Below are 72089 nucleotides of genomic sequence, written 5' to 3' on the forward strand. Positions count from 1 at the left end.
GTAAATTCCTGCAACTTTTGTTCCTCCACAAAATTCCTTATGCTTTCTTTGAAGTACTGGGTAGGCGATCGTGCATCTACATCAACGTGACTGAATGCCATTCTGGATTTCCAGATGCTATGAAGAGCCATAAGCATTATCATGTCGAATGGGGTACCGTCGTCACTTTGTATTGGCAAATAGCGGATCCCATGTGCATCAAGGGGAAAATCTTGTTTTGATTGTGCGCTGGAGCACATCCCAAAGAAAGACAGCATCCCAACAGTCCAGGAATACATGCTCAATTATCTCCTCCTTTCTGCATATTATTCAATGCGTGCCCCAAGGAACATAAAACCCCTTTTCAGCCATCCATGATTTGACAGTCAGCGTACCGGTGTGCAATTTAAATAAGAAATTCTTAACACCTGGCGGTATAAGCATCGCCTTGACGCGCTTTAGTACAGTGTGCCCATGGCCTACATTGTAAGGGGACCGATATAAAGGCACTGGTAGAAACACATCACATAGGTCCTTGTACAGTTTAACTCAGGGCCATGACGGTGCGTGAAGCTGCGTTGCAAAAAGACCCTATACAGGCTGCATGTCGGGAAGGAACCACATTAACATATGTAATGTAGTGTAGTAGAAGAGCAAAGTAACAACCAGGCGTCACACCAACGCAAATTCTGTAACCGGGCGTCACACAATGCAAATTGCGCAACGAGTGGGTTGTTGAGTGCTTCCAACCCATTACAAAGGCATCTGCGATAATTCTTCATCATCATCAGCCACAGCATCAACAAAGTACACATGATATGCCTTACAGGTGTTTAGCGAGTACTACGGTTCTCCGCAGAATGACGAAAAATTGCATAGTGTGTGCTTCCCTACTTCACATAAAATTACGATTTATAGCGTAGTGGGTTCCTCCCAAGTGCACTTCTATTGGTTGCCAAGGAAGCCCATCAGGCTCCCATGATCCATTTCCTCAGGCTCTCAATAAAGTCAATTCCTTCTCTCTCTCGCTCGCCCTTTCTCCGGTTAACGTATGTTATAAAGCGTGTTGGGACAGTTAAACAACGACCGGGCGTCACACAATATGAATTACGTAACTAGTGGGTCGTTTAAAGCTTCCAACCCATTACAAAGGGCTCAGCCATAATTCTTCATCGTCATCAACCACCGCAATAACAAAGGGCACATAATGTCTCACATATGGTACCTCGCTTCTCCGCGGAATAACAAATAATGTCGTGGTGGGTGCTTCCCAACTTCCCAAAAATTATGATTTGTGGCATAGTGGGTATGTTGCTAATGTACTAGTATTGGTAGCCATAAGAGAGTTTATAACGGGCTCTAGAAATGCCGCTCTTCCAGCTTTCGCCGTGACTGTGCTGCGCTTTCCGCGCAGGCCTCGCGTTTTTTTTACTTCTAGGCACGTAGGCACATACATATGAGTGAGTACATAATCCCACTTTGACGTTACGTGGCTGAGGTTGTTGGCTTAGTTAATAGAGCCGAGTAATGTGACTTCGCTTGTTGGCCTAGGGATGCACTGGGCCTAGTTCCAGCAGAATGAAATGTTCTTGGCAGAAAACTCCCAGGGGATATGCAAGTTTGTAACAAGAACTACACTTACCGTATTTACACGATTGTAAGTCAACTCGAATGTAGGTCCACCCCCCTAAAATCGCGCCTCAAGAGAAAAAATAAAAGTGCGAGAGCATTTCATTAAGGAAATTTATTTTCGATGTCGCTGAAAAAAAACAATCCCGAATTCCGGTGTGCAAAGCTGGCTTCACAGCTTTGCTTCGAAGCTATGCAGAAAAGCTAGCTTTGCGGCAATACGCGCGGATTTTTAGAAAGTGAGAAAGTCGACCTTACAATCACAACTAGTTTCGATTGCAAGTCGACCCCCCAACTTTGGACTTCAAATTTTGATAAAATGGGTCGACCTACAATCCTGTCAATACGGTACCTTGTCTGAGACCGTCTTTAATTTTTATGCAATACACACATGATAACAGACCACCAACTGATCCGATTGGCCGCAGTAATCATGGCCGACTGCTCCATAATTGGTGTTACAAAGAGTAAGAGTTGGAATGAAAGCCAGAATAAACCGTTACAGTAAAGGGCCTGTGATTTAACAGCGTCCATGTGTAGCAGATAACCCAAACTTCCGTAGTCAAAGGAGCAACGTCCCACCTTGTGCAGGACCTACCAAATGTCAAGCCAAAAGCAGAGTGGTATAGCATGCGACGTGTAAAATAATCATGTTCCACCCTGCTCAATGCGGCATGCAGTGTTGGCCTGAAGCAACGAAATCGATAACGCATACACGGAAAACCTAGAACGGAAATTATAATACGGAAATTATCGAAGTAACGCCTAACAGGTACTAATTGTATCGTGTTTGGTTAAGTAGAACTAGCGGATGTACACGTGGGATGCAGTGTCATTGTGTATGGATGTACGTGTTTGATATAGTACGAGTATGTGCAGTGCCATCACAGCGCACCCTCTGTGGCGCTGTGTTATCTGGCCCTTCTCCTCTTTCCTGTATGGAATGCAAGAAAGGCAGCGCTGAATAAACTGTTGCGTTCTTCGTTGCATTGAAATCAGCTTGTACATGTGTCCCGCACCGCCCCTGCACGAAACACTGTCGGTTTCATTAACTGCGGCTAAGGTGTGTATAATAGCAAATTGGACTGTTTATCGATCAAATAATGCACCGAAAGAAGCGTAGTGCAAAACGTGGCCAGTAGTCTTGCAAAACCTAAAGGAACGATATTTAGCCAAACAAAGTTGGTACTAATAGGGCTTCTTTCCACCAGGGTGCGATGCAATCATATACCCATTGTTTCATATTCTGACCGGTCACCGTCATTCAGCACGTTAGGCTTAGTAAAGTTACTGTTCAACACAACTCACCAGCACCAGTTACAAAAAGCAGCATGTAGAAACCAGAACTAATAAGAGGAGCTCTAGTCTAATCATATTGCGGGTGTGACACAGATAAATGGTTGTGCAATCTTCAAATTGGCATGAGCACAAGCGATTACTCAAATGTGCAGTGACACACATAAATGGTGGACCAACTTGACCTTTGAGATCAGATTCAATGAATGTTCCTCATGCTGGCGACTGTCAACACTTGAACGTTGATTTTCATTCTGAGCATTGGCTAGCACAATAAGGTACAGTACTAATGAATCGGAAAGCTACATCGTTTCTTGCCCACACTGTAAACGAAAGTGTGGGCATTATTAGCCCTAAATTTTTGCATTTGAATCTGCGAATACTCTACATTCTTTATTCATGCTTTCCAGAGGTCATTCAACTTCCCCGCTGTGAAAAGACCAGTGGCAAAACAGCGACACCGGTGAGTGTCGCAGGTGTCGCGACAGCCAGTAAGTGACATACTGGGTTGCAAGTGCCTCTTAAAGGTGACTTGAGTCGGTTCCACCTCCAGGGTGGGGTGGGACCTGTTGACAGCTTTATAAAGTAATGTGTCCACTCTATCGTTCTGTTGCCAATGCTTACTAAACCTAATACGAAGACTATTCTGCACTAAGCAATTCCCTCCATTGCGAGTCGTAGGTCTTTTCAAATCGAATCTGCTTAGCCACATTGACAGTAAAGATGATAGTGCATGCAGATTTTTTTTATTTTAATAGTTAAATCCCGACTGCACTGGCAACATGAATGCTTTCTTGGTGTTTTTAACTCTGCCTTGGTTGCCCTTGCGGCACCGAGGAGCAATGTTGCCATGATAAAGTACTGGAAAATCGAGTTTTAGGAATCTTGCAGAGATCCCTGGGCAGATGAGGCATTCCTACAATAGTCTAGTAGCAGCACTTACTGTGCAAGGAGTCTAGCTACGCCAAAGAAACTGCAAAAACAAGACTATAGTGGTGAGTCTTGCCTCGCAATTCCTGCACCATAGAGCTACATGAAACTTCTAGTCAAATTGTTTGTCAATAAAGAAAAAAAATCACACCATCTCCTGCTAAAGGGGACCTGAGGCGATGCGAAGCAGCGCTTCGGCATGTAGAGCCCGCGTTTCAGAGGGGGAGTGGAGAGGGGAGGGAGGCAAAGGGGAGAGAAGTGGAGAACGGGAGGGGAGAGAGGTAAATGGGAGAGTGGAAGTGGAGATGAGACGGGGAGGGGAGAGGAAATGGGAAGTGGAGAGGGAGAGGTGTGTGAAAGGGCTTGCGCATGCGCAGTAATGGTGGTCACGCAACACACACACCACCACCACCGGATTGAACTCCGCTATAAGATGCTTCACATCTAAAAAAATTAAGGCAGCTTTGCACAAGTGGCGCCAAGCCTGAAGGAAGTGCAGGGCTGAGCGGCCTTCTTTGTTTCTGTTTATTTTTCTCTCTTCTATTTCTCCATGTCCTTTTTCTCTCTATTTCTTTCGTGCTCTCTCCATATATATATTTTTCTTCCTTTGCTCCTTCTGCCTTTGTTTCTTTTCCTTCCCTTTCTTTCTGTCTCTCTATTTCTCGCTTCCTCTTTCTGTCTATATTTTCACTCTCTTTATTTCGTTCTCTGTTTTTTGTCGTTCTTTCTCATCCTGTATTTCTTCCTTTTCTCTTTCTCAATCTTTCTATGCTATGCTTTCCTCCCTCACCTACTCCTTTCTCTCCTCCTCACCCGCACTTCTCTTCCCCACCCCCTTGCGATGCTATACTATACAACACTACGCTATGCTAGTGTGCCTGGATAGCCGAGTGGTTACGATGTTCTCTTTTCGATCGTAGATACTCGGGTTCAAATCCCACCTCGCCAAGAATTTCTCTCTCTGTACTCATTCTCTCACTTATCATAGATATTGCAGCTCATGTTAGACAAATCGGTGCACGTGTTCTGGGAGCGAAGCAGATGAGGATGAAGAGAGCGCGTGCCGGTTCGTGATGATGTTCATGTCTGTTTACCCGTCACGGACCAATGCTCGGCTTAAACAGCTCCGCTGTTAAGACTCTATTACAATGCCAAGATACTACAGACTCAGTGTAGTAGTAGTAGTAGTAAACTTTTACTGCATGAAGGGGATTCAAGGGTCTGTGGGTGTGGTCCTCAGTCAGGGGCTCCACTGGCCTTCCCGCTGCTCGCTAGGCTTAATCGAGGAGGACCAGTTGGCTATCCCTTTCCGTGATAGCAAGCCAGGTACCCCCATTGCCCGTCTCTCGGTATTTTCTCGAATTTCGGAAAATCGTTAGCTAGGGGGGGAGCACGAATTTCATTCACGCGTAATGTGGGCAAGAGCGGGCTCTTCTCCTGGCTATGGTCAGATGTCCACGTTGTGTTGGGCTTGTCTGGTGGTGCATGCGTGCAAATATTTCTGCTTGCGTTTGTTTTTAGTTGGCACCAATTGTGAGCCAGCGTTCTCTCGTAAGGTCTAAGCGTGGTTATCCTATTAGCAAAACCCTTATGTGTCTCATCAGATGCTGGCCTTGAAAAAACACAGCATGTGGTACAAAAGCTCACAAGTCTTTAAATCACATAATAAATAATTGTACTGCGCAATATCAATGCATGTTAAGGAACACCAGATGGTCAAAGTTTCCAGAGCCCTCGGCCACTACAGCGTGCCTCTAACATATTGTCACGGGTATGGAAAGGTGACTCAGGCACGGGCGCTGAAATGACACCTAGTGGAGGAAGACGACAACGTTGTTGTGAGTTTGAGTCAGAGGCTGCCCTGTTGTCCTACGATCCTGTCCACTCTGTGCAGCATTAACTCGATCAGTATTAACTGAATAAATCATCCCCGTAACATCTTTTTGGTGAATGTCACGGGTATGCAAAGGTGACTATATTGTGGTTTTGAGACGTATAACACTGGATGTTATTACACAGTGAAAATTGATGTTCGAGCCAGAATCGAAACCCAGATATTCTGCATGGCAGTCGACTGTTCCACCACAGAGCGACGCCACCACTTGAAACTGCTTTGGAAAAAGACCCTATACAATTGTCAGGTCAGGCAAGGAGTCATGCTGGCTGATGCAATATTGCATGGCAGAAGCACAGGATCGCACCATGTGAATTGCTTAAACAAAGTATAAATGAAATACAAACATGGTCAATAATTGTTTTCCCTCAAAATGGCCCCGGTGAATGAGCAGTTAGGTCTAGCTTTTAATGCAACCCTAACAAGCACTTTCTTCGCAAGGACGCTCAGTTCTAGAGATAACAGTTTTTTACACTGCAAATTCATCTGAGAGCTGCACCGCTGTTGTGTATTCACCAGTGAATAAGGTCGGCAACCATGAGCGGCCGTGGCGCCACCCTTGGGTTGCGTGCAGCTGGTAGGAGTTCTCGATCGGGTTGCGTGCAGCTGGTAGGACTTCTCGACTGGAACTTTTGGAAGCTGGAGCTCCGCTGAGCTGGTGCAGTCCCTCCAGTGTTATGCCTAGCGGTCGGAACCAGTCTCTCCCCAGGATGCTGACTCGCGACCCTTTCGTGACGAGCAGGGGTAGTTTGCCCTCTCTACTGTTGTACTTTACAGGAACTTCCACTTCGCCCACGACACAAACAGGCTGCTGTGTGTACGTCCGCACTCCCTTGGAACTTGGTCGGAGCGCCTTCTTCGAGATTCCCAGCTTGCTCAATGTCCTCAAGTTGACAATAGAACAAACGGATCCAGAGTCCACTTCCATCGACACCTGGTGTCCGTTCACAATGACGTTAGCCATAAACGCTGGCAATCCACTAGCAATGTGGTAAAGTCCGTACACTCCTGAGTGACCCAAGTTGCCTGGGCGCTTATTGCCACTCTTTGCCTTGCTTCTTGCCTCTTCCTTTTGACGGCAGGCACGAACAATGTGACCTTTCCGCTTGCAGAAATGACACACTGCAGAGCGAAAACCACAGCTCGTAGCGTCGTGGTCACCGCTGCAGCGCGAACACCGCCCGGTTCTTGATTCCTTGGAACGCTCTTGTTTACCGCCCGGCTTGTCCGCCTTTGGTGCTTGACCCATCCGATGTAACTCGGACGCTGCCGGCAACGCTCCCCTGATGGTTTCCGTTTGCCTCGTCGCATACTCGGCAGCGACGGCCTTTTCGTACGCCTTCTTGAAATCCAACGCAGTCTCAGCCAGGAGACGCCGTTGCAGCCCTTCGTCACGAACGCCGCAGACTAGACGATCGCGGAGCATGTCCTCCAGGGTGACACCGAACTCGCAGTGCTCGGAGAGTCGGCGCAAGTCCGCAACAAAATCCGCGATACTTTCACCCGGCTGCTGACAGCGTTTGTGAAACGTAAAACGCTGTACAATCACCGAAGGCGTTGGCGTGAAGTGGTGCGTGAGCTTGGAAACAATGTCCACAAACGGCGTCTCAGCCGGCGTCGCCAGTCGTCTCCCCATCAACAGTTCAGCGGGACTACATTCCATAAGGGGGAAGGGATGTTGTGTATTCACCAGTGAATAAGGTCGGCAACCATGAGTGGCCGTGGCGCCGCCCTTGGGTTGCGTGCAGCTGGTAGGACTTCTCGACTGGAACTTTTGGAAGCTGGAGCTCCGCTGAGCTGGTGCAGTCCCTCCAGTGTTATGCCTAGCGGTCGGAACCAGTCTCTCCCCAGGATGCTGACTCCCGACCCTTTCGTGACGAGCAGGGGTAGTTTGCCCTCTCTACTGTTGTACTTTACAGGAACTTCCACTTCGCCCACGACACAAACAGGCTGCTGTGTGTACGTCCGCACTCAGGATGTGCAGTGTTTTCTCGGCTGGACTTGGATCAAGCTTATCAGCAACTCTGTGTCGATGAGGACACCGCCATGCTGCAGACCGTGACAACGCACAAGGGCCTGTTCAAGGTGACGCGATTGCAGTTTGGTGTGGCAGTCGCCGTAGCCATCTTTCAACGTTATATGGAAGGACTGTTGAACGGACTGGAAGGGGTTCAGTGCTTTCTGGATGACATCCTAATTGGCGGAAGAACAGTTGCTGAGCATGACGAATGGCTGCGCAAAGTGCTGCAGCGTATCCAAGACGACGGGCTTAGCCTGAACGCCGAGAAGTGTGCATTCAGGGACAAGGAAGTGACGTACCTGGGGTACCGTGTCAACAAGGACGGAGTAAGTCCTTTGCGTGAAAAAGTGGAAGCCATCAAGCAAGCTCCGGAACCGAAGAACAAGAAGGAGCTGCAGTCGTTCTTGGGAGCCTTAAATTTTTATGGCCGTTTCTTGAAAGGAGCGTCACATGTGTTGGAACCACTTCACCGCCTCCTGGACAAGGACAAGGCATGGAGTTGGACCGAGACGGAAGCGAAGGCATACCAAGATGCCAAGAGCCTGCTGGAATCATCAGCCGTCTTAGCACACTATGATGTGACACGTCCCATAAGGCTGGCCTGCGATGCGTCTCCGTGCGGGCTGGGTGCGGTACTGAGCCAAGTGGGTGAAGATGGTGTGGAAAGACCAGTGGCCTTCGCCTCGAGAAGTCCTACCAGCTGCACGCAACCCAAGGACGGCGCCACGGCCGCTCATGGTTGCCGACCTTATTCACTGGTGAATACACAACAACCGCTATCTTCTGAAAGTCTTGCATCAAGTGAGTGCATTCCAATCAGTCCCTACTCAACAGGTCTCCGATGTTAACAAGGCAAACCAAGCATGCAACACCCTATTTGTGAATGTCTAAGAGAACATTGCTATCGCTGTAAAAATAAAAAAATTGACAACACTCATAATATAGGGATACAACATTCTCAAAATCCAACATCTTTCAGTATTATCAAAAGCATGATCTGTTGGACACAATCGACAACAGCATGAACATTTAAGACACCATCTGGAAACAACAGCATCAGCACATGCAGCATGGAGACTGCCTTATTTTCACACGTATAACCGACGTTATGCCCAGGTTGTGCTATCACCACTCCACAAAGAAACGATATAGTGAGTGCACAATCTATGCTGTGATAATATGGCTAATTGCAATTGGGAGGAAGCAAAATTAAGAAAAAATATATTTTCGGTGTTTGGCCATCACGAGTTTACCAAGTGCAGAAGCACAATGAATTGACACACAGTGTGCTGCTGTGAAGCCAAAAAGCAAGGCGTCATTCTCACATAGCCTGCGTTTCCAGTTTGCGTCTTAACTTCTTGGAATTTTCGCAGAAAGCAGTGGAAAAGAAAATATGGTGTGTATACATGTATGCTATGTGCTGAATTAAAGCTGTATAAAATAATTTGAAAGACCTGACAGTGATACAACTGATATGCTGTAGCTTTCGCGTTCACAAATCACAAGAATATAAACGAAGGTGTGAACGCAGCAAAAAGATTATGCAAGGCAGACTGCATTCGAATGGCTGCATGGCGGAATGATGTGAAGTAACCTCGAAATACCTGAAAACAAATACAAAAAAAGAGAGAAAGGGGAGGCTAGGTCACTCAAAGCAAAGTGAGCCCCAGGCAGCATACATTTGTGTGCACAATGCACGTGTGATACACAAGTTCCTTTCTGATGGTTAGTCATTACGCTGCCAGTATGAGTGAAGCAGACTGGTACAAAGCGACATCTGTCGACATGTTCACTCGGCAGTCAGCCGGAGTGCGCACTAGTTGGCACAAGTGCAGTGCGATAAAAACATACACGAATGCTCCCAATGTAAAAACTGGCAGCCCACAAAGCCCTATACTTTGAGTATCCCCTGAAGTCGGCCACTCTCGTGGGGACAATGCAATGACCAAGCAAGCCGCCACACGACCTGCCACGTCCGCGGTGCGACCATCCCACATCTTGCTAGTGCAAGCACCCCACTAAATCTTGAAAACAGTAAGAATGAAAGCAGTTTCTGCTTTTTCTTAAAGAAACATCAAATGCAAGTCTGTAACACATCCAGTTACAGTAGCAGATTGTAAGAGTTCTGTACCACAGCTGATGAGAAAATTTCACGAGAAGACATCATGTTTCCCAAAGATGGCAGGCTTAAAAAAGGGGGGGAGGGGGGAATGTAAATTTACACGGAGCACGAAGTGAGTGTGGGTGAAGAGGTAGTGTAACTGGGCCTTCCTGCATGGCCTTTCAACTAGGGGTGTGCGAATATTCGAAGTTTCGAATATTTTTCGAATAGTGTTTGCTATTCGATTCGATTCGCACTGAAATTTTACTATTCGAACTATTCGAACTTCCCAAAATCAAATGCAGTCAACGTCCGATTGAAAGTGACCCCTTCAGATTTTCAATATACTTCACCTCATTACACTCTCGTATTGCGGCAAAGCTGCCTTTCACGCTCCGTTACAGTCGAACTTAGCCAAGACACAGTCAACGTCCAATTAGACGTGGTCCCTAGATTTTCAATATGCTTCACCTCATCACACCCCCGTATTGCGGCAAAGCCGCCTTTTCAGCTCCGTTACGGTCGAACTTGGGCAAGAGACAGTCAACGTCTGATTGGAAGTGGTCCCTAGATTTTCAATGTGCTTCACCTCCTCACACCCCCGTATTGCGGCAAAGCTGCCTTTCAAGGTCCGTTATGGTCGAACTTAAGAGACAGTCAACGTTCGTTTGGAAGTGGTCCCTAAATTTTCAATATGCTTCACCTCATCACACCCCCGTATTGCGGCAAAGCTGCCTTTCAAGCTCTGCTGCGGTCGCAAATGTATTAACACTAGAAAACGCTGGTTCCAATATGGAGATGAAAGATGTGGCAGAGTTGGGGGCTCATTTAATGCTGTTTTGGACCTGAAATTTGGGCAGGAAGTCCGAAAAATCGGACGCCGAAGCTTTTTAGCATCGAAAATTTCAGATGTTCTTATATATCAACGTCTACGAGGCAGATTTGGAACTCCGGACTTGAAGGGAGCACACCCTTGTCCACCACATCAGTTGGCCTTCCACAGCAGTTGAAAGAGGAGGAGAGGCTGAGGAAATGGCATCACTGCCTATCACGTGTAAAGTGTTGTCGGCAGCACTTTGGTTGCACCAAATCATGTACATAAATACAATTCGGCCTCTACATTGCCTCACTCTTGATAAGAAAGACAACTATGAAATATTACCCCACCAGCGCTTCATCAACCTAGCGAAAAGAAACACTTTCATGTTGCTATCTCACAAGAACATACTTAGGGATTCTCTGCAACTTTTTCTGTAATTTCACTTCGAATTATTCGAAAATTTTTTGAGAAATATTCGAAAATTATTCGAAATTATTCGATTCGATTCGCACTCAATCTTTATTATTCGAATTCGCTTCGCACCCAAAATTTTGCTATTCGCACAGCTCTACTTTCAACAGATCTAGACCAATATTTAAGTTTTTCATTTTTTTTATCAAAAATTGTTTGGAATGTGTACCAGTAAAAAAACGAGATATAAAACATCATCAGACGATGGTTTTGCATGTGTGCAACAGTGGTGCTCATCTTGACATGTTTACGTAAATTTCTCACAAAGTTCATGCTCTAGAAAACAGCTATGCTTCAAAGATTTCATGATATAGTGTGACAACTTGCGCTAACATATGTCTGTACTGGTTCTTCAAGGTATGTACACCCGTCAGCAAAAGTTTACGGGACGCGAAATTTTCGAAACAGCTATATTTTCGATTTATTTGGGAACAATCAAATCTTAATAAATACTCCAGACTGTAGTTCGTATTGTAACTGATACAGTCACCGGCTCAAGTAGAGGCGTTGCGCAATAACAGACCAGAAATTCGCATTTGTAGTGGGGCCAGCGTCCCATAAACTTTTGCTGATGGGTGTACATCAGGCAGAGCGAAAATTTGTGATTTCACGGGTTTACCTTAATGAACCCTTGGCGGAATTGCTGCAACAATTTGGGGGAAAAAGAAACACAAATACTGCCGTGACCTTTGTCATCATAAATCCACCATGTGCCTAACAAACCACCACAAACATGATATGGCTAACTCATGGTGCACAGGTGCCAACAAGAAAATCCATACTGCACAAAAGCTGTGAGCCGTGGTTCTCTGATAGCAGAGTGACAGCTTCAGCAAAGGCAACAGCATCGCAGAACGAAAAGGTATCAACAGTGACCTCTTTGAGACGTGATTGTAGGCGGTGTGATGGCACAAAGACACTGCAGTTAAAGTGGCAGTGCCCTGCCGGAGATGAGTCTCTGTTACGGTCTGTACCAAGCAGCAGAAATTCAATGCTGCACAGCGTTCACCACACATAGTCCAGGAAAGCTCAGTTTGATGAGGAAATGAAGTGGTCTTGTGGGAGAAATTAAGGCAAACATAAAACAATACGCGTGTAGAGTGTACGCAGTTCCAGATAATCACAAAGAAGGCGAAAATATCAATAACGCATGCTAAACACAATAGCACCATACCTGGGCCCAAATATGCTGAACTGAAATGTACGACTCTGAGGGAACTGAAGTTAATGCGCATAGTAAAAAATTCCGAATAATTAATTTCGTTGATGACGATCACGAGCAATGTTGTCCGAGTATGCAGCACGAAATGTTGGGATGTGTTCCTATATTACAGTGAGGTGGTGCGTCCTAATAAAGCACGCAAAACAAGGAGGCACGTACATGTTTCACAATGATGTGGAGTTCAGACACAAGACATGGCAATGCTATCCGCCAGGTGCAGTGGCACTGCCATAGGAGCAGTGGCACTACTACCGCTTTGCGTGCCTGGCTAAATTACTTGAGCTTGCTCCGAAATGCCTCAATACCAAGGGAAGGTCGTTCATATACAACGCATACAACAATGTAGCAGATGCCCAATGTCAACATGCACTTTGTTATTTTGTCAGAAAAGTGGTCAAATACTAGCTTTATCTATTGAGATAACCACTCACCTCAGTAAGTCGCTAGGGTTCGATTCACCCATGTTAGTAGCTTTCGTGCAGACAGCATGTTTGACTGCGAGCTGACCACAGTCACCTCAGTGACACCCTGCTGCCCGGTGGCATAGGTGAACTCTATTGTAGAGTTCCAGTAGTCCACTGCTTCTGGAAAACAGAAGTTCAGCAAGCAGCAACATAAGCCAGCTGGTAGAAAATGCAGCACAGGTGGAGATATTTTTTTTTCTAATGAAAGATATTTCAGTAAAGGTAATCAAATGCAGTATGTTTTATTATTCCACCTTTTACAACTCTGCGGCTAGTTCCACCAGAATTACGTACTTCAGAACGTCACTTGCCCATTCTCATGAGGTAGTAACACAACAAAAACATTCACATAGTTAATATTTAGAGGAACTAAGGGGCACGCTAGGACTGCTAAGCAGTCAAATTTTGAAGGTGCAATTGTTCCGTCAGTCCTCAGACGTTTTTCGTCATATTAAGGCAATCTTTCTTTTTTTTTTTCATAGGGTATTTATTACCTATAAGGTACTTAATTCCTGGGAGTGTTAGCGCCACCCGTAGCCCACTTGCCACTTCGGCCACCGGTGGCCTTGGCTAACACTCCCAAGTATTAAGCAGACAAATACCCTACAAAAAAAAAAGTGGACAGGGGAGCCGCCACCGTTGTAGCTGAAATGGTAAAGCATATCGGGCGCATAATTTGAAGGTTGTGGATATGAATCCCACCAACGGAAAGGGGGATTTTTCGTCCACTTTACTTTCTTTCATTTTAAGTGAGATTAATTACAATGCAGCTAAGAAACCACAAATAATGCCCCCTACGGTTGCCTTGGCTTAATTCTCTCTCGGTTTCATTAGATGAGTATAATACAGAAAAACAAGCCCCTTGGACAATTCCCCTACTTTCTCTCCTAAATCCATTAGACATTTATAGCATGCTATGGCTCTCTTGTGAACATTTGTGGTTTTCTGCAACTTACGTAGCAAAGATAATTTACAGCTATTGGCTGGTTTTGTGATCACGACATCGTTGTAATGGCATTGCCGATTTTGTATTAGAGGGGCCCTAGACACTTTTCTGAGTTATAATGGAAAAGCCTCATTATTAGCGCATAACGCTTCACGAATCACATGCCGCAAACACTTCTATAATCCGTCAAGCACGAGCAGAGTTACAGAGATTTGTCGCATGCTTCAAGTGCTTTGTCTCTGCTGTTAGGAATGAGGTTGCGTGGCCCATCACTACCGCCACCGTTATGGTCCGATGTCGTCCCTCAGGCTCGCTGCTGCGAATACGCGTCGTTGTATCCCACCTCTTGAACCGCTGTTGGGACTCGGGTTGCGTGGCCGGTGCGAACACGGGTGTGCATCATGCTCGAAGTAGTCAGTAAGGACAAGGTGAAGAAGGGAATATTTTATGTACAGACTATTTACATGTTTTCGCTCTCAGTCAACACGACTGCCACCCCGACCACGTCGGCTGGTTCGACTCGGTTCGACTCCCTAACCACGGACCGGCACGGCCTTAAATCGTGTAGCCGTCCATTGTCTTGTTGACCCTCCGCTGGTTGCAGACATTGGCTCCTCTCCATGTTCTCCGAACGGGGATGCGCGCGTATGAGCAGCACATAGACGTTGGCCCCTCTCCATGTTCTCCGAACGGGGATGCGCGGGTATGAGCAGCACATAGACGTTGGCCCCTCTCCATGTTCTCCGAACGGGTATGCGCTGCTAAGAACAGCACGCAGGTATTCACTCGCCTCCATGTTCTCCGAACTGGGACACGCTGCTATGCGCAGCACGCAGGTGTTGACTCCCCTCCATGTTTGTCTCTGCCATCCCTCACGGGGCCGGCTGGGCGAAGACTCCGTTTTCCAGCATCCTTCTTTATTGGAAAGTAGACGACATTGTGGCATTTGTGCTGAGGCACAACAGCACCCCCGCCGCCAAACAATGCATCTCGAGGACGAGCTGCTCCACGTAGCTCGGCTGAACTGATGCGGCCGGACACCAGGCTCATCCATGGGTCTCGAGGCGAAGCTCCAAGGAACACTGCTCTCGTTCGTGGCATTCCACACGAACACGCAGCTCAGACGGTCTCGGGGTTCCTGTAGATAAGCCGAACTTGACAGAGCAACCATTGTCAAACTACACCTAACGCTGCAAGTGCCATCCGCACCCCCTCGAATGGCCAGACGTGAATGAAACAAATCCTACTGACAACTAACGTTCCCGCTTTCAATAAAACGAGGAGAAGTGCGTATCTCATGGCGACGAGTTCAACAACAGACCTCAATTTCAGGTGTTGTTATAGAAACAACTTCGAGGTAATACCAGAATTGTAATTGTACTATAGCTGCTTAGGCATGGAAGATAAACCACCAAGGAAGCCAACGAAAGCTCAAAGGCTTCGCTAAATCCCCCTAAACGCTCTGGGCGTAAGCGTAACGCAATAAGAACACGACATGGTTCTACTAACTATGAACTGAAATTGAAAATAAAGCTTACACCGTTCATATAAAACAATGTTGAACTACCTTTCGCCCTAAATGCTCATGCTAACTAGTACAAAAACAAAACTCAACCTACAGGTAGCTCAGTTGACACAGTTTTCAATTACAACGCTAGAAGATTACCCTCCAAAATATAGACACTACATAGATCAAAGCTTCTGCCTCTGCAGTAAACACAAATAAGTAAAATTTGGTTACGCTGCACAAACACCACTCTTTCACAATTAGCGGTCGTACAAATCTTTACTCACGGCTAACGTGTATTATTTTACGCCGTCAGCTCACTCCCATGCGGGTTATACTGCTTGCGCATGTTATTCTCAATATTGCGCCACTAAAGCTAGACATGTTCCTGTGAGCACTCTGTCACGCTGCACCCACATCAGGAAATGAATTCGCAAATGACATCCGTAATTGCACGTACTAGTGCCACTGCGAGCTTCTACTCCGCGGATGTACGACTAACCTAGCTCTACTCTTGCGGTCACAATTCTTACAAACAACCGAGCGACTCTCGCGATAACCTTTCCCTCCTATACAGAACGCACGCGAAAAGAACAACAAACATAAGTAATTTTTGCGTGGCTCTGCCAAAACTCGCACAAAGTCTAGACTTGTTTATCCTTCCCGCAAGCTCCCAGCTTAACGCCTAAGCTTCTGCTAAACAACACGTTGGTCACCCTGACTTATTAGGGAGCTCCCGAACGGCGCACGCTAAGTCCTGCGTTGGCCTTTCGTGCAACTGCGCAGGTGTCACACGCCAACCGCTTGCGGGCTCCCGCTAAGTGACGGAAACAGCGGGCCTCAAGCGCCAACGCTAACTCAGCGCACGCCACTCGAAAACTGCCCAATGTTTCCTTGCGTCCACGCATGACACGCAACGGAAACGCCACAAGCTCTTTTCATAGTCAGCTGTCGTAACACTATTCAAGGCGCTCATCTCTTAAAGCCTTCGACTCGCTCTGATGCGAGTCACTAACCTTCAGATAGCTAACTGCACAACGCATATCGGCTAACAAACAAAACCACAGAGCGCTTAAAGAAAACAAAGTTGAATAACAGTTAACTAAGCCCTCAACACTCGCGGAAATAACAAGGAATACTAATTACTAGCTAAAATCAATAGTCAAAATTCCTTCCAACAAATCCGGAGTCGATATTCCATGAAAAGCCAACAGCTGTCCTCAACAACTTTTCAGGCGCACTCGCGGTGGTCGCGCCTAGAAGGCTTTTCTCGACAAGTGGGCTGTACGACACGCCAGAAAGTTAATCACCCCCTCGTCGATCCCCACTACGTTCCTTGAAGCGGACTTGCCTTTGTCGCCTCCTGCTACTTCGCGAAAATCACCGACCACGCGGTTTCGCACCTGAACGAACGTTCCGCGAAAGAAACAACAGGGAGTTCCTTTGCCCGCTGACCCTTCTCGCGAACCATGCGCTTCTCTCCTCCCTTTCTCTCGGCGGTTCGGACGCATGCTGTAGAAACCTGTCAATAATGACAATCGCGCCTCTCTCGCAATTTCGCGCCGACGTCCGAACTTCTTCCTCAAACGCGTCGCGACCTTTGCCGCATTTCTGTCTTGCGGACGTTTTCTTCTTTTTGCACGTCTCTTGGTGCATACTTTTGAGCCTTTATCGCGATTCCTGTGTGCGTGACATCTCGCTACGCTCCTGCCTCTACTTGGCAGTGAAAAAGATGAGAGCAGACGGATACCTCGGCGTCTGAATCTCATTGACATTCGTTTCCTCGCGATGCGCTTAGCGCCCAATCTAGATCCCCGCGGGACTCTCAACTTGGGACTTGTGCTAGCACGCCTTTTTGGGATTTCAGGCCAAGCCTTCAACTTGGCGTCTCGAGAGATGCGGTCGTCAAGTGTTGCTGGTGCTTTAGCAGGCTTACCGCTACTGGTCTCTTTTACGTTCCCCTTTCGTTTTCGCCGGCGCCTTTTTCTCACTGAACAGCACGGAATGCTGGCAGCTTCAACGCACGCACTCGCAAGTACGCTACCTTGGATATTCACCGCCAAAACCTCAGGCAGCTCAACTAGCCTATCCTCGGTGTCGTCGCTACGTGTCTGTACTTCTGACATAGCGACAGTCCCGACACTCTCTAAGTCAGACAGCTCACCTCGAGATGTCTCTCTAATTTCGGGCGATCTATCACTATCGTGGATAGCCCCTTTTCTCAGCCCTTCGAAGGCGACCTCTGCGTCCTGCGCTTCGCGACGTACCTCTACCTCTTGGTCTCCACGGCGCGCCTCGTCTTGCGCTTTCCGACGCGCTTCGTCCTCACGCGCCTCAGCGTCTTGCGCTATGCGAAGTGCCTCTTCCGCGTTCGCCCTTCGAAGCGCCTCAGTCTTTCCCTCTCTCTGATGCGCCTCCTCCTCTAGCGCCTTGTGATGCGCCTCGTCGTCCTCAAGCGCCTCACGACGGGCCTCAGCCTCCAGTGCCCCGCGACACTTCTCGACCTCTGGGTCTATGCAGCGCGCCTCGCCCTCTTGCGCCTCGAAGCGGCTCGCAACACTAGGCGCTTCATCCCTCGTACTCACATGTACGGAACTTTGTGGAGTCAAAGCTCCAAACGGCTGAACTGAGCTACTCTCGCGGTCATCGTCAGTTATGGCCTGTGACTGAACGACAGCCGCGATGCTAGTCAGCTTGCTCTGAAGAGTCTCTTCCTTTACTCGGGCTTTATCACTACCCTGCAGAGACCCCTCTCTTTGGCCTTTGAATTCGGCCGGACCTACATTACCACAGTGGCTGAAGAACGTATCCCTAACCTCAGTTACTTCCTGCAGGCCGTCTGACACTAAAGCTAAAACTGAGTCTTTCCCACGTCCGAGGCACTCTGCGTACCTGTTGGCCATCTTTCCTCTTCCCCCATGCGTGCCCTCCTCCGATGCCCTAGCTTTGTGCGTATGACTCAAACGCTGTCGGAATGCTTTTGCTGATAAGCGACATTTGCGCAACAGCGCCTCTTTGACCTTGTCATACGATACAGCGTCCTTCCTACTGAGTCTAGCTATTACATCGGCGGCCTCGTCCGGAAGAAGAGTTAGCAACTCTTGCGGCCAACTTTCGAGGAAGAATCCTGCCTTCTCACACGTTCGCTCAAAATTAACAACAGTGCGATGTCCTCGCCAATTTTGAACGGCTGTAACAGGTCTTCCATCTTTACCGCCTCCCTCACTATGGGAACCTGTCTTGCGGCGGATATACGAAGTTCCAGCTCCCTTACGTTCAACTCATGTTCCTGCTCGGCAGCTTTTTCTTTATCCCTTTCCTCCTTTCTAGCTCGAATCTCCTCATGAGCTTCCTCGGCCTCCTCGACAGTCACCTTCTCTGCCTCCATAATCGGGAGGATCTGTCGTTTCCGCTTGGCCGAGCCAACCGAAATGCCCAACTCCTTGCAAATTTCAAGGAGGTCCTGCACACTGAACTTGTCAATACTGACACTGCACTTCGCCTCGTTTACCCTCTACTGAAACTAAGCGGTCAAACCACCCAATTCATGGCTGACCAAACAAAGTTACAAGTCTACAACAAAAGTCAAAACCTGCTAACAAAGACTTGGGCTAGCTAGGTATGGCAATAAGAGGAGTAAACTTCAGGCAGTCACCACACCAGGGTAGCTGACGCTGGCCGATCCCACCGTGCTGCCATCCACTGTTAGGAATGAGGTTGCGTGGCCCATCGCTACCGCCACCGTTATGGTCCGATGTCGTCCCTCAGGCTCGCCGCTGGGAATACGCGTCGTTGTATCCCACCTCTGGAACCGCTGTTAGGACTCGGGTTGCGTGGCCGGTGCGAACACGGGTGTGCATCATGCTTGGAGTAGTCAGTAAGGACAAGGTGAAGAGGGGAATATTTTATGTACAGACTATTTACATGTTTTCGTTCTCAGTCAACATGACTGCCAGCCCGACCACGTCGGCTGGTTCGACTCGGTTCGACTCCCTAACCACGGACAGGCACGGCCTTAAATCGTGTAGCCGTCTATTGTCTTGTTGACCCTCCGCCGGTTGCAGACATTGGCTCCTCTCCCTGTTCTCCGAACGGGGATGCGTGGGTATGAGCAGCACGTACACGTTGGCTCCTCTCCATGTTCTCCGAACTGGGATGCGCTGCTAAGAACAGCACTCAGGTGTTGACTCCCCTCCAGGTTCTCCGAACTGGGACGCGCTGGTGTGCGCAGCACGCAGGTGTTGCCTCCCCTCCATGTTTGTCTCTGCCATCCCCCACGGGGCCGGCTGGGCGAAGACTCCATTTTCCAGTATCCTTCTTTATTGGAAAGTCGACGACATTGTGGCCTTTGTGCTGAGGCACAACACTGCTTTCGTGTCAGCAAGCGCGCTGAAAGCTACGCAGGGAGGGGGATGACAAGGGTGTAAGAAGATGGGTTCCTTCGTCAGTGCGCGTCACGACCTCGAGCACTTTTTTTCTTGTTTTTCTTCGAATGCGCGGCTTACTTTCAGTGCGATCGCGGGCACGTGGCGGAATCTCGTGGCGGCCACGGTGACTACACAGCCCTCGACTCTCGAACCAGAAAACCGCCGCGGACGTGGGTATATGGCGCAGAAGTTTGGTTATATGACATCATTTGTAGAGAGAAGAGGGAGCAATTTCTAGCTGACTGAGAATTATTTGTGAATTCTAGGCCGCATACCGTGCTATAATGTTTAACTTCCAGGTTATCGGGAGCCTCTACCATAGTTTCCTACAATACCTACTAGAGGGAACTCTGGCGCTAGTGTCTATGGGAGCTGCAACGCATGACGCTGCAGCCAACATGGGAATCATGGGTAGTACACAAATTTAACTTCGTTCTTTCGGCTCCGTTTGGCTGCACGTCGCCTGCATCCGCTTTGTCGCAAAACAAAGTTCAGCAAAAGTCTGCAGTTCCGCATCACCATTTTAACTTTTTTAGGCTCAGCAAATCAAATCTGGTCACAAAGTTCAGAACAGTCTATTCTTTTGTCCGAAACGAACGCCAAAACACAGCAATAAACAAAGCCACAAGTACGTTTGAAGCCGCAAGCACGAAGACAAGGCAAATTTGGGTACTACCCGTCATTCCAAAGGTAGCTGAACGATCGCAGCGCCAGAATCCCCTCTAGTTAATTTTAGGAAACTATATGGCCTCTACTACCGATCGGCGGCGTTTTCTGACCATGCTCTAAAAGTGTTGAAGGGCCCCTTTAAGGCGAAAATTATCAGTGAACTATCTCCACCAACAGTGGTCTTCCTAATGCCTAAGCAAGCCCACCTTTCCCTTCATGAACTGTGAGAATTAACTGATGCGCCACCCAGCATGATGTGGACGGTTTCACCTGCTGGCAATTTTGAAGCAATGAAATTACTTTCATATAACGTAACATTAAGACCAGATTATTTGCAAGTTTTCTTTTCTTCCCTTTAGCTGAGCTCGGCCACAATATGGCAAGTTCTCGACATGGTGAGACTTCCAACTGCGCCACCAAATTAAACATTCCGGTACAAAAAGGGATTAAGTATACTTTTCAGCATATTAAGCATGTAGCAAACTTTGCATGCAAAAAAATTGGCCGCGTATCTGCGTGCTTCGCTGCAAATGTCGTGTAAAGACGATAGAAGAGGCGCTGTGTGAGATATGGACGCCATCTGGCAATATGTCGGGAAACATGAGTGCTGTGTTGCGTGCTGGTAGTCCCGGCGCAGCAGCAGGCGAAGACCGGCGGTGACCAACGCGACCGGCGGGGACGCCAGCCAGCCCGAAAACGCGGTTTGGCGCGAAGCGCTGAAGCAGAGAAACGTCCGCACTCAACGAGTACTCTCCACACACTCTTTTATTTACACGTCGCCTGGGTAAAACAGGAACGCCAGAGCGGCGCCCACAACAGGCAGCCTGAAGGCCGCCCACAACGCTGCTTTTTCATTTTTTAAATATTTTTTTTTCACCTTCTTGGCCTTCTCAAAACTAAAGTTTTTCAACACCAACCCATGGCATTCGTACAGTGCAATACAGAACCGAAACCGAAACACAACAATGAGCTCGTGCGAAGGGCACGGAGGAAGGCAAATTTCAGCGCAGTCGCATTTTCAGCTTTGTTGAAACAGCGCTCACTAGACGACGACGAAGTAAAAGAAGGCACAGGACAGGCGCTTACTTCGTCGTCGTCTAGTGAGCGCTGTTTCAACAAAGATGAACGCATACCAACTCGCTCAAGCTTCCATTCTTATGCATTTTCAGCGCAGCTTAAGAAACTAGGGTCCTTAAAATTACGTATGTATGCATTTTCTATTAAAGGAACACGCCACCTAATACTTACCTAGTGATGTTGCACCTCAGATATGCATGATATTTACTTTTTGATCGACAACGTTCACAAGTATGAACAGCCGTACCAGTTCAAGACGGCTGGCCCTTGTACAAGTGGTTCAACTTTGGCCGAGTGGCTGAATCGAGGGACGTGCCGACAAACAGAAAGACAGACAGAAAGACAGACCAAAATTTCTGCGTTTAAGCTCCCCAAGAAAGACTATCGTCTTTAAAAATAAAATCGCAAGACACAAACACATAAAACACATACACTTATTAGCCAAGGACGCTCACACTTAAACGTCTAGTTCAAAAGCCGGTCTGTTGCTTCTTTCGCTCGTGTTCAGGGGTTGCAGTTTTTTTTATATTCCTTATTACAGCCGTTTGAAGCAAGTACGAAAAGTACAGAAATACAGAAAAAATATTATCCAGTCCGAACATTGTGCAAGTGTGTAAGAGGCATTTTCTTGTTTGTCTCATTTATGGAAAGTGAATGAGCAGGCGGCACAGCTAGAAAAGAAAGTCACCTAGGCACTGTAACCATTCAGGCGACTTGTGCATGTGCTACGTACACAAATACCTCTTTCCTGCTGTGCTAAAGACAAGCAGTTTCTTACACCGGCCTTGCACCAAACATTTCAGTGTAATTAACACATCTTACGTGAGCTTGTCATCGGACCGATGAAGCCAGACGCAGGTGGTATCAATGAGATGTAGTTGGAAAAGTATGCATTGTTGTCAATAACGAATCTGAGTTGTACATCAGATGGCTTCTGGGTGAGCACCTGCAAAATAAACAATTCTTTTAGTGTCAGGGCTCTCTTGTGACAAGCTGTCATCGGCTTGTCACACTGTGACATCTAAGGTGCAGTTCTAGAGTGCATTCGGCAATATAATCAAAGCCCGAAGTTGTTGTTGTTAATAGCAGTAAAGTAAGGGACACACATTTCTAATCTTTATATACAAATATTAATCGCAGTGCTGTAATCATTACAAATAATATGTAGGAATTATTTATATGGTCCCATGAGCAAAAGAACGGGACACATGCACACAGGAACACAAGGACACTATTGCCACGCAGAGAAAATCTCAAAGAATGGCCGCGTTGTCAATACAAGGCTGCTTACAAGCTACCTTCAAACCTCTTGTTACTTTTTCGTGTACTGGCTACAGCTCCATATTTTCTTCCATACATTACAGCAGCCAGGCTGATTAAAATCACGGTTCCATTCAGCCCTTATAATTCACGTAAAAAGGGGTGTGTGTGTTTGTGTTCCTGTTGTAGTCCCGCCTTCATCGCGCAGTTTAAAACCTTTCTGGAACCATGAACCAACTAGCCTAACAACATGCCTAGCTTCCGGGGTAATAAGCTGATGAATAGGGGAATGTAATGAAGTAATGCACTGTCTATTAAATAAAGTTCACGGGTATGTAATGCAAGTGGAACATCTTCTACAAACAGGTGAACCTCGATCATATTCTTATGTGGATGACTTATTACTTTTATACGCTTAAGCACGGGCCTTTGTACCTTCTGTAAAGGCGCGAGGCACGTGCGTGCCCACAATTCAGCAGAGTGTATCCAGTGACACTGAATTCTATTAAATAACAAGAATATTGAGGTAAATACACACGCACCTTAAAGGGACACTAAAATGAAACAATGAATCACTTGATGGGTACACTGTATTCTGAAAACACTAATGTCGTTAATTTCACCATCATACGCATATTAGTAGAGGAGAAAAGCAAGGCGAGAGTGTTATTTTTAAATTGTGCACAGAAATCTCTGTGCATGACATCACGAATTTCAAAGAGAATTTTTCATATTTTCGCGACATTGGCTAAATTAAATTAACTTAAACTTGGTATAAGTCTCTGGCCCCTCCTTAAAGGATAATTAACTTTCACCGATTAGTAACCACGTAGGCCGCAGCAGATGCCATCAAAATCTGTGAAGTCATGATATAGTATTTTAAACAGAGACCAATGCCTTTATGGCAATTTTCCCCGATTGCAGCAGCTTATTCTCAAGTTCACTTTATTTTATGCTCTTTCTCTGATATTTGGTTGTGGGATCGAATTCCGGCCGCGGTGGCTGCATTTTTGATGGAGGCGAAAATGTTTGAGGCTCGTGTACGTAGATTTAGGTGCACATTAAAGATCCCCAGGTGGTCGAAATTGCCGGAGCCCTCCAATACGGCATCCCTCATAATCATATCATGGATTTGGGACGTTAAACCCCGAATATTACCATTATTTCTCTGATGTTTCTTTCTGCGCTGGTTAATATGAAGTGCAAGAAGTATCTGAAAACACAGGCATGGCTTGCCACGAAAATTGATGTTCTCATTTTATATAACCTTGTCTTGTAACCTATTTATTTTGCCCGCCAAGTTACATGGACAGATAATGCCTATAGCTATAGTATCAAATTTACAGGTTGCAAAGCGGCCACAAAACACTATTTTTATGTCACTATCCTCGCATTTATTGAGAAGACTGAGCTAGTAGGTCTGTGGCTCAGAAATCCTTGGCAAAATCCCGTTACTGTTCGTCACTCTATGCACGCTACAGTGGCTATGAAAGGTATGGCACACAGGTTAGAAACTGAGCCAAATTTATTGTTTCAGCACATGTGTAGCTTCCATGTTTAATGTAGTGTCGTGTTCTCGACTGTTTCAGAGACTTTACAGCATGCTACCTTACCAGACAAGCTTTCATCGACTTATCTACTAAAGTACAGGCTGCATTAACTGTAGCTTTCATGGACGTACGTTGAATGTCTTTGTCTTTTCTTGTAGCTTCTGGAGCCTGTCCGCGGTAGTGAAAGGCTGGTTCGCCTGGTTGGTGGTGAACTTCTCCATAGAAACATAGTATGCCATCTGAAAGTAATGTCAAACATGTTACATCAACATGAGCACATGAAACCCCATACTAAAAATATGAATGCATGTCAAAGCGCCGTCGAACACACATACACGTGCGCAGGCATACGTACACACACACACAGCATACATACACCACATCTGGTATACGATTTGTGTTCAAAACCTTTGGTCAGCAGAAATACATTTCTTGATTATAAGGCACAAAACCCTAATCTCCTTCAAAGTAGTCTCCTCGACAATGGACACACCTCTTCCAGCACTCCTATCATTGTGGAAACATTTCTGGAATGCATTTTTGGAAAATGTGATCATCCGGCCCTTCACATTCTGCATGATGTCTCCTCTTAACTCGAATCCGTTTTCTTTCAGCTGACTTTTAAGCATGGGCAACAACCAAAAGTCACCTGAATAATCTTGTGGGGGTACGAGGTCTGAAAAATTACAGTAATGTTGTGTTCGGTGCAAAAAGCCGGGATCAAATGTGCAGAATGGACGAATGTACTATGATGGAGTTGTGAAGTTTTTGCTTCAGGTTCTGTAGTTTGCACTGCACAGCATCACGAAAAATTGTGTGTAGCAATCCAATGTTTATCGCTATCTCATTCACAGTTCTCAGCCTGTGAGGAGACAGAACTTTGTGACGAAAGTCCGCTCTTGCTCAGCAAAATTCTCATTTTGCCTTGTTGAGGGTCTGCCTGAACACTGTTTGCTGCCCACTGATGTGCGGCCATCATTGAAGAGGTTCCACCACTCAAATCTGAGAGGTGCTCATGGCATCCTCATCAAAAGCTTGCTTAACCTCTCCAATGGTATCGCCAAGCGTTTGGCAAAATTTGATGCAATATCGGTGCTCATGTTTTCAGTCATTTGAAAGCTTGCTGGAATGCGACAAGCGCTCACTACAAATTCTCACTCATGGGTGGACTGCCAGCAAGTGATGGTTTCTACGAGCACTAAAAAAACTCGTGCACCGGCATGAATGTCCCCTCCATGTCTCCACAAAAGGAAGCTTCCCACACTGTAGTGGTTTATTTGGGGAAAAAAGGCTTGATACCTTTTGCACAGACCTTTTATATGGTGGATCACTTGCAGAACCAGGAACACAGACAATGCCGTCTAGGAGAATACGGATGAGCGATCATTACATTCTGTTACTGTACCCTTCACCGCCCACTAATGAAAAAGCAAAACATAAAGCGCACTAGAATGGACCACTTCCCGTATGTTTCAAATAGACGCCAATCCGCACCCATTACAAAGCTTGAAGAGTGGATTTCCGCTCTTTTCAGAGTCACTTCTAACAATCACGGAGGTAGACCAGCTTGAGGACTGCCAGGTATTGATGCTATATGTGATGACAGGTACGAGGAATAATGATGTTCTTGAGGCTGTACCCTTTAAGCTACTTTTAATGAAAGCAAAATAAATGAATAACCCTTTTGGAACACACCCAAAGTGTGCCGGAATGGCAGGCTTGGCTCAAGCTTATAATATTGTCCAGAGACCCTGGTTGACTTTTAGCGCCTTCTTTCGCTGTCAGCAAATCACCTGTGTGGACTAGGACTCGGCTTCAATGCCAGGAAATTAGCGGTGGTGGTGCTCTCAGGCGCAGACGCATCTACGTTTGCGTCATTCCACCTGAGGGGGGACAGATGCCGAGGAAGACAGAGTGCAGATTCCTCGCTGTGCACCTGAGCACATCCAGCCGCATCTCAGACGCCCACAAGGAAGGATTTAAGCATCGCGCGAAGCAGCGAACGAGTTGCAGAAGAAGTGGTAGCTGGGCTAGTTTGTAATAGTACATGGACGTCTTGAAAACAGCGCAAAAAACGACGCGGACAAAAGATACGGGGACACACCCTCTCCTTTTTTTGGTGTGTCCCCGTATCTTGTATTTTCCATGTCGTTTTTTGCGCTGTTTTCAAGATGTTCAAGAACGTGTTGCGTATGAGGAGTCTCTAGGGCTGCAACCGCTCCCTGCTGGTTCGGGAAATGTCGAAGTGTCATATCCCAGGCCCCTCGTTTGTCAATGGTGCGCCCTGTCGAATCAAATACCAGACAGTGGCTGAAACGAGGGCAGCGCAAGGTCGGATCGACTGGCACTACTGCTTTAGCTGTCATGGCCGAAGGGCCATAGATGCCATTGAGGGCGACGTTGGCTCGTACTACGAGAAGCCAGAAGCAAGCTAGAATACGAGGGCCGCTTACGTCTGATGAACGACAGCAAATGGGCCCAGCGCGTTCAGATACACCAGTCACACAAAACGTGCTATCGGAGTGCGCACCAATCGCTAAATATTTCCGCCTTTCAACCATGCACACATAAGAGCTACATGAAATCAAGCTAGAGCCAAGTCAACGTCATATAAAAGTTCATCGAACACCCAAGAAGTTTGATGCTCGGTGTACATTTTGTTTCAGCGCATCCTGATCATCAGCGTATATTTCCATATAAGAAAGTAACTCAGTAGCAGTAGTAGAGTTTATTGTGGAAATGATCTTTTATTCTGCAGCCAATAAGGAGCACAGCGCCGTGTCAGGGGAAATAAAGAGGATCGCACAAGAGAGAAATAGAGGATAAAAAAATTCACCCCACCTCCCCTAAGGGAATCGTGAGGAAATGCGAATGCATTTCTTTGGGTGCGAGTGTGCGGCGAAGTAATTATATAATGAATGACGAGACGGTGATTTGTAGGGTAACCATTTATTTAACACCTGTTTGTGTCATCGTTGCACTTGACGGCCACGATCACTGCCTTGTGGTCGGTAAAGTGCACGGTCAGAGGGTCTTTGAGAAGCATGCGGGCGTCACAGTTTCGGGTAAAGACTAGATCAATGCAAGTACCGTGAATGGTTGTGCGACAGAGTTCGGATGCGGTAGAGGCACACTGCATAGAGTGCTTGGTGCGCATGTACTCGACAAGCCACTGTCCACTCGTCTTTCGCACGTCAACGTTAAAAGTCAGCAACCAAGACAACGGGGTCAGAACTTTTGGAGCGTGCACAGACACTTTCCATGATCGCATCGAGCTGCGCGGCAACGGCGTCTCGGGCGAGGTTGGGCGCGAGGTACACGGTCACCACAAGGACTCCGTCTCCGGTGTAGGCGAGCATGTACATGTCCTCGCACGGAGCGAAAGCCGGCGAACGGGTCGAGAGACAGTAGAGAGTAATAGCTAACGCCTCAGCGGGCCACGGCCCAGCGCACGAGCGGAGATGCCAACTGCGCCTGCGCGGCACGCCGGGGCAGCGAGCGTTTTTACTTAGAGAGTCGCTCACCCCTCATTCGTCTCCTCAGCGAAGTGCCCCAGCGGACGAGCGTCGAGCGTTTTCAAAGGCAGCCCCCAACACAAGCGGCGGCGGCATGTCTTCGGCGGCACCTCCAAGCGCGGCGCAGGTTCGGCTGCAGGCGAAAAGGCCCCGGCGCTGTTTCACTACCGAAGAATACCTACCCATTTATAGAATGGCAGCGAGCAAGCCATTTAACGACGACTTGCAGTGGATCATGTGATCGAAAACTTGAAAGGTGTGCTTGGCCGGGAGCTCACGCTAAGAATCCTGAAGGACCGTGTCGATCTTTTAATCGTTACTGGAGCAAGAAGATACAAAAAACTTAAGAAAGTAAGTACCACTTTTTTATGTATTGTCCTCGCGATAGCATTTAATTCCGCGCGAGAGCTGTCCACGCGGTGCGCGTTAAGCTTCGCCGGCGACGCTTTAAAGCCGTTCGCGTCTCCGACAAACAGATTCCACTGTGAAAGCCACTGTTGTCGTCCACCTCGAATCTATCAGTGGCCGCCGTGCGCTCTTAGCTTGTAAGCTCCGAATCGATGCTTCCACTTGCTTTAGATTCATGTCCTTAAGCTTCTACAGCATGTATTCGTCCCGATGTCGGCATCGTTTTTGAGAGCCATCGCCGTGCGCTAGAGTGAGCGGGTATTTACCCTGTATTCAAAACGCTCCTCAGTTGAACTTGACTTAGCCACCGCCTTGGCAGCGCGTTCGAAGAGCGTCGTGCGGCTTGCACCGCCAAAGGCAGCGCCGTTCGAAACGCGTTGAAGCGTGGCAAGTGGAAGTTCAAAGTGAAGGAGCGTTTTTGAATACGGGGTTAGAGACGTGTTTTAGAGAGCAGCAAGCCTGCTGTAAACAGCACGCATTTCTCTTGCAGGTCCGGGAACGGAGGAACAATATGCGAGAAGGCAAATATTACGGACCTCTCTGATTATTAAGGTCGATAAATTACGTGCCCAGAGTAGCACCTAGAAGTTCAAACAGCTGGGCCGCAAAGAAGTCACGCTGCTGCGTCCTGTCTGGCGACGCCGCCAGAACAAGTTCTGCAGATGAAGATCAAGTGAGTGCAGCAGTAAAGCCCACATCTCTCTGAAATTGATACATTGTTCTACGATCATAGTCATGTGTATGCAATTTCTTGCGCCTGATTTTAAATGTGGCATGCGGGAATAAAAACGACACTTGAGTATCTCGCATTGTGTTAACGTGCTTGCACATCTGCAACAGCCGAAAAGGAAATGAAGCACTCTTTTCTGCCCTGCCTGCGACTCTATTGGTTCCTATAGTGAAGCATGAAAGCAATAATTTGCAGTGATCCCGAGCAGCAGGTGCATTATCATGTTCGAGGTAACTCATTAATGATGTTGTCAATGCATGAAGTTGCATTACAACAACAGTGCGAAAAGTTCATTTGTGGTTTTTGAGTAAAAAAGTCACAAATGTGTTTTACTATTTCACATTACCATAACATGCAAGTAAACTATCAAAGTGTGTTAACATGTGAGCTCACAATATTATTTCATTCATCAGTTAGCATTTTTTGATGGCTTTGTAACATTGTAATACAAGAAAGTTATTCTCTACTGGTGGGTTCCCAATGTGCCAGAGTTGTAATGGAATGTGCTAGTGTGCTATTATCTGACATCTCCCTGTTTTCCATTATGCATTACAATCAGGACAACAAGCTACACAACTCCTGCTCTCAATGACCGCGCCGTGCAGTCCCGCTGCTGTTGAACTCACTGGAGAGCAGTGCCACGAGGAGGAGGAAGAACAGCAACACCAGCAGCAGCATCAGCAACGACAACAACAACAGCAGCAGCAGCAACAACAACAGCAGCAGCAACAACAACAGCAGCAGCAGCAACAAGAGCAGCTGCAGCTGCAGCGGCAGCCACAACCGCCGCCTGCAGCTAGGCAACGAGTTCCTGTGACGGCGAGTAGAGGTAAATCTTGAAGGACTCTTTATGCCACGTTGGAACATGGTGCAATATTGCCACAAGGAGCAGTACAAATGGGCAACGTGATGTCCCTGTAGAGTCTAGTACATTGGGCTGCTTTGGGCTTACTCGGACTCACTCACCAATATTTTCTTCAACTGGACTCACTCAGACTCACTAAAATAGTACTCACCCGGACTCACTCACACTCGCGGGCCGATCTGAGTCTGAGTGAGTTTGCCGAGCTGTGGACAAGTGTCACACCTCTCAAAAGTAACTTAGGACAAGACTGTGATGCGAGTCATGGCCATGCTTTACCATATGTATGTACAAGGAAGGTGAAAAGAATGATTGCTTTCTTTACCACGAATAAGTGGGAGTTTTGGATAAGGTTAGCATACGACAACTTGGAAATTTTGAACCTCTCTTTACATTGAACACTTGTAAATAGCAGTACCAGAACAGTTCTTATTTTGTTATTACACTAAATGTCAGGATCCAAGCAACGGCTGCGATGTTATCAGTCTTCGAGGATCACCCTGCTGAAGCATAAAATAGGTCATCACTAAATGATGTGTGATAGCATAGAGTTGAAGGCTTGTGTTTGTGTTACGAGTTCATCAAGTGAGCTTTCTATGACACGTGATATGCGTATGTGAACCGACTAACTGAATGGCCTGATTTCCCAAAATTTCCAGGAATCAGAGGCCTCCAAAGCATGGGCTTACAGTTGTTGACTATGCGCCAAACGCATGAATTCGAGCTCCGACAAAAGGAACTTCAAGTCGAAGCCAGAAAATTGGACATTGAAGAGAGACGGCTAGCTCTGGAGGAGCGCAAGCTGGCGCTTGCCGAAAGAAAGCACGAACATGAGGTGACAAGTCGCCAGCAGGAACAGCTGGACTTTATTAAGCGTGTGGAACAGATGTTTGAGAAACTCAGCCAAGAGGTGACAGACCTATCAACAAGAATGTCTGGAAATAGGTGAATAATAAAAAAGTGGTTTGTTGCACACTTTATTCTTTTAATAAGCAAAGGTATTCACCAGTGCCACATTGCAAGCTGTCACTAAAGTTAACGGGCATTCAGGTACACTTCCAAGGATGGTGGTTGCAGGTCAAAGTATTGCGAGACCTGTGCACCATACAGGCAAGTATGGCAGTTTGCCAGCAATGCACTCGCTTTGTACAGTATGGTCCACTCTTAGAGGGAACACGCGAGCGCGTGGCCGGCTGTCCGCGGAGCGCTAACTGCTGGCGAGATTTGTAAATGCAGCGCACGCGTATAGATTCATTACGGCGTTCGGGTGCGCGCCGCTCTTACAAGTGTATGCGCATGCGCCGAATTTACAAATCTCGCCGCTAGTCAGCGCCGCGCGGGCTGTCAGCCACGCGCTCGCGTGTTCCCTGTAAGAGTGGACCGTACTGTACATCCTTGCAACATTCTGGCGGAAGATCTTCTGGTTTTTTTTGAAATCTACAAAGGCAAAGAGTCCAGAAATTTTTCCGAAGCCCCATTCCACGGCCTGCCTCACGCTGCTCATTGCCTTGTTAAACGCGCATTGCTCCGGTGTCAAAGATGCACCGCCGTAAGGTTTCAACAGTAGTGGCCGCATTGGGTAAGCAGGGTCCCCGTAGAGGCAGTAGTGGTGTCCCTGCACGAGCTTTTCCAGCTTTGTGTATGCCTGGCTGTTGCCAAAGTTGCCTGAAAAAAATTGAAATGAGATACTGCGTTAGCACCACTGCGCCTGCTGATCAAACATTGGGTGCAGGTGTGCTACAGAATATAAAAGTAGCAACAGAATAGGCGAGATGCCCTAGCAGGCTTTCAATGCGTCTCCTTATTTAACTAAATTTTATTTTTTTCATCTTACATGATGGATGCTCAGCAGGGAGGAAGCAGTAAAGCTATATATAGAATTTAAAACAGAGAAGTCCGCAAAGGGAACACCAAAGAATACAGAATACTAGGAATTTGACCTATTTTGTTTGATACTTGGTGTACATGACAGTCCCATGGCTACTTGGAGGGAAATGTAACTTCCAGGTATATGAACTACCCTTTACTCACCAGCATCGTGCTTGCTGCCTGGATAACATCCATCCAATTGGCAAATGATGCCATTCGGGCACATTATTGACTGATACTTCAGGGCATGAAATCTTTGTGCCCGCTAAAGTACAGCTGCTGCTGCCTGGTTGGTCGGCATATAGCACGCGCAGTGCCATCAATGAAGCCCCAGCAGTTGGTAAGTGGGGCTCCTTTAGCGTAAATGGCCTGAAAAACAAACAAAGAAATGTCAACAGGTATACCACAATCTCCAATTTGCACAGCTTCCATTCCGCTGTCATTGCTTCTTACCTTCGAGAAATTCTCCAGCATGTCGATGGTCAGCCAGCTGTGGTTATTCACATCGTCCAGCAGGTGGAAGAATTTCTCATCAATGTGCCTCAGCACCTCTATCGTCAAGGACGATATCGTCGAACTATGTCGGCCGAAGAAGTTCTCAAGGTCCTTTAGTCGGTTTGGGTATGCCAGCCGCCGAAGCGTAATGCAGAGGGCTTCGTCTCCAGGGATCGGCACTCTTTGAGCAGTCATAACCGTTTCCGGAATGCGCAAGGCTACTCGCAGCTTCGGTACGTCCTCTTTCTCAAAACGAAACATGTCCTGAACATGCCGTTGTCCATGGCGTCGATGTTTAGCAGGCCACGGAAGGAGAGTGGGTCACGGCGAGTCTCGCCTAACACCTCTAGTGCTAAGAGATCTTCTATCTCTGACCATTTTAGCTCAGAGAGAAGCAAATGGTCTTGCAGTATGCTTCGCGGCATAGCGCTAACGGCAACGAAGAGCAAAACTAGCAAAACACACTGCAACAACGATGCCACTAAAAACACACACTTGATTGCTTGGCTTGGCTTCACCTGCAACCTTTCAGCGCCGACTGTTTTATTCGAACGTAGAACAGTCCGTCATGCATTCTAACCACTGCAAACATCAAGCTATGTAACAAAAACGAAAATGTGTTTCTACTTAACACATGCGATGTTATAAAAAATCCCTTTCGTAATATTCTTTTCGCAGTAACTTCAATTTTATTCGGCAGGTGACGCAGCAAAGGCTCTGCTCGATCGGGAGTAACTTCAACCTTGTTCAACAGATGGCGCAGCAATGCAATCCGCTGAAACGAGAGAGGCGACGCTTAGCTATTACTCTTCTTTTCGTCTTGCGCTCCGCTGCCCTCTCCCTTCGTCCGCTGGCACGCCGGTCCGCTGAGCCGCGTAGCTATTACTCGCTAGTAGAGCGCGCGCTCCGCTCCATTTTATACGCTTGCGAGCGAGCGAACGGGAGAGTGGGGCGCACGCCGAGAGGAGAAGCGCCGAAGCACGCGCCTACCCTCGCCCACACTCTCCCACAGACGCGGGAGCTCCGCCGAGCTCTCGCGATGCGAGCGCCCTCACGCGCCCGAGCGCGCTCCTCCTCTCCACTCACTCTCCGCTGATCCGCCCGCACCACCTGCTCCGGTTGCTAGGGGCGAGGAGGAGCGCGCGCGTTCGCAGCTGTTGCTATGGGAGAGGGGGGCGGGAGCGGAGAGATCGCGAACGCCGCGCGGCGCCTGACATAGCTCGACTAAGAAATGCATTCGCATTTAAAAGCCGGGGTCTCGTCCATTCATGGGAGAGGCCGATGGTGAAGGGAGTGTCCAGCAAGCAAGTTGCGGGTGCTTAACGGTAGGCGGTGATTCCGGTTGCTTCCACAAACTCCAAGAGGCTGTGGAGAGCCCGGGGGTTGGGAGGCGATGGGAACAGGAGGTCGTCGGTAGTCGTAGCAGGGATGCCCTGTTGCCTGTAAGCAGTAGTCAGCATTGAGCGTTCCAGCGCCAACGCTGGGCAAGCACAGAGAAGGTGCTCAAGAGTCTCGGGGTCGTCGCAACGTTCGCAGGCTGGTGAGGGGGAGCGTCCCTTGGCGCCGAACGTACAAGCGCGCCGCTGTCCACACACGGCAAGTGCGGAGGCGAAGGAGCGTGGCGCGCTCCCGCCTAGCGATGCCATCCTCTGGGAGAGGCTTGGGACTCTTGCCATTGGCCACTCTGGCAGCCGGGTGGAGGGTCGTAAACAATTCTTTCAAGCGCTGCCTCGATGAATCAGAGGCAGCAACTGCTCGTGTAAGCGGCACACCACGGTGATGGGCGGTTGTGGCAAGGGTGTCCACTTGCTCATTACCGGTGATGTGCCGGCATCCAATGAAAGGCATCCAAACCCCCGCGGCAGCCAATGCGGAGAACTTGGACCTCAGCAAGGACCCCGTAAGCCCAGATATTCGGTGGCCGACGAGGCTCTGGAGGGCTGGCTTCGAGTCGCAGAGGACTGCCACTGGTTGCTCAGGACGGTCCTCAGCTAAGACGTCAGTGGCTAGGTGGAGGCCCGCTAGCTCGCCACGAACGGCAGCCGGCATTGCCGGTTCACCGCCCTAGCCTGTATGGTGCAGGCCAGAGCATCGGAGCCGTTAGCCCGCACTGAGCCATCTGTGAACACCAGCAGCCTTCCTCCTAGTTTCTCGTGGAGCATGCAGGCAGCAGCCTGTTGTAGAGCAGCAGCTGGTGTCCGCTGTTTGGTCGCCCTACCGAGCGACAGGTAGACGTCCGCTGGGCGGTGTTGTGGTGGAGGGCGAGGGACAGCCACAGGCGGGTCCGTGATCATCTGCTCATACAGTAGGCAGAGACCTCCCATCCGTGAGGACGGCTGGCTGCGGAGTCTGGTCAGCAGGGCTCCTCCATCCTGAGCACGGTGAAGACGGTCGATGGGCTTCAGGGCTCGTTCGAACATCTTCAGAGCTAGAGAGCGGCCATTCTCCAGCCTCTGCCAGCATTTCAGCGATCGGCGAGTGCTTTGGAAGCCCCAGGATACTTCTGATTGCATCTTTGTGCAGTTCCTCCAGCTGCTCCCTCCTGGCCGGTGTGAGAGTGACCAATGCTCCCTCCTGGCCGGTCTGAGAGTGACCAATGGGAGGGCATTCAGCAGTACGGACGTTGCTACGGCTTGGTTGAGTCGGAGCGCGAACTTAGTCAAAGCAGTCACGACCATATGTTGCTGCAGCTTGCTGAAAGCTCCCTGCACTCGGCGCACCTTCGAAGTGGCTGCCTTGACTGCAGGAATCCACGTGAGCCGGTGGTCAATGGCGAGTCCTAGGTAAGTGACCACCTTCTGCCAAAGTAGCGCGCGACCGGCGAGCTTCAGCGGCTTGGTATAGCACCGAGCGGAGGCCAGTGGAAAAACCAACATGGCATCGGTCTTCGCTGCGGACACGGTAAGACCAATGCTGCCAAAGAAATCTCACTGCGTGTAGCGCCGGTTGCAGCGAGCACCGAATGCAAGGCATGGACATCCTCGGCCCCCGGGTCCATAGCGCCACGTCATCGGCATAAATGGAACAGCAAACAGGGAACCGAGAGTCCACGGGGAGGGATGCGGGAAGGCCCGCGAGAGCCACGTTAAACGGGAATGTGCTCAGCACCGAGCCCTGCGAGTCCAACACGTGCCCGGAAGGTCCTCCCGGCCATAAAGGCCGAAATGAATCCCCTGAGATGGCCGTTCATTCTGAGCTGGTTTAGGCAGGCCTCGATGACCGCGTGGGGAAGTCCGTCAAAGGAAATCCGGACGTCCAGGAGCACCAGCAGTGCCAGATCTCCCGCGACTTTCGCATCCTCAAGGGTAGCCACCACGTCGGAGCTGAAGTCAGCCGTGCAGCGATGGTGCCTGAAGCCAGTCTGCTGCTCAGGGAAGTACTGCAGTTGGGCCGCTATCCACTCCATCCGAGCTAGCGCCACCCTCACCATCGCCTTGCAGGCGGCAGAGGTGAGGGACACCGGCCTGTATGAAGATAGGGATATGGCAGGCTTCCACGGTTTCAAGACCGGAGTCACCACTGCAACCAGCCAGCTCTCCAGGAGCGCACTGGTGCCCCAGATGACTCGCCCAAATGTCAGTTCTTCTGCCCCAGATGATGTTGAAGCACTCGAGGAGCCGCTCCTACTCGGCATCAGCCAAGTTACGCAGCATATGGACCGTGATGCCGCCAGCTCTACGGGCACTGCATCACCTCGTGTGCTCGAGAGCAGCCTTGAGCTCGTGCATATGGATGGTTCATTGCAGAGTGCTTGAATGTGCCCAGCCACCCAGTCCGCGTTATGGCAAGATGATGGAATTGGCCGGACGGTTGCCGCCAAGGTGGAGCTCGCACGACGGGGAGTCTGTCGGCAAACTGGTTCGCGAGGAGTTCTGCTAAGGCTCCCGCGCTGATGCCTATGTGGACCGCCACAGACAACACGGCGTTGTGCACAGGGCCCCAGTAGTAGTGACGTCAGAAGCCGCCAAGCGTGTTGTCCTTAGGGAGAGCGGCTGAAAGAGCAGCACACGCCCAGCCAGCTCTGGTTCCGACGTCGCCGGGCATGGCGCCTGCAGACGGCGTCCACACGGCGAAACGCTGACCAGTTTTCAGGCAAAGTGGTGCGCAACGCTACACGTTCTGCATGACGCCGAGCAGCTCGCAGCTCCAGGTGCTGGATGTCTGGCACTGGCTGGCCCACTTGGGCCGTCGAACGGACGGTGGCCATTCTTGCGCCCTCTGCTACCAGCTGTACGAACGTCCCGGAGTCAGCGTCTTTCTGACAGTGCATACGAAATGAAATGAATGAAAGACCTTCCAGCCGACACTATGGCACACCTTGCTCCTGGCGGTCATGCCTATGATCGGGTTTATCAGGAGGGGCAGGTGGTCTGACCCCAAGGTGTCCGGCAGCGGTCTTCATTTATGACAGCCCTCTGTGGCCAGGCTGACGTCTGTGATGAAGGACCGCCCGGACCGCGCGCCGCACGAAAGTAGGAGTGCCGGTATTGAGGATGGACAGGCCTAGTTGGTTGTAGACGTCCCACAGTCGCTGGCTGCGTGGACAGCAGCGACGGCTTCCCCAGGCGGTGTGGTGGGCGTTAAACCGCACAGGAGGAAATCTTTGTCGAGGCGTTGGGCGAGTGAGATGAGGCTGGCTGGGTTCCGTGGTCTGCTCGGACGGACATATATACTGGCTACGGTTGTCAGACGAACCCAGTCGTACTCCAACGGCACAGCATTCGACAGGACCGCTTAGCAGGTCAGTCACGTGAACTTCTGCCTGTAGTATTTCACGCCGCACGTAGACCGCACATGCGGTGCGCCCTGCTCGTGGCCCTCATCAAGGCAGGGGGCAGACTGGCAGGCCTCCCAGGTGCACGAAGTGCGGCTACTAGCCAACATATCCGAGAAGGCGCCAGTCAATTGCTGCCACATAAACTTCCTGCACAGCAAGCACGTCATAGTCATGAGGTGCAAGGAGAGATCGGTCTGCTGCCGCCGCAACGAGTTTGCGTTCCACTGGGGCAACTCGGGCGGCGGCAGCGACAATATCCTGCTGCTGGCGGGTCTGGACTAGCCATGTTGACTACTGGGGAGGAGCGCGCCACCTGCCTGGAGGCAAATGGAACGCAACTGCTGGTTGTCGGGTGGCAGCACGTCGGCGACCACACGCAAGAAAAGTCGAAGGTTCTTGTTCTCCTCATTGCTGGCAGACTGAAGAGCCTTCTTCTGGAAGGTAGGCTTGGCGCCGCCCCGTTTCTCGGCGCTTGCCTGATGTCCACGCTGCTGCAAGGAGGCTTGAGGATGGCTAGCAGAGTTCGTAAGCTCCGTGGCAGGAGCGCCTCGTCGAAGGTACAACCACTCGTACCTCCGACGAAGCATTGGCCAGGAGATCGTCGTTGGCGCAGTTGCCGTGTACACCCTGCACCACGCCGCTGCTCTGGGAGCGGTCAGCAGGAAGGCGCGCAATCACAGACATATCCCGATAATCTCCTATGTGGCCAGTAGGCGTTCCGTCCACTCCTGATACCGCGTCTGCCGCGACAGTGTTCCTCGTGTTAACGCGCACCTCTTTTACACCAGGCATCGAGGAGAGCACCTGCGCGATGGCCAGGCGAGAGGTACGGAGAAAGGCGGCACCGCTATGTGCCGGTCGAAACAGCACCGTGCAGGCTTTCGGCGGTGGGGCAGGTACAGCAGTTTCAGGAGTCCCGGAAGTAGCAGCAAGAACCACGGCAGAAATTACAACAGGAGAACTGCAGCGGGCTGGAGGTCGCGAAGCAGAGGTGGTGGCAGGCCCGATTCCGGGAGGCGGGGCGCTGTTCCCGGTCACGCCTTGTGGCGTCTCAGCACGGTGGCGGCGTTTCTGCGCCTTTGACAGGACTGGCCGAAACTCGCTCTCGTTGTTACTAAGACCAGCAGTGGGAGACGGATGCTCGACCGCACCCGCAACACATGAAGGTACGTTTGGCGTCGGTTCCGACTGTAGCGAAGGCCCTACTACTTGTAGCTTACGCGAGGCGCCCTCATCATCACTGCCGGGCTCGCTCGGACGCAGCAAGGAGGTTATACTAAAACTTCTGGAGTGGCGGTCCCGCATACGCGAACATGTATTCAAGTGAAGCCGCAGAAACCGGGCGGCGGCCATATTGCTCAGGGCAGAAGGAGGCGGCGTTTGCCTTGTGCCGCTGTAGTGTCCCTGTGCGCTTGCAGCCGTGCGTTCCGTTATAGCAATGAAAGCGCCTGTTACTTTTCGTGGAGAGGGGGGGGGAACGTTGGAGTGATCTGAATATCTTTAGATGCGAAGCATCTTATGGCGGAGTTCAAACCGGTGGTGGTGGTGGTGGTGTGCGGCATGACCACCTTTACTGTGCATGCGCGAACCCTCTCCACACAACTCCTCTTCCACTCCCCCTCTCCCACATTTCCCCTCTCTACACACACATCCTCTCCCACTAGTTCGCACTATATGTTTACACAGTTGCCTCATTGCTGAAGTACCGCGTAAGAAGATAGAGCGGAAATAAATTTTGAGGGAGTATGAAGTTGTAAAACGCTAGCTGGTGACGAAAATAACAATATGTAAAATATCATGCAATAAAGGCAACAAAACGGATGTTTAAAACTGCGCTAGTGCAAAGTGAAAGTGCACGGAACAAATATCTTTTTATTCACTTGTCGCGCACACTGCGCCAGATATATTATAAAGACTAAACGGAACGTTGAATCTTGCAACGAAAATACAGTAACACAAACAACAAGTTACATAAAACCGAAACACGTCAAACAATGTGTTCCACTTCACAGATTTTTGAAAACGATCTCTCTAGTTAGCAACGTGCGCACGTTTTTGTTGTAATTCTCTTGGTTCATTCCCTTAGAAATGTGGTGAATTCTTGTTCTGATGTACAGACTAGCAATTTTCTTCAGTTTCTGTTTATTGATTTCAAAAGGTAATACAAAATTAGCGAATATACAGGCGCCTGTTAAAAAAGGAGGAGGATGACCTTATTTTTAGGTCTGGCGGTCCCATGCCGCCAATTTCCCAAGGGTGGGGCCCACCCAAGCGACTATGAACTTTGTTCTGCCGAGCACCAGGCCGGAAGTGCGCATGTCCCTATTTTACCGGTAGGTACACGGCGGCAGTAATTCTCTGCCTCCCACAGCAGCGGCGGATGTTCAACTATTTCACCAAGGCTGTGGTGGGTTAAGGTGCGCCCAGGGGCCTTTTACAGAACCTTATGGGGCCACCTTTCGAGATGAGTACCCATTAACAACCGAGCGCCACGTAGGTGTACTCCTCTACCCCTTTGGAAAAACCGGCGGGTTCCCGGTCGGCACTGGGAATCGAACCCCGTACCTCCGGCATTGGAAGCGGACGCTCAACCATGTAGCCACCGAAGCGAGCAAGCGAAGCATGCGTATACGTACACGTGGAAAGTTATGCCTGGTGTTTGCTTCACGCGATTCGCGCAGCCCAATGCTGTGCAAGAGCCCACCATTGTCTCGAAAGTGATCACAGCCGTCTACCAGAGCCGTCTTGTCCGATTAGAGTCACCACACGCAACATCACTAGCAGAAAAAGAACGCAAAAGCCATACACGCAACAATGCGCCCGTCCGCTGTCTGCCCTGGGCAATATGGCGGCGCGTCGGCGTCAGCCACGGAGCGCCTCCGCCACTCCAGAAGATTTAGTATAACCTCCTTGGGACGCAGACGATTGCGCGTGGTTGTGGTGTCCATATCTTCAAAGTCTGAGGCTGGCGGCAAAGGGACATTCTGCGGTTGGAGGACGCGCACTGCAACCCTGATACAGCAAGCAGCACATTTGAGGTATTTGTGGGGGCTGTCGAGAGCTCACTAGCATAGAGTGCCTCGATGCGCGCGCCCCCGCTTAGAGTGGTGTCAGCTTTTGAAAGGGCAGGTGCCGCCTCCTCGGCCTTGGCGGCAGCGTGGCCGCCATTTTGAATCCCCCGCCCGGTCACTTGTGCGTGGCGCGCGTGCTCTTTTTAGGTCGGTGCTCGTTTCCCTCCAGTTTTATGCGCTCGCTACCGTCACCATGGCCGGGTGTTGCGTGCCACAGTGCAGCAATCATTCCAGAAACGCTGGGAGCTGTATCGTTTTAGAAGGTACGAGGTTTCTTTGGACAGTAAAAATCAAACGTGACAAGCGGCATCCGAAGAACACATTATGCACTTGCAGCGTAAGTTTCCGGCCGGTATTTCCAATGCACATGCAAGGATAACCTGCCGGTGTTAACCTTGCGTAATAAATGGACACACTGATATCAGCTACATGCTTAAAATGCTTTGGTTCACGTGTGCATGAATCCTGCATTTTTCTTCCCAAACATTCTTTACTGCACTTGGTTGGTCCTGTATCTGCCTTTGATTTTTGCTGTCGCTATTTTTGTGATTTGAAATGTATCATGGAATATATTGTGCGTGTTTGTGTACAGATCAGAACCTTCTTTTTTCCCAATAAGAATTATTTGTGAGAATTTACGTCCCAAGAACCCCGATATGATTATGAGAGGCGCCGTATATAGTAAAAGGCTCCCGAAATTTTGACCATCTGTTGTTCTTTAACGTGCACCTAAATCTGAGTACGCGGGCCTCTGTCACTTCACCTCCATCGAAATGGGGCCGCTGCGGCCGGGATTCGATCCCGCAACCTTCGGATCACCAGTCAAGCACCATAGTTAAAACCACGGCAGGTTCTTGTTTTTTATATTCCTTTCCGTGTTTCAAGTACGCCTTCTGCGCTGGTCTGATGCCCATGCATGTATGTGTCCAGTTAAATGTTTTTTATCCTTCCCTGTTTTTGTGTTTCAAGGTTGCATTTTCGTCCTGTCTTAAATAATTACGCAGTTTCTGTTTTTTTAATCATTTACGATCACTGTGAATCGACTAGTGGCAGTTGTGTTTTATTGTGTAATTTGCGTTTTATTGCTTCTGTCAGCGCAGCATTAATGCGCAAAAATAAATGGCCTGTACACTGGATATTAACACACACACACACACACACACACACACACACACACACACACACACACATTCAGTATCTTATTTCTTTCAGCAAGCATAATTTATTTATTAATAATGTAAGAGCTGAAGGCTCATACAAGAATGCGCATACAAACAGTTCTCGCGAAGCGTCTATACAAAGAAGACGCATGAAAACAACAACAAGACGGGGAAGCATTGTGTACAGTAGACACGCTATGTCAATAAAAAAATACAAGAAGCAAAGTCAAGTTGTACAATGAGTACGTCATGGAAAACCAGTTAATGAAATAAAAACTCATAGGCTCCCTTATGCGTTCGCTTAAGACGGCTCGAAAGCGAAAGCCATCTTCTTCTCAGCTTTTTGCGCACAAAGCGCGGTTTTGCATTGCCTCCAAGATCGGAGGCACCTCACCTGGTTTTGCACTGCCTCCGTGATCTGCCCACTTTTGACCAAGCTACGATGTCATGTGATAACGGCATCATATGACGTCACGCCAAAATTTGTGAAGCCATGATGACGTCATATGGTGACGTCATCACGTGACCATTTTTTCGTCCCTCGTCCTCAACGTCGTGGTATGCTGACGCCGTAGACGCTGGACGCCGACGGTCAAATTTCGCGTTTGATGAGGCATTTAAGGCTTTCGCTTTAAAAATACGTCCGCCACGGTGGTATGGTGGTGACGGAGCTCGGCTGCTGACCCGAAAGTCACGGGTTCGATCCCGGCCGCGGTGGTCGAATTTAGGTCGAGGCGAAATGCTAGAGGCCCGTGTACTGTGCGATGTCAGTGCAGGTTAAAGAACACCAGATGGTCATAATTCATGGAGCCCTCCACTACGGTGTGCCTCATAATCATATCATGGTTCTGGCAAGTAAAACCCCAGATATTATTATTAATAAAAGAGACAAATAACCGACGCCGAGCATCTGCCGCACAAAGTGTAATACAGTACTGGAAACACTCAATATTATGTGCATGCAATTGGGCATGCGAGAAAACCTGCAGATACAGAAAAAGAAACTGCAGATACAAAAAGAAAAAGGAAAAGCGCACTGATACTGCGCGCATGCAAAGTTTTACGGCATACTACTCAACAACGTATTCATCGTTTTGATAAGGACTCAAGGTGCAACTCGAGTGCCGATACAGTAGCGGCTACAGATTGTGAGCAAGAAACAATAATGATAAAGAAGCTTTCGTTTCATTTTAGCAGGATAATCGCACCATACTTCCCCTCGGCCCTTTATTCTGTGTACAATATGTATGCTGCCATTTATAATAAACGAGTAAATTGTTTGCAAACTTAGCAAAATGAGCCACCTTAATCGCGCTTAGGTAGCTTCGCAACACTAAATTGTGTGTGTGTTCATATACATATACTGCTGCTGCTGCTGACATGTATACAAATACTTTAAACGATTGTTTGTGTATTTGGAATGCAGAGCTTACGAGAAAATTAAGTATGGCTTTAGACTCTGTCGTTTCCGGCGTAAGGAAGAGGATTGGTTTTCAATATAACGGAGTCTACGTCTACCTCTAGCGCATAACACATGCACAGGCCGTCAGCTTACATGAATTACATGCTTCCTTAATAAAAATTTAGGCAAAAACAGCAATAAAAGCTGCCCAAGCCTCAAAAAAGAAAAGAAAAAGAGAAAGCTCACTAGCGTGCACTTATTTCGGGACGTATCCGCGCACCGCAAGCGCTTTGTGTAGCGCGTTTCCCATGCTGCCGAGCGGCGGCGGGATTCGCAATGGCGGCCTTCATAGCAGACGACGCGCCTGTCCTCACCCTCAGCGGAGCGCGCGGGCATCAAGGCACCCTACACTAGCAGCACCAGGGGTGCCGGTCGAAGGCGTCTGCAGAGTAGGCGCCGTGGCCAGAGAACAGCGACGACGGTGGTGGTGTGGTGTCGTGGCTAACGACGTCCCACGAAGAAGCAGGAACGCGTGCCTTCAACTTGACTTGAGCAAGTCGGCCCGAAGCAAGCAGCGGACTTGAAAACCCCCAAGTCGGCCTTCTCAAGCTGTCTTGCTTGGTCAAGTCAAGAACGAGCTTCAATGCAGAAACACGTTGCTCGCCTGGTACCGAGGTTAATAACGAAGTTGTTGGCATAAGGCACGCGTTACAGCAAGAAAAGTTCGTATATTTCAAAAGAACTATCACATGAAAGTGCTACAAGCATATTTTTGTCATTTTACTGTTAACGAGCGGCACGTGGTTCCCGCCGCCGCAGCGATGCGCAGTGTTGCTTGTGTAAAGCGTCCGTTGCCCGCTGGTTTCAGTGGCCGCCCTAGCGCGGCGCGTTACTAGCGTTACTCCAAGCTTGCTTGTTTTGGCCTGCGCGGTAATAGAATTTTGCATAAAGATGCGAAACAAGGCATGGTTTGCGTTGTGTCCTTTCGTCGTTTTTTTTTTTTTTTCTTATCGAACGCGGAGTGTATATGCGCTGCCCTGGCTCGCAAGTTTTAAGCGAGGTATCGCGAATTTTCAAGGTACTAGCCTTTCTATTCGCCTATGGACATGCTTATAGCGAGCTAGGTCGCAGTTATATATGAATAAATAAAAAATGCAACAAGTTCTGGAAACAAAGTGTACAAAGCCCTTGTTCAGGCCCATGTGGGTGCCGCCACCCAACAAAAGAAGCTAAAGAATAGAACTGGAAATGCTAATTATTTGTCTGCTTTCGTTGAACATCTGATTCTTGGTAAGCAAGACAAGATGCGGGGGTCGGGATCATGGGCCGCGGCGGAATTTTGCCTCGCGGGGTGCAGCAATGCCGCGCTGCATGTTGGTGAGGGGAGGGGCGGGACGCACATGGTCAGGATATGTTATCTGCTGGAAGCTTTGTCGCGAACAACGAAAAAGACACAGGCCTTCCATGTGCGTCCTGCGAGGTGAACGAAGAGCTAATCCACGTATTTGTACGAGAGCACCTGTTTGTAATACAAAGCTACGAGGAAGTCCCAAGAAAAGCTTCGCCTTATCACCAAAAAATTTGTGCTGGTTCGTGGATTAAACCCGCACTAGGGGAAGCTCTTTTCTTCTGAGAAAAGCTTAAGGAATTTTTCGTATCGTTGCGCTGCACACTGATGCCTGCCAAGTTTCTCAATCCCACACAGCTGCACCGAACGAGACAAAAACGACGCAAAATATTGTGTACTATGAAAACATTTTTCGGCTCATGCTATGTCCCCCACGTCACTTTTCGAAGCGAAGTCGTGGAATCAAGGAGAAAGAACCATTCGCTGAGATGTCGCAGCAAGGCACGTTGTGGTCCCAAGAGACACCTCAGCGCAAGGCGGCCCCGCGCTTCACTGAGGACGAAAAAAGTGTGCTGATCGACCTTGTGAGGCATTTCAGGCACATTATCGAGTGGGAAAAAAACTGATGTTGCGTCAGTGGCGAAAAAAAAAATGAAACGTGGAAAGAAATAGCCAAGCGCTACAACGCCAACCACGGGATTACCAGGCGCCATCACCTGCAGCTCAAGAAATTCTGGAATTATCTCAATCAGAAATGGAAAGAGGAAGCTGCAAGAGAAAAGTGAGAGCGCCACAAAACTGGTAAGAACAACATTTTTTTTGTATGACTGGTTCACTTGAGCTATTATTTGTGTGACCTTCCACATGTTTTGTATTCGGGAGATGAGTGATTCGTGAGCGTAAATACAACGGGGCTATTAATGCGCACGTGTGTGCAGTCGACACATCCTGTAACGCCAGGGAATTCGGCCACTTCATAAAAGTCCCGCATAACTTTAGGAAATCTCGCCGGCTGCGGGAAGCGCATGCACTAGCATCGAGTACAAGTGCTTTGCGATGAGTAGGGTCACTTTTCCGACTGCGCGGCACACTGTCGACTGCGGAATGCGGACGAGATCCCCGGTGACTGTCTGGAATGTGCCAGTGCCATAAAACCTGAGCGCCATCAGTAGATGCAACATGGGAGGAACAGGCTGTCCTCTGTTGTCCCCGCTTTCTTGGAGCGGCAACATAGCCAGAAGCTGCCGCACGGCGTTCTTGGTGAACCAGTAGCGAGCGTGGAATTGTTCCTCGTCGTACAACTCCATCGGATTTCCTCGGTCACGTAAGGCGGGTCGCGGAATCTTCGGCAGGCAATCTACTTCCGAAAATGCTACGTCCATAGCGTGGCAAGCAAATTCAAAAGCGGACAACCTCCGCGCGACGTCCATTCGAGAGGCGGCCATGTTGGAATAACGCATCAAGACTGTTTCAAGCTAGCCCCGCAGCAGACTTGAAACTCGTCCTGACTTCGACCGAGCCAAGTCGCCCGCAAGTCGTCCGCAAGTTCGAGAACGATTTATGGCGAGCGGCAAAGCTGTTTTGAGTCAAGTACGAGTCAAGTACGAGACAAGTAACATCTCTGCATTCGGGGGTAAGAAAGCAACCGGACTCCTCTGCTCGTCACTCTCTTCAAAACTATTTTACATGTCGCCTAGAGCGCCCCTAACGGCACCTACATAGCATCGGAGCCCAGTGAGGCGCCACCCAGCAACACCATGTTGATACCGAAACTCGCGAAGAAACGTCGCGACACAACAGCATCCCCTCCTGGGCAAAGACAGTTCCTAAACATCAATTTTGTGGCTAAGGCACGAAACAGTTTAGCACGGACACCACGCCAGGAGAATCGCAAGCGTTCACTGTATACAAACTCTTGTATATGGCATAAGAAATTCTTAACAATGCAAGCAGAGTATATCACATAAGCATAATACACATTGACTGCATACATTTAAAGAATGCGTAAACAAATACACAGTGTACACGCTGCTTATGGGCATGAAAAACTGCACAAGGCATACGTAAATTCACACCATGCACTGTATACATATTTGCAAAATGCATAAGAAAATTCAGTTCTTTTACTACTTACGAAACTGGAACACTGCAGAAGGCGCAAGAATTCACGCAATGTTTTCAGCACTAACAACCAGTTATGAAAGAACTGAACTATGTGGCGTAATCTGCAAAACGACTTGGCTTCTGCCGCTTCCGCTTGGAGCGGCGCCTCTGAGATGTAGAAGGGTGATTGCCTTCCTCATGCTGAGATGTAGAACTTGTGGTAGATGTAGCAACTACGCTGACTGGAAAGTCCTCCCCCCCCCCCCCCTGCGAAAGAATGGTCCCGTTGTAGGGAGACGCAGGCGGAGGCGCACACGCTGAATGAAGTACAGCTGGGGCAGGCCTGAGTGGCAGACGCACCCCCGAAGTACACTGAAGCGCAGGCGCACGCACAGCGGTAGGCCTCACTGGCGGATGCAGCGCCGGAGTACGCAGCATCAGGCATCGACGAAGCAGATGTCTAGAACGAAGTCGGTGCCGCAAGGATCGTTGACATAGTGGACGGTGCAGATGTCCTTGGAACGAAAGTCGGCGAAGCAAGAATCGTTGACACAATGGACGAAGCAGGTGGGGTTGGAGCTGATGTCGGTGAAGCAGGCATCGCCCCATTTGGTACCGGAAGAACTGGCTTGATTCTTGAAGAAAAACACTGCATCGTGGCGCCGCAGATGGTGATGCCGAACAACTGAATGGCATCGCGGCCAAGAAGGGATGGGCCACTTGGGGTCACGTAGAATGTCATCAGAGCCGTCATGAACGGTGGCCGTGAATTGGCCGAAGTGTTCATTGATCCCCTTTAAATAAGATTGAAGAATGTTGGACAAGCGTGCCAACTGAATGCCAGGAAAACAACAATGAAAGTCATCGGCGCTGATTAAGGAGACTGAGGCACCATTGTCCACCAGAAAAGACGAGGGCACATTGCCCACTAAGGCTACAATACGTGGCTCGGAAAAAGTGTGGAGACCATCCACGTTTAACACAGTGACCGCATTGGTCTGGCCGCTGCTCTAATGAGCAGACGAAGGGACTGCTTCAGGAAGATTTGAAGGACGAGAGTTGCACATTGACTGAAAATGTCCGATTTTTCCGCACGCCAGACAAGTGCGGTTCCGAGCGGGACAGTGTGCAAAATTGTTAAACGGAGAGTACATCCGCAGCGGAAACAATGCGCGGTCGAACTCTGCGACGCAAACTGCTGACGCGAGCTAAAAGCTCGGTGTTGTTCTTGAAAAGATGGATTTGGCGGCATGGGGTCGCCATTTTGACGGCTTCCTCGCCCCCACGAAGCGGAGGGGCCGCCATGTTGACCGCCGCAGAAGGACTGCGCCGGCGGGCGGCCATGTTGACCGCCGCGCCGAGACGAAGATGGGCCGCCATGTTGGCGCGTCCCGTGAAACAAAGAATGGCCGCCTTGTGACCCCGCAGCGGAAAGCTGCTGCACCGAATGCGGAGCGAACTGCTCCAACTGTGAGCGAATGAGATCATCCTCCGGCGCAATGGAGAGGGCTTCTCATAAAGAAATAGAGGAGCCTTTTCGCAAAAGTCGGCAACGGACATTTTGAGAAGCGATCCCGGTGAACAGTTGATGCTGGATCATATCGCTCTCTAGCGCGCCGAACCCGCACGACGCGGCGAGAGATCTCGGGCTTGTGATGAAGTCGGCAACTGGCTCGCTCGGAAGCTGTCGTCGGTCTTGGAACTTCGAACGTGCGATGTAGTCGCACGAGGCGTCTCGTCGAATAAGGCGACGGCGTCCTGGAAACATCCTATGGCGGCGTCGACGCAGACGCGTTGGCGGCGTTCAAAGTATAGCAGAGCTTCAGTCCGGCGTCGCCCAAAAAGGGCCCCTCACCAGGTGACATCACGAATTTTAGTTAGACATTGGAAGTTATTGCGAGCCCAATAAGGAGCATTATGCCACAAGAATTTTTCTAATCGGTCCGTTAGAAGCTGAGAAAAACAATAATTTGTAGCGGCGCGAAACCATGATGCAAGGAGGCGAGCTGCAAACACTTGCCGCTCGCCCCTGCAGCCTTCGCAAGCCAAATCCCTTCCCTGCCCTCTTGGGCACGCGAGCAGTAGGATTACAAAACGCATACGCGTGAACACGTCATGCGCACACAATGGACAGATTTAGTTGAGCGTCCGCAACAACGTACGGACGCAGCCTGCCATAGGAAATGGCTGGCAGGCTGCGTCCGTACGTTGTTGCGGACGCCCAACTAAATCTATCTAATGTCACGAGCGCATGACGTGCCCGAACCAGCCCGAACCCCCGAGACGCGAGCGGTGTTGTGGCGGCGTTCTTTGCGCTTCATATCTGCAAGTTATGCCGAATGCGCCCTCGCCGATCACTTGGTTTTCAACCTATTACTGAGCACGAAAGCTGCGACATTTGTACAGACGCGAGACTAGCGGTGTGCCGCGTGAACGTCTAGTTAGACGCGGGAGGATAAATGAGCCTAATGAGCATTGGAACGCGGTGAAACATTAGTTTTGTGGTAAGGGGTAGCGTCTACACGATGCGCGAAGAAAAAACCAGAAAACGGTGCATAACAAGAACGCCAACGAGTCGAGAAAGTCAAAAGGAAAAGCCCACAAGAAGACAGAGCCGCCGCTCCGCACAGACAAAGAACGGAAGAGGAGCGACGCGGCGTTCGGCGTGCCGAACAAAGAACAAGCAGAGGCGGAATGAACGATAACCGTCAAAGAATGGCACAGAACACGTAGTAGAACAAGTCTTGTATTTACCTCGCCGCCATTGTGGTGTCGTGGCTACAGACGTCCCACGAAGCAGCAGGAACGCGGCAACGACGGCCGACGCGGCCGGCGGTGACGCCAGCAAGCCACGTGCACGGAATGGCACGGAGCACCGAAGAATGCAACCAGACTCTTCGTCTGCTCGTCACACATTCTTCAAAACTTTATTTTACATGTTGCCTTAGAGCGCCCCTAACGGCGCCTACATAGCATCGGAGCCGAGTGAGGCGCCACCCGGCAAGGCGATGTTGAAACCGAAACTCGCGAAGAAACATCACGACGCAACAGGGGGGCAGAAGGCGCCAGAAGTAGGCGGTGTCGCCAACATCCCCGCGTCGGAAGTGGTCATCAACGAGGCACGGAGTAGGGTGGTGACCGTCACCTTGGCGAAGGCAAGTCGGTGGAGTTGAGCCTCGAGCGTTTGCCGACGTCGCCGTTCGTGGCGGCGTGATAGACATCTAGTACATTTTGTTTGTTACCTGAAGTAATTCCTGATTGAATAAAGTGATGTATTCTACAGGGGCGTAGCCAGGGGTGGCGGAGGGGGCGTTCAACCCCCCCCCCCGAAATTTTTCAGTTTTGCTTGCGTATATATACACGCGCACATACAAACGCACGCACGAACATACATATGGTTGAACCATCCCCCCCCCCCCCCCCGAAAAAAATTTCTGGCTACGCCCCTGGTATTCTAGACGACGTCCGGTACGACAGTAGAAAGGTTATATTTCAACGCAGTCCCGCGAGGCGAATGTGACGCAGCCCGCGAGGCAAATGTGACGCAGCCCGCGTGACAAAAGATACTGATGATTACGATATTTTGTATATACAGATTAAGACGATGAACTGCATAGTCATAGCTCACAATATTTTCCCCCCTTCGCGAAAGTGGTCAGCAAGTTATCAACGGTAGGAACGCCGGATATATGGTTTCAGGCGCGAGGCATGAGCGATCTCGGTGCTGCGGCGACGACGATCAGTAGCCGCGCTGACAGGAGCGACGCGATAGTTCACGGCAGATGTCCTTTCCAGCACGGTGTATGGAGCGAGATATCTATGCAGAATTTTTTCACAGAGCCCAGGCGTACGAACGGTGTCCACAGCAGCACCTTGTCGCCTGGGTGGAACGAAACAACTCCACGTTTCGCACCAAAACCAACTTTCCTCTTTCATGAATGGTAGCGGTGTTGGCACGGGCAATTTCACGGCAGTGGGCGACGCGACGAGCGAACTCTTCTGGGAGGGACGTAGATGGAGCAGAGGGCGTGAACAAAACGGTGGTGTACAGAACAAAAGACGGTGCACGGCCATACACGAGGAAAAACGGGCTCAATTAGACGTGTGTTGTACGGCAGTATTATAGGTAAACGTGACTAAATGAGGTATAGTATCCTAGTTCTTGTGATCTGGTTGAACATACATGGAGGTCATGTCGGACAAAGTTCGGTGAAAACGCTTTGTAAGACCATTTGTTTGCCAGTGATATGTTGCTGTGGTCTTATGGATGGTGTTGGAGGCCTGGAGGACTTCGGCAAGGGCATGGGAAAGAAACGTCTTGCCACGGCCGCTAAGGAAAACACGAGGGGCGCCGTGGCGCAAGGTAATGGCGCGCAGGACGAAATCAGCGACTTCAGAGGCCGCACCAGAGGGAAGAGCTGCCGTCTCCGCGTAGCGAGTTAGGTGGGCCATGGCATTAGTAATAATCCAACGGTGACCGTCGGGCGTGAGCGGAGGGGTCCGTATAAGTCTATGTCCATAAATTCAGAGGAAGCGATGGGCATGGCAGAGGTTGTAAAGGCCCAGCGCGCGCGGCCCACGGCCATTTCATCGTTTTATAGCCCTGACACAAGGGCACTCTAATGTATTTTACGTGAGTGGACATCTTCCGCAAAGGAATGTGCAGTGACACTGTTACAAGTTGCCACTCTAGCATAGCCAGCGCGAAGTCGGCGGCGGGAATGACAGCACGCTAGGTTGTTCCGTACGCAAGCAAACACAGCAATGAGATCAGAGACGTGTTTGGAAAACAAAAAACCAACTTTAATCTAGTGGTATAGCAGATCAAGGAATCTCAGCAGCACAACACTTAAAGCAAACGAACATACGTATTTTTGCGTCATAAAACCCAACATAACAAACTAACGTACACGTATCAAATCTGTAGCGACAGAGAAGCGACCGACACCCGTGTTGCCCTGGTTCAACACTTCTTCTTTCTTTATTGCGTTCTCTCGAGCAGCCCCGCCTCAGGCCCGCTTCGCGCGTCTTGTGCGCGGCATGGCGTTTCCCGCCAACGTTTTGCCGCGGTAAACTCAACATCCTCCCGGGGCCGCGCTGTGCTCGCTTGCCTCCAAAGGGTACAACCGTTGAGCGGCGCGACGTACCAACGCGCAGCTGGGATGAAGACGACGGCGGGCAGTGATGAGCGGAGCGCAGGAGAAGCAGATTTTCCTTCTTCCACCGTTTCCACAATCGGTGCAGAAGCTCGTCTCTGTATTTCACCCGCCTTCGCAAGTCAGGCGCGGTAGAACTAGGCAAACAGCCGTTGGTCTTTGCTGGTAGCCCCACGACACGCTTGCCAATTAAGAAGTGCGATGGCGTCAGCGCCTCTGCATCCTCCGTGTCCTCGCAGAGTTGCGTCAGGGGGCGACAGTTTACTATCGCTTCTACCTCAGCCAACAAAGTGAGCAGTTCTTCGTAACTGAGGCTGCTTCGTCCAAGGCAGCGCTTCAGCGCATCCTTAATTGTCCTGATGACGCGCTCCCAGAAACCTCCCCACCACGGAGCTCGTTCGGCGATGAACTTCCACTTGATTCGGTGGGCACTTGCGTGGTCTTGGACGCTCTCGCTGAGCAGCGATCCCAGTTGTTCGGAACAGCCGAGGAATGTCCTGGCGTTGTCCGAGTAAACTGTAGATGGAATGCCACGCCTGGATGTAAACCGACGAAAGGCAAGGATGAATGCTCGTGCTGTCATGTCCGAGGTTAATTCTAGGTGCACCGCCCGTGTCACCGCACAGGAGAAGACGGCAATATAAAGCTTCGCAGACTGTCGAGTAGACCGAGAATAAAGAGGGCTGCAAAAGTCGACTCCCACGACGTCGAACGGTGACGTCTCCATTATGCGGTCTTTCGGTAGTGGTGTCACTGGGACTGACGCTGGATGCAAACGTAGGCGGCGACATGCCAAGCACGACTGAAGCACTTTCTTAACGGTTCGTCTTCCCTTTAAAATCCAAAATTTTGATCGGAGGTCCAGAAGCGTAACGAGAACTCCGGCATGTAGAAGACGGACATGTGTAGCGGATATCAAGAGCCGTGTAAACACGTGGTCACTTGGTAATAGGATGGGTTTTTTAAGCTCCTCTAGCCCCTGAAGTTCCTGTAAGCGGCTTCCAACTCTGAGCAACCCATCCTGGTCAATATCCGGCCGCAGTGCTAGGACACTTGAACGTGCTGGCAACGGCTGGCCCGCGTGACGTGCAGCGACCTCTGCTGGGAAAGCGGTTTTCTGAACAAACTTAATCCAGTATCTCTCCGCGTGATCTAATTCCAGGGACGTCAGCGGCTCAGACAAGGATGCCTGCCTTCGGGAGGCGTTGCAGAAAAACCTCAAACTCCAGGCGGTTACTCTGAGAAGCCTGGAGAGTGAGCTGTACTTCTCGAGGTCCAGTAGCGGTGTGTGTGGATGTATAGCTTGCGGTGAGACTGCGGTTGGACACACGGACGCAAGTTCGCTGTTCAGTTCGATCAGATCGATCAATCAGCTTACAAGATGCAAGCATCACACAATTAATAAACAGTAGAAGATATTAACAAACGCTGCACATCTAGGTTAACAGCGGACATTAATCGAGTTAACGGCAACTAAATATGTGAATGTTCGAAAGTATAAACAGGTGAAGGCATACGTGCGAGGACCGGAAGCGTTGAGTCCCCGACGATTGGATGCGAGAAGTCACAGAGGTCTGGCACTACTGCGATCTCGCCGGAGTTTCGACGTTGATCTTTCCGGAGGATAGTGCTTGAAGGCGATATCAGGCAGGTTGAGCTACATTGTGATTGAAGTTCCGATGCCTGCGTTGCAGACATTAATTACGCGTCTCAACTAGACGAACGGCTAAGTTTAGGTGGCCAGCCGATGCAGAGCCACACTTCTAGAAGGGATATTTTCTGATCTGCTTCTACACCATGTTAGACAAGCAACTAGACTGATTAGCAGGGCGATAACCCTTCGTGTGCCCTGCTTCTCTTCCTGGGGAAAAGGGACCGCCACATGGGTCCCATTATGCGCGTTTCATTGTTACCAACTCCGCCCAAAAAATATGTTGACCACGCCCCTTTATAATTATGGGAGGGTACTTAACAGAGCGAGAGTGACAACCTGTTAATGCGATCGCATACGGCTTGCCCACCTGCAGTTTTCACCGTGAGAAATGTCCGTTTACTTGGCTCTCAGCCGGTGCGTCTTGCAGTCTATACCTTATTCGGGGTACATCGCGGCTTTCAACGACCCTGTTGTCGCCGCCAGTGCAGGTACAAAGGATCAAACGTCAGCAGCGAACGTTCGAAGAACACCTCTTCGGCTCTAAAGACAACCCTCTCATAATCAAGTGGTCCCGCCGGTCAGCGGGGGATCGCGGCGTCCGTTAATCGGCGTGACACCGGGTCGCAAAAATGGCAATCCGTGACACACACACGACAAAGGAGTAACTCCCTCCCCGTAATGTTACTTATCGGGAAAGCAGATCCCGCATCGACTTTTCGAGCGTAAAGAGTGCTCTCGCACACAACGTCCACAACTCAACAATGCAGCCTTTCAGCGAATCCCCCGTGGGTGGCGCCTAATCCCCTCTGCGGTGTTGTAAATATGCGTGACTCCCCGAAAATGCACTGCCGAGGCAGTGACGTCACCCTTTGTACGCCCGCATCAACTCGCTAGCGCCCTCATGTTGAATTCCGGCAGTGTCATTTGCTTTGTAAATAGTGTGGTGCGTCATAGTCTGCACAGTGGGCGCCGTTAACAAAAAGCCGCAACTACAACAGCGTGTTTTGTATTAATGTTTTCTCTCCTGCTGATCTAACGAACAGAGCCTGTCTTTTTCCTTTCTCTCATTCTCTTTTTTTTGTGTGGCGCTCATCTGAGCAACCGCTCATCTGAGGCCACGAACCACCTATAGTCGGTGACAAGGTAAGATTAAAAGGTAAACTGTATCAATCAATCAATCAATCAGTTTTATTGCGTAACATACAAATAATGGCTGGTTATTATTATACAGGTAGTACACCAGAGCCCAGTGAAAGGCAGTTGCAGGGGTCCGTTTGTATACAAATGGACCGCTGTCCATTTGTATTATGCGCGTTCAATTAAGGCCGCTCGTTATCATGACATAACGGTTAAGACGAACCAATCAAAAATGCAACATGGCGCCGTTCGCGATGAGAGGCGAGGTACCGCTGCACCGAGACCGACAGCCGTCAATTCGAATATCCTGTGGGGTTTGTTTCTCCCAGAGGAAACTCTTTCCTACTGTTATACGTTGTTACGAATGGGGGTTGCGTGTCGTTGTAAGCCTGGCGAGCCGGTGTAGCCGAAGATCGGCTTTCGCTTAGGATCAGAGCAAGGAGGCAGACGTTCAGAAAACAGTAACAACGTTTATAGCAGGTATAGCAGGTTAAATCAGTACAGAGCCTGCCAGCACGACCAAGTTAGCTGGGGCGACTCCTCTAACAACGGACAGGCACGGCCATAAATCAGGTATCAGTCCATTGTGACCTGTCCTCTCCAGGCAGGTGCTGACCCTCTCCACGTTCCCTGATCGTAGGTGCTCTGGCACACGGCGTGCAGGTGCTGACTCCTCTCCACGTTGCCCGATCGCAGATGCTCTGGCACAACAGCACGCAAGTGCTGACACCTCTCCACGTTGCTTGATCGCGCATGCTCTGGCACAACAGTACGCAGGTGCTGACTCCTCCACACGTTGCCTGATCGCAGATTCCCTGGCACAACAGCAAGCAGGTGCCGACTCCTCTCCACGCTGCCTGATCGCAGATGCTCTGGCACAACAGCACGCAGGTGCTGACTCCTCTCCACGTTGCCTGTCGCAGATGCTCTGGCACAACAGCACGCAGGTGCTGACTCCTCTCCACGTTGCCTGATCGCAGATGCTCTGACACAACAGCACGCAGGTGCTGACTCCTTTCTACGTTGCCTGTCGCAGATGCTCAGGCACAAGAGCGCACAAGTGCTGACTCCTCTCCACGTTGCCTGATCGTAGATGTTCTGGCACAACAGCACGCAGACGAACTGCGTCAGTGAGAGCACGGAAGAATACTCTATAGTTGTGCGCCCATCCGGAAAGCAAAACGATGAAAAAGCTGCAGCATTCCTTCGTTTTATCGCCAACAAGACGTAGTAAGTTTTTCCGAGACCCGAAAACAGGAAACGCAATGACGGCGGCGTCGTTTGTGTAATTTAGCGACGCACGGACACAGATGTAATCGCGCCCCGCGGAGCAATAAAGGAGAAAGTAACAAGTGGTCACCCCTTGAGAGATTAGAAACCAAACAGCCATCGGCTTTGCGGGCGCAAGAAGCGAAAACGACCCGAAGAACGAAACCGAAACCAGCCGGAGCGCGTGCGCACTTTCTGATGCGCAACTGAAAGCCGCCACGCCGCTTTTGAAAGCAAAAAAAGAAAAGACGGAGACGCATCGGCGAACGGAGGTGCATCGGCGCATTAAAAAAAATCACAGCACATCCACGGAGTGAATGATGATGAGTGGGCGAAGCTGCGGAGGTTCATCGGTAAACCGTGAATCTTCCGTGAATTCTGCCCAGTACATCATCACCGACGTGAGATCGGGCGCGTTTATACTAAAGGTTCGATGAGTTATGACGACTTGCAGCTCACTTTAATTTTACATGTACGCTGTGAATTTTCATTGTTTAGAAAACCATTGCTTTAGAAAACATCTGGCGTCTTTCGTTAAGCAGCTGGCGTCTTTTCGTTTTGCTTTAGAAACATCTGGCGTTCTTTCGTTTTGCTTTTACAAAACATCTGGCGTCTTTCGTTGGTTTATTTCATCAATCAACGGCGTTTTGAACAAAATTTTTATTGTTTAATCACGCACAGGAGAAATCTCACCAGGCACTACCTTGGAGGTAAACAATGGCTGCTAATGGGAATGAGAGACAGAAGAAGTCGGCTTTTAGCTAACACTTACACTTCTACTTCTACTAACGTTTCCTACTGGAACATGCCAATGGCTGCTAATGGGGAATGAGAGACAGGAGAATTCGGCTTTTAGTTAACGCGCACGCTGCGAATTTTTTGTTGTTCAACAACGCACAGGAAAAATCTCCCATCGGCACCACCTTGGAGGTCAAAGCGTAAGACTGGTTACGCACTACGACTACGACTACGAGGGACGAATGGGTGCCGCCTTAAGGAGCTTCGCCCCTAAAATCCTACGTATTCCCGAAGCGTAGCAGCACATTCCAAGCAAGAGAAATTATCGAAGAAGGCGAGCGTTTGAAACCAACCGCTCCGCGTGCGCGCTCGGTTGCGCAAGCGATAGCCGGCGCGCCGTTTTGCGAAGCTTAAAAAAAGCAACAACGGAGAGACATCGGCGCAAAGCAAGAGAAATGATCGAAAAAGGCGCGCACTTTAAACCAGCTGCACCGCGAACACACTCGGATGGGCAAGTGCGCGCCGTTTTGGGAAGCAAAAAAGATACAATGGAGATATCGACGCATGAAAAAAAAATTTCACGTATTCCCGAAGTGTGGCAACACAGGCCAAGCAAGAGAAATGATCGAAAAAGGCGCGCGTTTTAAAAATAAACGCTATGCCGTACATGTACGACGAAAACCCTTTGGTACCAGGAAGCTTCTGCCGTACATGTACGGCGAAAACCCTGAAGGGGTTAGTAAGATTTCGCAAATATTATCGTGCAGCTTAAAAAGTACAGTCCAATTTAACTTGATCACCTAAGTATTCCATCTGCAAACTTCACAGTCTCAGCTTTGCGTTGTAAATACGATGAGTATGAAGACCTGCTATGACTCTAGTACCTTAAATTAGCACTTATAAACAAAACATGTGGCTGACAAAGCAAGGTACTTCGCAGAAGTCCTCAGGATAATCCGAGTGCCAATTTCTTTATGTTAGAGCGCTCTAATTTAAAGTCTTTCTGAAGAAGAATACCAAGTTCAGTCGATTAATACTTAAGGAAACCACATTGCAGATTATGAATGATTACGAATTTACATACTAGGTGTCGTTCCTTGCCCACCTACTTTTTCCAGCTTCGGGGGGGCGGGGGTGTGAACGGAAAACGGTGAAGTGGCCCTTTACTCTTCCCCTCCAGTTTCTCCAAGTAAATAGCCGGCGTAAAATGTGTAAGCTCAAATTTCCTTTGCAAAAATTTAGGCGGTTATAACGTTAAACTACCCCGCATTGTTTCCTTCCGTATAGGTCGTTAGGTGTTAATGATTGGTCGAAATTTCCTGGGTCATGCTCACAGCACCTGCTCGTAAAACAACGCAACAAATGACGCGTAAGTGACTACCATTTACGCATGACGGTGTAAAAAATAATAATGAACTATTTTCAATACGGCGTATTGTTTGTCATTGGTTCTTCGCTATTAGTCAAAAATTTTCAATGTGCCATAAAATCGCCTCCTTGTTACGCGACGCCACAAGTCCGCGAAAACTCGCGGCGTTAAAACGAAGTGTGCACACTAAGCAGCACATTACTGTGCTGAGCAATAACTTATTTTTTTCGCGATATCCTGAGAGTGTCTCTTTCTGAAAGTAATTTAAGAAGGCCGCCCGCCAATCACATTGGCAGCGGCTGCTTGTGAGGAGCGGGCGAGATGGATTCATATGTGTATAACAGATAATTTCAGTTGTAGTATAACGATGTTGAGTTGTTATTGCACCTTTACAACTCTGTGAACTCATCGTTGCTGACAGGGAGGTAGAGAGATAAATAAACATAATTAGGAACAGCCACAATCCTTTGCAGGGTGGGCAGCCTTCTTAGTCCAGAAAACCGTGGACGCTGATCATCTCCCTGATGAGGTAGATCAAGTAACGGGGCAAACTTGAAAGCTGGGCTTCTTTTTTTTTCGAAAGTCTGCCCTTAGGCATAATAGTTATTCAGAAATACACATATAAATTTGCTTCGTGTATGAAGTCCAGTAACGAGCGGTGGTGAGGTCCACTAATCCAGCGGTCAAGGTCGGGTGGTCGGCCAGGCCTGAGGCCTGTTGCACGTAGGTGACGACGACGGCTTAATTGTAGACCCGTGCATATCCACAATAGGTGTGTGACAGTTACATCGCTGATTGGGGCGTCGCAAAATGGGCACGATGTACCATACGGGCCGCGGTACTTTTGCGCCCAAAGGGTGGTCACGGATGGGGTAAGCGCAACCCCAACACGAAGCCTTCGCAACGTAACCTCCTCTCGGCGGGTTAAACCACCAGGGAGGTCTGACCCACACGGAGGTATAAGAGCTCGTGTGGTACGTCGGAGGCTTTCTTTTTCCCGTAGCATCTGTCCTTGAGCGTCCTCAGGAAAATGCGGTAGTGGGTGCGGTGTGACTTGTGGGTGGGTTGCCAAATCAGCTTTGACAAGGTCCGGCAAAGCGGCCCCAGGCACCCACTGAACACGTATCCGCACAGATGCGGAGGCAGCAAGATGGTGAATACTATCCGAGAGTGACGTAGACCGATACACTCGTCGTATCGTGGATAGCTTGCGTCGAGTCCGTACGAATGATGAGCTGAGAGCATCTGTCAGGTATAAGAAAAGGTATCAGTGCTGCCAATCCGTCACGTATGGCAGCCAGCTCAGCAAGGTGAGCCGGTGGTGCGGGATCCGCAAAATACGAGCATGTCTGGCAAGCCTCTGGTATTGATGGGCATACAAGAGCGGTGTGAATGGTGGTGCCACTCACACTGGCATCAGTATAGGCGACGAGAGTGGCGGTATCTTGTTGATCGGCACGAAGCAAACGGGAAACTTGGGCGTTCGCCTGGCGTGGAACCGGGTTGTAAAGGCGACCAAGAGGTTTGTTTTCAGTGAGTTGCATTTTGTTCCACGGGGCAATAGTGCTCGTCTCTGAAGGGGAATGGTGAACTTCTTGGCCCATGTACCGCGCCAATGCAGCAACCGAACAGAACTTTGATGGCTTGAGGTTGCGCGCACAGCGACGCTGGTGTACTAACTCGTCAATGGTATTTAGTTGGGACTCCTGCTGCACTTCTCAATGTGCTCGAGTCCACTGCCTTGTTACAAGCCACCGCGATCGCTGCAGGCTACCATATGATAAGCAAAGTGAAGCAGGCTAATGGGAGACCAAAGTAGGAATCTGTTTTAGCAGTCTTGGCTAGCCTCAAATAAAATACTGCACACTTTTGCACACTCATCAACTCGCAGCAGCTTGGATATGGAGCAGTGGCGATGCTATTCGTTTTCAAAAAAAGAAACTAAATTTTCTGAAAAAGGAAAGCGTTTGATCGGGCTATAAAACGTTTACTTGTTCCCGCGCATATTTTTGCCGCCGATTACACAAATTTCAGACCAGGCAGAACAAAATAATGTCGTGACAGATTGATCTAATGTTATAGAGCCCCTGCTGAGCGATAGCCTCCTCTGCAATGCTCGAGCTCAAGGCGCGCAAGCATGGAATAGGCAGCACGCACCCCAGGTAGCCTACAGTGAGTGGTCATGACTTACGGAGGACAGTCGTAGCAGCAGAACCGTAGAACAAATTTTATTTGTAGCGAAGAGGAATGTCCGGCGCTGCAGCCACATCGCCAGCCCGGCGCGAGGCACGAGCTGGAGCTGCCTAGCCCGTGTTTTTGCTGCAACGCTGTCCGCGCCCGTCCATTTCCTGCTGCTACTGTTACGACGCAACCACCGCTTGTAGCCCGGTGTTTTCATTATATTTTGGTGGAGGCTGCTACGGTTTTCCCCGGCCCTGGAATTGCGTAGCCGAAAGCTCCCGTCCGTCATGCCTGACGACGCCGTCTCGACACCCCCACCGGCTTCACCGTCCATGTGTCCCGGTGCCGAGCGTCTGCGGGAGCCCGAGATCTTCACCGGCACCGATGAAAAAGACGTTGAGGATTGGCTCGAATCCTATGAACGCGCGAGCGCTAGCAACAAATGGGGCGATCCCATGAAGCTCTGCATCGTTATGTTTTACTTAACGGATGTCGCCAAGCTGAGGCACAAAAACCACGAGGCCGATATCCCCACTTGGACGACCTTTAAAACCAACGTCGTAGCTGTTTTTAGACGCCCTGGTGTGCGCAAACTTCGGGCAGAACAACGACTCCGAAGCCGGTCCCAGCAAACTGGCGAAACATTCACCAGCTACATCGAGGACATCCTCGACCTCTGCCGGCGTGTCAACCCGAGCATGGCGGAAGCGGACAAGGTACGCCACATCATGAAGGGCATTTCCGATGATGCCTTTCAAATGCTGCTCTCGAAGAGCCCTGACACTGTCTCGGAACTTATCGAGCTTTGCCAGAGTTTAGACGAGCTCCGCAGACAGCGTCTTCTCACGCGGCGCCAGCACGTTTCGGACGAAACCATTTCGAGCGTGGCTACCGCTCCTGACCTTGAGTCACTGCTGTCCCAGATCAAAGATTTCGTCCGTGCTGAGGTTGCTCGTCAGCTTTCTCTGCTATCACCAGCCGGGCAACCACCGTCGCCTTTGCCAGCAAACATTCGCCAGGTGATCCAAGAGCAAGTTTGCGCGGCCCTGCCTTCTGCCCGCGACACTCCGCCGTTGCCGACCCCTGTTGTCTGTGCCGAGGTGAATAATGCGCCTCTCAGCTATGCCGAAGTTGCCGCACGGCCACCGCCTCAGACGTTTGCGTCATTACCACCACCCGTGCCAGTGCGACCAACTGCCCGCTTCGATCAGGCAAGGTACCTACAGAGTAGTGGCCAATGGCGCACTCACGACAACCGACCGATCTGTTTTGCGTGTGGCCTGCCTGGCCACGTCGCGCGATATTGCCGTCGGCGCGTACCTCCCTACCACCAGACCTTCGAATCTGACTCGTATGTGTCACCGCGCCCACCGTTCTCAGCATCGCGGAACCCCGGCCAGACGTCTTCTTACACCGACCACCGCCCTCCTGTTAACCGCCGTTCGCCATCGCCTCGACGCCGCTCGCTATCGCCGATGCGTCGTCGTTCATCCACACCGGAGCAGGAAAACTAATTGCCGCAGTTCCAGACGCAGGAACTGCGTCACCCGCGAAACGACCAAGACCTCTCCCTTCACCGACGAATGTTGTTGATGTATCTGTGGACGGCGTCGCTGCACTCGCCCTTGTCGACACTGGTGCCGCAGTTTCAGTTATGAGTGCCAAACTCTGCCGCTTGCTAAAAAAAGTTACGACGCCGCTATCGAACATATCTCTTCGTACCGCCAGCGCAGATCGCATCACGCCAGCCGCTGCATGTACTGCTCGCGTTGTGATAAATGGCCTGCTCTGTGTCGTCGAATTGTTAGTGCTGCATTCGTGCTCCCACAACCTCATTTTGGGCTGGGACTTTCTCTCCGCTAATAAGGCCGTCATCGACTGCTCTCGCGCTGAGGTGGCATTTGAAGTGCTTTGCGGCGCCCCGTAATTTGACGCTCCTGAAACCGAGGACAAACTATTTGTTGCGGAAGACGTTTCAATACCGCCGCACTCTTTTGCCCTTGCCACGGTGTCCTGCAACAGCATCGCCGAGTCCAGCGCCCTTTTTACGCCATCTGCCATTTTCGCTCGTCGCAAATGCTCCCCGCTGCCTTTTGCCCTTTTGGAAATTCATGACGGCGTTAGCAGACTGCTTGTCTCGAACCTGCTGTCATGTCCGTTAACACTGCTACGTGGCGAGTGCGTCGGGCGTGTCCACACTGTCGACCCTTCTACCATCATTGACCTGCCAACTGGTTCTACCGCCGAACACGAAGTCGCCGGAGTGTCCTGTGTCCCCTCGCAGCAGACTAATACGCCTGACGTACTGAGCAGCTCCATCGCCGACACGCTAACCGTTTCTCAACGCGCCCAGCTTCTACGCCTCCTCGACAAGTACCGCTCTTCCTTCAACTGCCAGCATGCTTCTCTCGGCCGCACGTCAGCTGTAAGTCACCGCATCGACACGGGTACCAGTGCGCCACTGCGACAAAGACCCTATCGTGTGTCCGCGACAGAGCGCCAGGTTATCGACGACCAAGTAGCTGACATGCTGAAGCGCGGCGTCATCCAGCCTTCGCATAGCCCCTGGGCATCTCCAGTTGTTCTCGTTAAGAAGAAGGATGGGTCAATTCAGTGTTGATTACCATCGTCTTAACAAGATAACTCGAAAAGACGTTTACCCCTTACCGAGAATTGACGATGCCCTTGACTGCCTCCAAGGCGCGGAGTTCTTCTCTTCTTTCGACATACGGAGCGGCTATTGGCAAGTCCCCATGGCACCTGACGACCAACCTAAAACGGCTTTCGTCACACCTGATGGCCTTTACGAATTCCGCGTCATGCCTTTTGGTCTTTGCAACGCGCCCGCAACATTCGAGCGGATGATGGGCAATCTCTTGCGTGGTCTGAAGTGGAAAACGTGTCTGTGCTACTTAGATGACGTGGTTATATTTTCACCAGATTTTCCCACGCATCTCTGCAGGCTAGAGGAAGTACTGCAGTGCCTAACTGACGCCGGCATTCAGCTCAACCTGAAGAAATACCGCTTTGGCGCAAGTCAGCTCACCATCCTCGGCCATGTTGTGTCCAACGACGGCATTCTTCCCGACACCGCCAAGCTTCGGGCAGTTGCTGACTTTCCTCGACCTGCGTCTCTAAAAGAACTTCGCAGCTTCCTTGGCCTCTCTTCGTACTTTCGCCGCTTCATTCGTAATTTTGCTACCATCACCGCTCCCTTGAATCGGCTCCTACGAAGCGACTCGAAAACTTACGTTTGGTCGCCCGCCTGAGACGATGCCTTCCAAGAGTTGCGCTGTTTGCTAATCTCACCGCCAATTCACTTCGATCCTTCCGCTCCGACTAAGGTACACACCGACGCCAGTGGTGTTGGACTCGGCGCCGTGCTCGCGCAGCGCAAATCGGGATTCCAAGAGTACGTCGTCGCATACGCAAGCCGTACCCTCACCAAAGCCGAGAAGAATTATTCTGTTACAGAGAAAGAATGTCTGGACAATAATTTGGGCGCTTGGTAAATTTAGACCTTATCTCTATGGCCGCCCCTTCGACGTCGTGACAGATCACCATGCTCTTTGCTGGTTATCCACGTTGAAGGACCCCTCCGGCCGTTTAGCTCGCTGGGCTTTGCGGTTGCAAGATTTTGACATGCGTGTCGCCTACAGGTGTGGCCGCCGCCACACCGACGCCGACGCCCTATCACGCTCCCCTGTGTCAACCGAAACCGCTGCCTGCCTATCTGCCGTAGACGAAACACTTCCGTTCCCAGCAGGCTGCGACATGGCGTCTGAGCAACGCAAGGATGCCTGGATCAGCGCCCTTCTGCGATTCCTCTCCGACCCGTCGACTTTTTCTTCAGCTTCTCGAGCATTGCGCCGTCAAGCTTCCCACTTTGAAATCCGCGATGGTCTCTTCTATCGCCGGAACTTAACGTCTGACGGCCGCAAGTGGTTACTGGTCATACCTCGCCATCTTCGTGCAAAAATATGTTCAGCCTTCCACGCTGACCCACAGTGCGCACACGCGGGCGTCTTCAAAACATACACCCGACTTTCCTCCAGGTTTCATTGGCGAGGCATGTACACCTTTGTGCGCAAGTACATTCGGTCCTTCCCACAGTGCCAACGACGCAAAGCTCCTCCTCAGCACGCCTCTGGTCCGCTCCAGCCAATCCCGTGCCCGGCCAGGCCCTTCGACCGCATTGGCATTGACCTGTATGGGCCTCTTCCATCCACGGCTTCTGGAAACCGCTGGGTAGTTGTCGCTGTCGACCACCTGACGCGATACGCAGAAACAGCCGCTCTGCCTGCTGCCCGCGACATATCATCTTTCCTCCTGCGGAACTTCATTCTCCGTCACGGCGCACCACGCGAACTTCTGAGCGATAGGGGACGCGTGTTTCTTTCCTAAGTCGTGAACGCACTCCTTGCCGAATGTCGTATCGTTCATCGTACTACTACCGCCTACCATCCTCAAACTAAAGGCTTAACGGAAAGATTCAACCGCACCCTTGGCGACATGATTTCTAAATCTGTTGCCTCAGATCACTCTGACTGGGATCTAATTTTGCCCTTTGTGACGTACGCCTACAACACTGCTCCACAGGCGACTACAGGCTTTTCGCCATTTTTCCTCGTATATGGCCGAGAACCCTCGACCACACTCGAGACCATTCTGCCGTACCGACCCGATGCCTCCGAATCTACGCCCATCTCTGAAGCTGCCCGCCGCGCCGAGGAATGCCGTCAGCTCGCCCGGTCGTTCACAACTGTCGACCAATGGAGACAAAAATCTCGGCGCGACGATGACCACCCGTATCCTCACTTTCTTCCGGACTCCCTTGTGTGGCTTTGGGTTCCAGCTGTCCCTACTGGTCTCTCCTCCAACCTTGTTTCCAAGTATCAGGGACCCTACCGTGTTGTTGCACAGACGTCACCTGTGAACTATATCGTCGAACCAGTTACACCATCTACAGACCAACGCTTTCGGGGTCGTGAAACCGTTCACGTACAGCGTCTGAAGCCCTATTACGATCCGCTCGTAATATGTTCACCGTGAGTCGTCAGGATGGCTCCTTTCCGACGGAGGACGAATTGTAGTGAAGAGGAATGTCCGGCGCTGCAGCCACATCGCCAGCCCTGCGCGAGGCAGGAGCTGGAGCTGCCTAGCCCGTGTTTTTGCTGCAACGCTGTCCGCGCCCGTCCAGTTCCTGCTGCTACTGTTACGACGCAACCACCGCTTGTAGCCCAGTGTTTTCATTATATATTACATAATTACGTTATTGCTGCGTTCAAGTAAAACTTTGCATGACTTGTTAGTTCCCCAGTCTGCAGCCGACAATAACCACTGTCGAAATTGCGGGGCCCCGCCCCTCTAACATTTCTCAGTGGGGAGGTTAGCGCCCCCCTTGCACCCCCCCCCCCCCGATATAGATAGGCCTATGTCTCGACGGGTTTTTGCCGTCGCCGTTGCCGTCGCTGTCATGTCCTTCCGGTATGAAGTCCAAATTAATAAGATCCCCCGCGCATTGTATGTTCTACCGCGGGTAAAAGCGCTCGAGCGGGGGAGATGAACGCGGCCGCAGCAGAGTTCAAACAAGCCGGCCGATTGCTCGGAGGGTGCATGCGATAACATCACCCCGCTCGGGGGAGGCCTGCCGTCGAAGCAGACAGGAAACGCCCGGCCTTCTTTAACGAGTCTTAAAAGACGCGAGGGGGAGGGGGGGGGGGGCAGGTTGCAAAATGTTGCTCATTGTGCAGCGGAAGCGCCTCAGAAAGACCAACGGAGAGTACTAAGAGCTCGTTCAAGCACGTAAACGGTGAGATTTCAGCGGGTGACACGAAGAACTAGCCGCCAACACAAACATCACAGCACCCACGCATTTGACGGCTCGCTTTCCATGCCCTCACGATGGCGCTGGCTATCCCACGCTCCTTTGCGAAGCGAAACTGACGAAAAGCCCACCGTCAGGTGGCGTATTTATGAAAAGGGTCTATAGGAGTGAAAAATTTCACGCTGACGCATCCGCTGTTAGTGCGTGCTTTTTTTTTGTAGTACAATTTGTTGCTATCGCATTCATTGCTTCGCCCTTGCGGTGAAACCGTGACTTTTTTTTGGTATAGTGGAGGTGTACTTCACTAATATGAGAAAAATCGTTTCGCTCTTTAGTGTCCCTTTAACGGAATTCAGTTCCACCAGCCCAGAATGATGTGCTAGGTTGAAGTGCCAGTCGTGGAAGTCTCACGCTCGATGCACGAACGTCTTTAATGAAAAAACGCCAGGCCTGCGCTGAAACCGCAGCACAGTCACAGCGAAAGCTGGAAGAGCGGCGTTTCTTGAGCTCGTTGTAAGCTCTCTTGGGGCTACAATACAAGTACACTAGAAAGATACCCACTACGCCATAAATCACAATTTTTGTGAAGTTGGGAAGCACCTACTAAGCCATTATTCGTCATTCTGCGGAGAAACGAGGCACCAGCTACACGTCTGTAAGGCATTATGTGCACTTTGTTGAGACTTTATTGAGACCCCGAGGAAATGATTCATGCGCTTATGGGCTTCCTTGGCAACCAATACAAGTGCACTTGCGAGGAACCCACTACGCTATGAATCATTGTAATTTTACTGAGACCCCGATGAAATGGATCATGCGCTTATGGGCTTCCTTGGCAACCAATACAAGTGCACTTGCGAGGAACCCACTACCACGGTGTTAGAAGTATTATAGGTGGACCGACGGCGCCTCCGGAAGCGGCGAACTTCTGTCCGCAGTTTGTGGCGTCTTGTTCACAGGCCCCTAGATGGCGCTACACTACTGGTGGCTCAAGAGCGGTATCAGGCGTGGTCGCTTCGGAGCCGCGACCGCCCCTCGAAATGAATAAAAAAACTGTGCGTTCGCACTATAACGAGCGCAAAAATAAATAAATAAATAATAGCTTCGAATAAATCGAAATTTGGACGATACAGCCGCTACCTGTTGAATATGTTGAATTTGCCACCGCGAAGGTTGGCGGTGGGAAATTCAACATATGCTTTCCTCGTTCGGACAATTAAAGATATGAGAGTGACGTCACGCTGAAATATGACAAAAATTAGTTCTATTTGTAGAAGTATAGTTTAGATAGTTAGAAAAAATACCGCATTAGCCGTAGTATTACAACAGAAAATGCACACTGTCTTTGCTGTCGCGAACATTCGAAGTAATTTGCGGTCGTTGATCGCGGATAAAGAAATGTGTCACGAATACGACTTTTTAGCTGGTCGTGCATAAAACACTGAATTTTAGCGAATGCCAGCAGCTAAGTTTGAGGCACCGACGAAGGATATGAAAAAGCATCCTGGTTTGGCACTGCGAGAAGGGGAGACATTATGAATGGTGGATATATGTTCCCGATTCTTCTCTGTTGCCAACTGAGGAATATATTTCACTGTTTATGTCTCGCATAGTCACCCGAAGACAGCGTTACTACTTCGTCTTTCAAGGAACACGTCGATCACGGTGTGCGGAGTCTTTACGAGCGTAGCCAGTCAACCGCGATGGTACACCGGTTACGGTACTCGGCTGCTGACCGAAGTTCCCTAGTTCGATCCCAGCCGCGGCGGTCGCATTTTGATGGAGGCGGCATGCTAGAGACCCGTGTACTCTACGATGTCAGTGCATGTTAAAGAACACCACATTGCCGAAATTTGTGGAGCTCTGCTACGGCGTGCCTCATAATCATAACGTGGTTTCAGCACGTAAAACCCCAGATATTCTCATTGTTAACAAGCGTAGCTTTCGCATGGAGAGAGAAAGACTGCACACGCACGTAGGTGTTAAAAAACACTGGCCAACTCACGGCGTGGATGAACTCAAGACGATGAACTCAAAACGAACTCAATACTTCGTCGGCACGGCGTCATTAGCCAGGGCCGCCTTTCGTGATGTGCTCACACAAACGTGCCCTTTGTACACTGCTTCCCACGTCTTCGTTATGTACCTCGGCTCGAAGTGCTTCTCGCACACGTAATCAGTCGACTGCAGCACGCGGTCCTTGCGCGGAATCGCATGGCGCCAAACATTCAGGCGTTCCGCATCTCGGGGTGCAGAAAAATCGACTTTTCAGTGCAGGTCTTGTACACAGAGTTGCACCGCGGCACGAAACACTTTTTGCCCATTTCACGGCTTTCTCACTCGAATAGCATGACCTGCCATCGCACAAGAAGAATTAAACGAGGAAGCAATGTGGCGACAACTGCTTCGTCACCGTGGCTTTGTCGGGAGAGAGGCCGGCGCGCGCCGCTGTGAGCCTCTTGACTGCTCCTGCCATCTCGCGGCGTGACGGCGCGGAGGAACCGAAGTTCGACGCAGCGAGCGCATGGCGCCGGTGCTGCGTCGTTCCACCTGTACTTCTAACACCGTGCCCACTACGCTCTAAATCAATGTAATTTTACTGAGACCCCGAGGAAATGGATCATGCGCTTATGGGCTTCCTTGGCAACCAATACAAGTGCACTTGCGAGGAACCCACTACGTTATAAATCATTGTAATTTTTGAGAAGTAAGGCAGCAGGCACTGTGCCATTTTTCGTCATTCTACGGAGAGCCGTGGTACCTGCTAAACGCATGTAAGGCATTATGCGCACTTCGTTGATGCTGTGCCTGATGACGACGAAGAATTATGGCAGAGGCCTATGTAATGGGTTGGAAGTATTCAACAACCTACTCGTGGCGCAGTTCGCATTGTGTGACGCCTGTTTACAGAATTCGCGTTGTGCGACGCTTGGTGCTTATTTTACTCTACTGCCACGGTATATTGCATATGCACGGCCGCGGCGGCTGCATTTTCGATGGAGGCGAAAATGTTTGAGGCCCGTGTACTTCGATTTAGGTGCACGTTAAAGAATCCCAGGTGGTCGAAATTTCCGGAGCCCTCCACTACGGCGTCTCTCATAATCATATCGTGGTTTTGGGACGTTAAACCCCAGATATTATTATTGCATATGCAAATGTGGTTCCTTCCCGACATGAAGCCTGTATAGGACCTTTTTGCAAAGCAGTTTCAAGCACCGGCATGGCTCAGAGATTGAATGCTGGTCTCCCACGCAGAGGGCCCAGGTTCGAATCTCGTTCCATCCTGGAATTTTTTTCTTATTTCGTTTTTTTTCTTATTTAGAGCGATACTGGTTACGGACACCTGCGGCGGCGGCGGCGGCGGCGGCGGCGGACAACTACGGCGCCAAAAACGGCCGGTGAAATGATCTCATAACAGCTTTCGCTGTAAAACGCCGTGCGAGATAATCGTTGTCTACAAACCGCGGAATGATGCGCACTACATAATATCGCTGTGATACATGGACTTTCGATTGCATTGATCGTGATCGTAACTGCAGTGACTCCACAAAGACTATTATAGAGTGAAAAGAAAAAAAGCTTTTGTTATTAATGGCGTTGCATCATACTTCGCGATGTCATATTTGGCAATCTTGTTTTTGTATAACGTGCGTTTTCTTGCATTTCGCGCGTGTACTGTGTGCATGTATTACGCAGTGATAATTTGTTCACATTAAACTACAGCAGACTCTCGTGAAGCTTATAGTCCGTAGACCCTTTTTTAAACGCTTATCCCTTCTTGCGAAGCCTCACCCCCTCACTATGCCTCACCAACAAATGACGAGGGCGGAGCCGGAGAAGTGGGGCTTGACAATGGACGAAAGGAATGTACTTACTGACTGTGTCGACCTATGTATACATTTATATGTTTTCTTTTTATTTCCTCGAGGATGCACGTGTTCTTTGTATGTCCGAGTGTATACGCGTGGTCTTTTGGCTACTAATATTTTGTGTTTTTTACTTTTTTTCTTTTATTTTTTGTTCTTTCTCACACTGCTTGGAGAATGATGCTATAAAAGTGCATCTAAGACCCGTAAATTTTGCCTTGATAAAGATTGGTCTGCGATCGAAACGTTGGAAAATAAACTGGCTGTTTTAGAAGCGTATATCCTTTTCCTATTTGTCTTACGGCTACCGAAGACAGCCTCTTTACAATATATATATATATATATATATATATATATATATATATATATATATATATATATATATATATATATATATTACAGACACACACATACATAGAAGGTCGGGGCCCCTCTACCAGCAAAACTGTGCCTCCCTGCTGTAATGCCCACTGAGGCGATGCAGGTATGTAATAAATAAATAATAAATAGATAAAGAAGTTGGATGTTCAAGGGCTGAAGCGGTCGTGGCAGTGCCAGTGCAAGTTGTCGAAGCGACAAACAATCCCACGTAAGGCTTTTAACACTTTAGCCGCGTACATCGCCTAGTCGTTAACGTTACGGCAACGTATGCAATGACTCCCACAGTTAAACACCAAGCGCGCTACGCGTTTTTATTTCGTTGAAACAAGACGTCATATGAAGACTTGGCGTTTACCTCAAACACGATGACAAGCACGGCGACAAGAGACGCAAATGCGGTATTTACGGCAACGCAAGAGTCGAAATTCACGAAGGCAATCTCAGGCCACTTCGCCATACTTCGCTTTGAGTCACACTTGCTATAGTTACAGCAGACAGTGAAGAAAACTGGCATCGAAAGTTGCGTAAAAAAAATTACAAATGACCTTATTAAATGGGATTAATGTCCCTGTTTTCTCTTGTGAAAGGGTAAAAAACGATTCCTTTATTCTAAATTTTACGTTAAATCTGGCATTCTTTGTTTTACTACCATAAAAGGTACTGCACAAAAACATTAAACTCCGAGTTGACCATGGCGGGGGTGCGATTTAAACAACAGATATATCGTTAAGCTGACGCTGAACTCCGTTGCTTCACATTTTTTTCTATCTTTGCTTTCTCTATTTCAATATCAACGCAGAATTGCAAGATAATGTTTATATGCGTGAAAATTATTGCTTTTGTTTAGGAACTACTTCCCTTGTAGCGCGGAGGCATGCAAAATACGAGCAATGCGGCCTCGTGGGAGCAGCACATATTTATTCTTAGGCTGTCGCCGACTATTCGCCGCGTATACAAATGTACGTAGCGGCGCTTCGCCGTAGGCGGTTTGATTCGATTGTCGCCGAATAAAGCGCGTTGACTGCAGCCCAATGGTAATGTATACGCCCTTCATTGCCGCATTAATGCGCGAAACCGGCCTAACGTTCCTATTACGTGTGAGAGAAGCGCAATGTGCCAATCGATGGGGTACTGGCCTTCGGTCACATTCGTGTTTTGCACTGTGCTCCATGTTTTTCTTGCTTTATTTGAACGTGTTTAAATTGCATTTTGTCTATACCACAATACAAATAGTGCTGCGTGGCTGCGCCAATTAAGTATCTACTTCTTGCTCTAGCGGCTACAAAAAATGAGAGCCTGTATTTCGGCCTAAATAGATGAAGTAAATCTTTGTGCACTTTGCTTCTGTGCTTGTATGAATACGCGTACTGTAATATAAATGCGTAGCTTCAGGTCTTCATTACCGCTAACCGGCCTCTGCAGACGCTAGTTCATGCTTTGCCGCATCACAAGGATTTCCATATCGCCAACACTTCACGAGGTGGTGTCGCCAAAATTCTGCCATTCACACGTCGACATTCAGTACTTTTTTTTTTGTTTAGGACGACGCCAAATGAACTATTTGATGTGCTTGAACGACAAAGTGCTACCCACATTGAAATGATTTTGGCGAATGGACGGTACGATGGTTAGATATAACACCATAACGACACGTGCATGCATGCACTCACTTACTAGAGTGCATACAAGTCTCGTAAGGCGAAATGCTTATGTATATCTTGTAGGCGTACGTACAAGCATTCGATACAGTGCTAGCACAACGGAATAAGCTGTAATCTGGGGACGTGCATGACGTTCGCACACATGCGAACACGGTGTGGCTAGCAAACGACGCAAGGAGCCATCCACACCATGGGGTTTCGTCCGCTCGCCGCTAGGTGCCGACTCTGCTCGATCTCGCGGCCAATAAGGAACTTAGTGTGGTGCCGTGTGGTATAGGCGCAACTTTTCTGCAAAGGGTCCTTCAGAGCAACGAAATGGGCTTACTGTGAAGTACTGTACTTTTTGGCCGGGTGTGAGGGGTATTAGTTAAAAAGACGAGGAGATTGTCGAAAACAACTCCACGCTCTCCGTACAGGGGAAGAGCACGAAACGCCCCTGGACAGCTGTCAATGATGACCAGCCCATTTTTGGGCCCTCCGCTAGCACAATATAATGCTTTCAGTTCAAGACGTTGCGCCGCAACGGTGTATGCATAATACCTTCTCTACAGCTCTACAGACAGACAGACAGACAGACAGACAGACAGACAGACAGACAGACAGACAGACAGACAGACAGACAGACAGACAGACAGACAGACAGACAGACAGACAGACAGACAGACAGAGAACTCTATTCAGGTCCTGGGTAACTGCTTTGTGAAGCCCCCTTTTAGGGGGAATTCGTTGCAGTCGCGGCCCGCTCCCACGTAGGGACCGGAAGACCGTGGCGCTTCGCCTTCTCGCAGGCCCTCTGGACAGCCCCAACAATATTTACTCATTCGCGGTAGCACGGCTCAGCGTGGGAG

General features: G+C 49.7%; 1 protein-coding gene across 1 annotated transcript; it reads right to left on the reverse strand.

Moving 5' to 3' along the window:
* Window positions 1–31882: 31882 nt before the first annotated feature.
* On the reverse strand, window positions 31883–32388 carry LOC119384946 (uncharacterized). The gene is made up of 2 exons (XM_037652558.2): window positions 32100–32388; window positions 31883–32015 (listed from the first exon to the last, which is right to left on the reverse strand). The coding sequence occupies exons 1-2, from the start codon at window positions 32334–32336 to the stop codon at window positions 31887–31889; spliced, it is 366 nt and encodes a 121-aa protein (XP_037508486.2). The 5' UTR covers window positions 32337–32388; the 3' UTR covers window positions 31883–31886.
* Window positions 32389–72089: the final 39701 nt, after the last annotated feature.

The sequence above is a fragment of the Rhipicephalus sanguineus genome, chromosome 3, assembly GCF_013339695.2.
Source record: "Rhipicephalus sanguineus isolate Rsan-2018 chromosome 3, BIME_Rsan_1.4, whole genome shotgun sequence".
In the NCBI taxonomy this organism is placed as follows: domain Eukaryota; kingdom Metazoa; phylum Arthropoda; class Arachnida; order Ixodida; family Ixodidae; genus Rhipicephalus; species Rhipicephalus sanguineus.

Bases quoted from the DNA above. Each gene is read 5' to 3' on its own strand.
- LOC119384946 (XM_037652558.2), bottom strand. From the start codon at position 32,336: ATGACTGCTCAAAGAGTGCCGATCCCTGGAGACGAAGCCCTCTGCATT. The intron at 32,016-32,099 runs GTAAGAAGCAAT...TTTGTTTTTCAG, and splicing joins TGCTGGAGAATTTCTCGAAG to GCCATTTACGCTAAAGGAGC.